At 41.7% G+C, this 52,851-nt stretch overlaps 1 protein-coding gene across 10 annotated transcripts; it reads left to right on the forward strand.

Annotated features, from left to right (window-relative positions):
* Positions 1-261: 261 nt before the first annotated feature.
* On the forward strand, positions 262-42,490 carry GPR19 (G protein-coupled receptor 19). Of its 10 annotated transcripts, none has more exons than XM_072798975.1 (5): positions 262-2,722; positions 3,246-3,331; positions 17,004-17,160; positions 33,819-33,850; positions 40,815-42,490. In XM_072798975.1, exons 3-5 carry the CDS (start codon positions 17,155-17,157, stop codon positions 42,082-42,084), a joined length of 1,308 nt encoding a protein of 435 aa, XP_072655076.1. In that variant the 5' UTR covers positions 262-2,722; positions 3,246-3,331; positions 17,004-17,154; the 3' UTR covers positions 42,085-42,490. The 10 variants fall into 10 exon arrangements, 8 of the variants coding, with proteins under 8 accessions (XP_072655076.1, XP_072655077.1, XP_072655075.1 ...); XM_072798976.1 differs by having other exon boundaries at positions 262-2,690; XM_072798974.1 differs by having other exon boundaries at positions 262-2,648.
* Positions 42,491-52,851: the final 10,361 nt, after the last annotated feature.

Genomic DNA, 52,851 nt, shown 5'->3' on the forward strand with positions numbered 1-52,851 from the left:
CTCTATCTCATGAATAAATAAATAAAATCTTTAAAAATAAATAAATAAAATGGCAACAGTTTTTTTTTTTTTCACTGCTTTATAGTGTCAGGGTAAATCAGAGGACAGTGTGCCCAGAATGCTGCTAAAAAAATGGTCTCGGTAATTTTTTCAGCTACTAATTGTGGAAACTTTGGAAGTATATTTCCTGCTGAGTCATATGACAGACTGAATGGGTAACCATTCCACTTGTGAATTTCTTTTACTCATCAAAGGATTTTTTTTTTTTCAGTGAACAAAGATGAAGTTTTGTTTGACCACTTATCAGTCTTATACTAACATTTTTATCACATGTAAATGAACCAGGCGTCTCAAAGGATTCACAGTTCTTTATCAACTTTCATCCAATTCCCTTACTTAATTTTCAGTAGAGTCATCTCATCCAGTGCAATAAAAGTACTGTTTGTTTTACAGTTGTTGATTGCCTTAACAAAGTAAGCCAGCCGTCTTTATGAGTCAGTCTTAATCATTAAGGTGAACAAAGAATCAATTCACCTTATCTACATTTCTTTTCCTTTATGAAGAAAATGTCAATTCAATCCTGGCTTAGAAAACAGGTTATCACTTTCCTCAACCAAATGAATGTACTTCTAGATAACAGAGCAGGATTTTAAAGTCACTTCTGACTTTGGTGCAAATATGCCTTGAAAGGTAAGCATCCACACTACCAGATTTACTAAATTTTACTATCATATTGAACATAAGAAAATTCCAGAGGCTAATTTTTAAATTTATTTATTTGAGAGCAAGAGAGTGCAAGCACCCATGTGAGCAGGGGAGGGGGTTGGAACAGAGGGAGAAGGAGAGAGGGAATCCCCAGCAGACTCAGGTACCCAATATGGGATGCTACCTTGCCAAACCCCAAGATCACCACCCCTGCCAGGCTCAACTGGTTGAGCCACCCAGGCACCCCCAGAAGGTAATTTTTTAAGGTGAAGGCTCTATGTGAACCATGCTGGAAATGTCCAAAGCCTTCAAAATCTGGCCTCACCGGCACACATATACATGCATTTTTCTCTATGTAATTTCATGCTACCTAAAAATCTCACCTTATTTTGTAGAAGTTTTCTTCTACCCCAAATCCAAGTCTTCATCATTTAAAACTTTATAATAGAGTGCAAGAAAATTGCCAAATTGCTAACATCTATGCTTTTGTCCAATTCTAAGGTAAAGATTCAGATCCAGCTGAATTTACCCGTTATGTTTCTTTCTAAGCACATCAAAATGCATCACTAGAAAAATCTTCCGTAAAGATACTTAAAAATCAGCTTGTCCGCCTTTTTTGGGTCTTCAGCTTGTCCTAAATCTGTAGCACTGGGTGCTACAAGATCTTCTCATTTTCTAAGTATCACAGACTTCTAACCCATGGGAAACGGATTCCTAAGGGAACTTACAACCACCTCTTAAAATCTGCTGGTTGGTTTGTGCTTTTAGCGGCTATTGCTTCTAGAGTCCCCTCGCTTTTTAGTTTCAAATTTGCATGGCCGCCTCTTTGACTTTGTTCAAGAGTCTGTGTTCATCAAGCAGGTACTGCCTGCGGGTGGGAGGAGGGTGTCTGCTGGAGCAAGATGGCTTTTGAGCTAGGCTAATTTGCATCCTGTCCGTCACAGACTGCCTATGCTCAAAGTGTACCTAAATACTACCTGCGCTCCGGGGTTCGCCGCTGCCCGCTCACCGCTCCTTAGCCACGGCTGGGAGGCGCTCTCACCCCGGTCACGCTCACCATCCGGCTCATCCCACCGCAGCTCTGACACGGCGGCGATTTCTGGACGTTCAGGGTTTCCATTACCGTTCGTATTTTCACTAAACTAGTGACACTTCCAGCGTCCCGTTCTTGGCTTCCAGTCCGTGTTCCTGGCTGAGCGCGCGGCTTTCGTGACGAATCACACGCGAAGGCAGAGAACGCGGGCGCCCGGGAAGCGGGACCGAGCGCCGCGCAGGCGCAGTCCCAGGAGGAGGGCAAACCGGGTCGGGGGGGGGGCGCGGGGGGAGGATTTTTTCGCAAAGTGGAAAAGTGGAAAAGCAAAAACAAAACACCGCTTCTGGAGGTGCTAAACTGCCTGGCTGTTTCTGTTTTTATTTCTGGCTTTTGTTCCTGAGGAACAGGCGCGGCCTTCGGGGCCTTGCGAAGGCTGCAGAATTCCTCCTCCCCGGGACCTGCCGCCAGCCAGCGCGGCGGCGAGTTCTATCGGCCGCGTTTGTTCTCGCCGCGGAGTTCGGATCTCCCGTATTTGTTGACAGCACGAATCCACCCCGATTGGGAGGGATGGAGCTTAGAGGGAGCGGGGGGAGGAAGGCACCACCACGCCAGAATAAAAAAAAAAAAAACTCTCTTCTCGCGGCCGCCGCAAACATCGCGAGATCTGCCCGAGCGCCGAGCGGAACCTCCGAGGGCACGTCTGCGCATGCGCCTGACGAATTCCTTTTTAGCGCGAAAAAGTTTCGAAGCTTTCTGAGGCTTGGCCGTAAGCCGAATCTGCCCCTCCGCAAGGGTCCGAGGGATTCAAACACACAACACTACCTTCTTCCGAGACTTTGCAGCCACAGCTCTGCATGATTGCATGGGCGTCCCTTCTCCCCGTTTAATAGCCATTGGCCGTGAATTCTGTGTGAGACGAATTTTCAGCGAATCCACTACTCAAGCAGTTGGGGTGGGAGAGCCCATCAGGGTTTCAAAATGAGGGTGATGACTTTTCTGTATTTGGGAAGATGACTCGGGGACTTAGAGGAGTAAATCTGAGAGGGCCAAGATTTTTAATTTTTTTTTTTTTTAGAGGAGTCAATCTGAGAGGGCCAAGATTTAAATTTTTTACTTTATTTTTTTTTAGTGGAGACTAAGGGAGATTGTTGAACTAAGGTAATGCAGTGGGAAGATGGGAAAATTTGAGAATTTGAGAGGTAAATGAAGGCAGGAACTATACCCCCCACGAGGGAAAGGTGAGACTAGAAAGACCACTGTTGGCAGTGGAAAAAAGTTCCTTGAGATAGTGTGAACCTATGCTTGTTTGTAAAGGTAGAAATGATTAGGCCGTGATTTGTAAGGTGAAAATTGGGAAGTCCCTCCCTGAGTGGGACAAGGAGGATTCGAAAAGCCGGAGTCCTGAACAAGGGCTGAGGTTAGGGTTAGAAGGAACCGTTTAAGGTAACAGGGGTCAGGTATTTGGGAACTGGCTTGAGAGAACTGACTAATCTTACCTCTTTTGCAGGATACATGGGACACTTGCACAAGCTTTGGATTTTGTCCTGCAGCATCTGACTGGTACCATCCAGACACCCGAAGCGCTGCCTGCCAGTAAGTCCCCTGGTTCCTCCCACCTCCCACCCACCCTGTCTATACCTCAGCCAGAATGAAGTGTGGATTTCATGGAGTGAAGCGGTGGAATTTAGTTACCAAGTCCGTTAGACATACCACTGGTGCATGACAAAAATACATACTTCTAGCTCTGGCTTCCCAGTTCTCTAGGTATTAGAGTCCCTCTTGATACTGGCAGCAATTTTATGCAGCTTAGCCACTATATTTTGAATGTATGTGTACTGCCCGGAGTACAAGGGACAGGAGGGATGGAGTACAAAATTTTACTAGACCACCAAAGCAGTGGTTTGTAGGTAGGTAATATAACTTCATCTGTAAGAAAATCTAAATATAGAAAGCCGCAGGATTTAAGTTAAGCAGTGATGGACAAAGGATCCAGGTATTATATAATTATATATAATGAAATTACTTCAATAAAGACCTAGATATGGCAGTCCCCTATCAAGAAGTTCTCCCTTGGAGCACTTCATACTGAATTTTAGCAGCCTAAAATGCAGCCTAGTAGCTGGGCTCCATGTGTGCCATTTATGGGAAAATGTTCCCCCCCAAATTCATGGATCCAATAGAATTGGATTTCTGGGAGAAAGCCTGGGTGTCTTGTTTTAGGGAGTGGGATCATCCAGCTGTACGAGGGATGACATCTCAATATGGTGTCACAGAAAGTGTGTGGAATTGGGAATCAGACCTGCAGTTTGCCTCAGTTGGTTATGACAGTTATTCTGTGTGACTTACCTGAGCCTCAGTTTCCCTCTTTGTAGAATAAGGATGACAGTTCCTACCTCATAGGATGATTATAAAGATGAAATGAGGTAGTTTAGAAGGCTGCCTGAGTTACTACACAGAGCTTGATAATATAATTTATAATCAACAAATGAAAGTTTCTTCGTTGAGTATCCCACATTTATGCATGCCATCTGCCCCTCAAATATGGAAGCTCAATGTAGCATAGAGCCATCTCTATTTCAGAGAGGTTGTTTACCTTGCCTTCACATTAGAATAACCTGAGGAGGAACGTCTGCATGGCTCAGCGATTTAGCATCTGCCTTCAGCCCAGGGTGTAATCCTGGAGTCCTGGGATCAAGTCCCACACTGGGCTCCCTGCATGGAGCCTGCTTCTCTTTCTCTGTGTCTCTCATGAATAAATAAATAAAATCTTAAAAAAAAAAAAAAAAAAAGAATAACCTGGGGAGGTTTAAAAAAAGGCCCAGGCTTCACCTTACATCAATTAAACCAGAATCTCTGGAAGTGGAGCCTGGGCATCAATGTTTTTTAAAGCTCTTCATTTTGCTGCTGAAGCTAGAACTACTGCTTTAAGAATTCCCTCTAGAAGGAGAAAGAAATTAGACCTGTGGTTTGAGATGATCAATCTGTATACCTATGTATTCGAAAATTTTTTAGAGGAATAAAGGCTAGTGCTTGAGATGGGCAGATGAATAGGGCATAGTGAACTATATTCAGGAAAAGAGACCACTATAATAAGAATGTGGTAAGCATCCTGATTTGGGAAAGGCAAGTGATGAGGTTGTTAATACAGTCCCCCGGAGTATATGGGCCTTGCTGTAGAGATGGAGGACTTTGAGCCTCCCAAGGTCATCCTTTGAGCTAGCACAGGCAATACCAATGATGATGTCTTTATTGCTTTACCTTGTGTGAATCTCTCTCTTTTTTTTTTTAAGATTTTATTTATTTATTCATGAGAGACATAGTCAGAGACACAGGCAGAGGGAGAAGCAGGCTCCCTGCACGGAGCCCAATGTGGGACTCCATCCTGAGACTCCAAGATCATGCCCTGAGCCGAAGGCAGATGCTTAAGCGCTGAGCCACCCAGGTGTCCCTATCATGTGGTGAATCTTGAGCTGAAGTCCATAGTGGGGTGGAGGAAACTTTTACAACTGGCTCTGCTCCTTGGTTGGGGAGGGGCATCATGGTATCACTGAAGTGTATGTATATGGGTGTTCTTCTCTGGTGAGAAGGTGCTTGTGGGAAAGCATGTGCAGCAGGACATTGACACCGAAACCTATGAGAGTTGTTGTGGCTGCTCTGACTACACAAGTGGTTTTGTTGGTGCTAACACATAAGAAAAGTGAGATGCAAGCTTGTTTTTGTAACCTTTCAGTGAATGTGGAGAGTGACTTGAACAGAAGCAATGGTATGTCTGGGTCAGGCATTTGAGCTTCTAAGAGACAAGTGCCTTTCTAGTAGGACAACTCTAGTTTTTAGGGATATAAGTGATTCAGATGTTGAAACCACCATACTACCTCAGTCTTTGGATGCCTAGATCCAAATGTAGCAGTAATGGCCAGGGCTATCTTCTGCCACATAGGATAGCCTGTCCTTAACTGGGTCCCTTTTCTTGAGAAGCACATTAGTTTGTCTAGTCCCTTGAAAGAACATTGGGGAAATGACTACAAATTACTGGGTAGGGGGAAGACAAGGGAGACTGCAAAGATTATGAAGTGGGATATAGTAGAACATACATAAGTGAGTAGTGGAATCTGGAGATAGGAGGATAGGAGACTTGGGGTAAGGAGGGAAGTGTGTTGAAAGTTAGAAAAATCCCGGGGCGCCTGCGTGGCTGTTGGTTAAATGTCTGCCTTCGGCTCAGGTCATGATAGCAGACTTCTGGGATCAAGCCCCACATAGGGCTCTCTGCTCAGCAGGGAGCCTCCTTTTCCCTCTCCCTACTGCTCCCTCTGCTTGTACTTCTCTCTCTGTCAAATAAATAAATAAAACATTTAAAGAAATAGAAAAATCCCAAGTAGTGACAGTTTAGTTCAGCTGTTATAAAAATATGTTAAAATAGAAGTGCTGCCTGAGATTCTATGACAAGAAGTACCACAGACAGACCACTCTGTAGGACTTACACAATTTATAGGAAGGTAAGGTAAGAACTGATTAGGCTACTCTTGAACTCTCATATCAAGGGCATAAAAAGTCAAAATGAAGACTAGTAAAGGAGTTTCAAAGATTTTTTTTTTTTTTAAAGATTTTGTTAATTCATGAGAGACAGAGAGAGAGAGAGAGAGAGAGGCAGAGACACAAGCAGAGGGAAACCATCCTCCATGCAGGGAGCCTGACGTGGGTCTCGATTCCGGTACTCCGGTATCTTCAGCCCTGGGCTGAAGGCGGTGCTAAACCGCTGAGTCACCTGGGCTGCCCCAAAGAAGATATTTGAATGGAGTTATTGGAGTGCTGTTAGACAAGTCAGGGAGAGAGAAGTGGCCACACTCTTTTCCTAAATGTAGGAGGCACAAACTGGAAGGAGGGGGAAAGCATTGACTTTAAGTCAGGTGGCAAATTGTGACTATTATGCAGGACTGGGTATTTTATTTTATTTTTAAAAGATTTTATTTATTTATTCATGAGAGAGATAGAGAGAGTCAGACACAGGCAGAGGGAGAGGCAGGCTCCCCACAGGGAGTCTGATACAGGACTCAGGACTCCATCCTGAACCCCGGGATCATACCCTGAGCCGAAGGCAGCCGCTCAACTACTGAGCCACCCAGGCGTCCCAAGACTGGGTAACTAACTAACTTACTTACTTTTAGTTACTAACTTTTCTTAACTAAAGGTGACCAGAAAAAGGAATGGGACTACCCAAGTTTATATTCAGGATGGGAAAAGAACCAACCCCTACAGAGTGTTTTCACTGTGACAGTGGAAAATAAAAATTAAATTGCCTTAAGTTAGTCCCCAAAGTCAAGTTTGTTCAATGTGCTGGAACATTATTATTGAGCATCTACTTTGTTTTTTTTAATCTTAGAGGTGTAAGGATGAACTGGATGACATTCTTCCCTATAAGAATTTATGAGTACAATGCAACGTAATATATACAACAGAAGTTATATGTGTGAGAATTAAAGAAGTACTGTAGTAAAAAGGAAGATATAAGTAACTAATTTCAGAGAGGTTGGGAGTAAAAGGACATAGAACCGCATGCAAGATGAAATCCAGCAGGGTTTGAGAGAGGAATAGATGTTCCCCAGGTGGGCAGGGCAGAGGATACCATGTGTCCTGGAAACAGCATAGTGTATGTGTGGGAGAGCCGTGAGCAGAGTGAAGGGTGTGCATAACCAGGTGTGTGATTAAAATAGAGGTGCACTGGAGGCCACAGGTATTATGAGTTTAGAGTAGGAATGTTGATGGGTTAGCCCATGGAGAGTTAATGGAATTGTAAAAACACATGCATACATACTGAGATGCCAGTCATTTCCTCTAACAATCATTTCCTCCCTCTTCTCGCCCTGCCCTTTCATAAAATTTGCCAACTAGAGAGTGCTGAGAGGGCAGTATGGGAACGCCTCTCCATCCTGCTACTTACAACTGATTGGATCCAGCTGTATACCTGACTTAGGCTGAGTCAGACTGCCTCCTAAGAATACAGACCACAACATTGAGAGACAGGGGTCATGTATTTGACCCCAACTTTACTGAAATATGATTGACCAATAAAAATTTTATATATTTAAGGAATACAGTGTGGTGTTTTGATACGCATATACATTGTGAGATTATTACCATCATTAAGCTAATTAGTATATCCATATCACATAGTTAATATTTGTGTGCATGTGTGGTAAGAACATGTGAAATCTATCTTAGCAAATTTCAAATATACAATACATTATTGTTAACTAAAGTCACCATGCTGTATATTAGGTCTTCAGAACTTTGTTACCTTGTAATTCAAAGTCTGTACCCTTTGACCAGAATCTCCCTATTTTCCCCAACCTCCAGCCCCAGTAACTACTGTTTTAGTCACTTACTATGAACGTGACTTGTCTAGATACCACATATAAGTGAGATCATGCAGTATTTGTCTGTCTGGCTTATTTCCCTTAGTATAATATCTTCCAGGTTCATCCATGTTGTCACAAACGGCAGGATTTCCTTCTTTTTATTTTTTTTTTTTATTTTTTTTTTTATTTTTTATTTATTTATTTTTTTTTTATTTCCTTCTTTTTAAAGGCTGAATAATATTTCTCTCTGTGTATCCTATTTCATTTATCGATTCATCTGTTGACACTTAGACTCCGTATCTTGGCTACTGTGAATGATGCTTCAGTGGACATGGAATGCAGATATCTCTTCAAGATATGGTTTTATTTCCTTTAGAGATATTCTCAGAAATGGGATTGCTGCATCATACGGTAGTTCTGTTTTTAAGTGAGATTGACTTCTGGGACGCCTGGATGGCTCAGTGGTTGAGCACCTGCCTTTGGCTCAGGGTGTGATTTTGGATTGTAGGATCAAGTCCTACCTCGGGCTCCCCTTGTGGAGCCTGCTTCTCCCTCTGCCTATATCTCTGCCTCTCTCTCTATGTCTCTCATGAATACATAAATAAAATCTTAAAAAAAGAGAGATTGGCTTACTTTGATAGGAGCATTGAACTTGTAAGGTCAGGTATGTTTCAAAGCCAACTTGGCCTGTTGGGACCAGCTTTTGGGGGCCAGTAATGCAGTGTCAAGTTGGATGAGCTGATATCAAAAGAGAAGCAGGTGAATGTAGCTGATGAAGAGGGAATAGGAGACAATAGGCATTGTAGCCTTGTAGATAAAGAGGGAGAGTCAGTGGCTGCCTTGGCTCTGACAGCTTTCCGGTCCCTTATTTCAGTCCCATCTTAGGTCCGTATTCCTGTTCTTAAGTTTTGTACAGTTCTGAGTCTTTATAATCTTCTTCCACCTATTTACTGTCCCCAGCCTCCCAGACAGCACTGTAAGTGGCTAGTTGTGTTCTCCCCTTCCTTTTTTTTTTTTTGAAGATTTTATTTATTTATTCATGAGAATACACAGGGAGGAGAGAGAGAGAGAGAGAGAGAGAGAGAAAGAGAGAGAGAGAGAGAGGCAGACACAGGCAGAGGGAGAAGCAGGCTACATGCAGAGAGCCCGACGTGGGACTCAATCCCAGGACTCCAGGATCACGCCCTGGGCTGTAGGCAGTGCTAAACCGCTGAACCACCGGGGCTGCCCTGTTCTCCCCTTCCTAATGTCTTGGCCTCATGAAACCATTATGACATACCTTCCACATAAAGAACACACATACATAAGAGGGACATTTATTTAACTTATTATAACTCTGCTATGCCAAGAAAGAGTAAGTATCTTTTTTTTCCTGGAGTTTTCATCTATGTATTAGTTATCTACTGCTACATAACAAGGTTCTCTCATACTGGGACTCCTGGGTGGGGTGGCTCAGTCAGTTGAGTGTCTGCCTTCAGCTTGGGTCATGATCCTGGGACCGAGCTCTGATCCCTGCATTGGGCTCTCTGCTCAGCAGGGAATCCGCTGCTCCCTCTCCCACTGCCCCTCCTCTCCCTCCTGTGTGTGAGCCCTCTCTCTCTCTCAAATAAAAAAGTAAAATCTTAAAAAAGCACACACAAAATACCCTAAAACTTACTAACTTAAAACAACAATAAACATTATTTCATAATTTCTGTGGATCAGGAATTTGGGAGGAGCTTAGCTGGACAATTCTGGCTTGGGGTCTGGCACATAGTTGCAGTCCCAATGTTAACAAGGACTGCAGTCACCTGACTAGGGCTAGAGGATCTGCTGCCATGGCGACTCAGCTGGTTGCTCCTTGGTGCTGGTTGGTAAGAGGCCTGTTTTCCATATGTGAGCCCCTTCATGAGATGGGTTGAATGTCCTTCTGACGTGGTGGCTGGCTTCCGCCAGAATGAGTAATCCAAGATGTTAGAGAGTCAGGCAGAAACTATCCTTATTATGATCTGGCTTCAGAAGTTACAATAGAATCCTTTCTGCCACATTCTCATCACTGGAAATAGGCTACTAAATGAGCCCCACCTACCAGGAGGGTGGTATTAGATATCACCCTTTGAAGGGAGGCATATCAAAGAATTTGTGGATATATTTTAAAACCACCACCACCACCACACACACGTACAACCTATCACAATTGTTAGGTTACAGGAAAAAAAAAAAACCAAAGTGTCTAATTCAGTTTCAAATATAGTTCAATTTCATTATTTAAACAATCCTTTAAAAAAATAATTCTTTTAAGTTGCATAAGTGTCCTTTGAATAAAAATGTTGCATGTTTCATAATACCTCCTAAGAAGGTCCTGCATCTTCTCCAAAGATAACATCCATTTGTATGGAGGGTGGAGAGGGATAATGTACACATCCGTGCAGAATTGGTGAGAGAGATCGTATCACCTGGTTTCATTCTGGACCTAGAGTATATACTGGCAGTTTTCTGGCAAGATACCCTTTATGGGCCTGATCTCTGGGGAACTTGCTGGCCTGCAGTTGATGAATTCATGGCCCATTTTTGGCTTTAGGCAAATCTCCCAGGGAGTATTGGGTACTTCCTCTTGTGGACTCAGCTTCCCCTTGGCCACTGCTATGGAGTCACCTCAGCCGGCCATGGCAGCCCCCCAGCCATGATGGTTAGTTCAGCATCCATGCTTCAAAGGAACAGAAACAGCTTAGGATAGTTGACTGCTCTCTCTCTGTCTGACTACACTGTTAGAGACTTGCCATTGGCCCAAACAGCCATGGAAAGTGCAGAGAGTGAGACATGAGGGGCCTGGGCTTTCTCTCTCTCTCTCTCTCCTCCCTGTGTATTCTCATTCCAAAAGGGTACCAAAGGTAGAGATCCTCCCAACATGGAAGTAGCTCATTGGTATGCAGAATAAGGGCCCCTTAGTGATGTCCATGTCCCAATCCCTGAAACCTGTGAATATGTTACCTTATAAAAATAAAAGGAACTTTGTATATATGATTAAGTTAAGGACCTCGAGAGGGGAGATAACCTGATTTTCTGGGTGGGCCCATTCTAATGACATGGGTCCTTGAAAGAATCTTTCCAGTCTGAGGCCAGAGTCCAAGGCAGATGTGACTGTGGAATAATGGTTAGAGAGATACAAAGTTGTTGGTTTTATTTTATTTTATTTTATTTTATTTTATTTTATTTTATTTTATTTTATTCATTCATTCATTCATTCATTCATTCATTCATGATAGAGGGAGAGACAGAGACACAGGAGGAGGGAGAAGCAGGCTCCATGCCAGGAGCCCAACGTGAGACTCGATCCCGGGACTCCAGGATCACGCCCTGGGCCAAAGGCAGGCGCCAAACCGCTGAGCCACCCAGGGATCCCCAAAGTTGTTGGTTTTACAGATGGAGTAAGGGGGCTGCGAGCCAAGGAATGTGAGTGGCTGGAAAAGGCAAGGAAAGGTTCTCTCTGTAGCTTCCAGAAAGAAATGCAGCCCTACCATCACCATGATTTTAGCCCAGTCAGATTTTTAACCTACAGAACTGTAAGATGATACATCTGTTTGTTTTAAACCACTAAGCTTATGGTAATTTGTTACAGCCACAGTAGAAAATGAATACACTCCAATCCAACTTTAGCTTTGAAAGAGGTCGAGCCTACTTTCCTGACAGCTTTAGTCTCCTTTATCTTTCTTTCTCACTACACTGTGCTGGAAAGCGACAGACTCCATGTGGCGTGTCCCTTGTTCTACTGTAGAGCAGTATTTATTACTTTTTCATTCAGCTGACAAAATTTAAAGATGAGTACAATAAACAATCATATGCTCTTCACCTATATTCACCAATTGTTAATGTTTTGCCATATTTACTTGTCCTTTCTGTATATGTACATACATCAATTTTCTTGTTTTGAACCGTTTGAGGGTAACTTGCATTTGTCTTGACACTTTATCCTGAATACATCAGCATTTCCTAACAATAAGAAAATTCTTCCATAAACCACAATTCCTTTCTCACACGTAATATAAATAACAATTCTGTGATATCATCTAATATCCATTTCACAATACACATTTCCCCAGTTGTCCCAACAATGTTTTATATCTGCATTATATCCATTCTTCCTCCCTCCCCAGTCAGCATCTCAGTAAATCCTATGTTGTGGTCTTTAGTCTCTTTGAATCTGTAACAGCATGCCCTGCAAATATCATACCTTTGTAATTTTTATTTCATGACATTGACTTATTATTTAATTATTATTATTTTTTTTAGACAGAGTATGCAAGTGGTGGGGTGGGGGATAGAGGGGAGAGGGAGAGACAATATAAGCATGGAGCCTGACACAAGGCTTGATCTCACGACCCTGAGATCATCACCTAAGCCAAAATCAGGAGTCAGACACTTAACTGACTGAGCCACTCAGATGGCCCATGACATTGACTTTTTGATAAATCCACACAAGTCCCCTTGTAGAATATTCTATAGTCTCAGTTTGGCTGATTATTTCCTCATAATGTCTTATAACTTGTTTTCTAACTCCTGCCCTTTTTATAAAACTGGACATTATGAATAGAGGTTTAATTACACTCAGGTTAAACATTTTTAGGAAGAATACTTGATTATTAATGTTGGGTAGGTCACATTACTTCATGTTAGGCACATAATTTGAGGTTGTCTCACTTTTAGTGAAGCTAAATTTGGTCACCTAATTAAGATGGTGACTCCTCCCTTCCAGTCTCACCTTGGAAAAGGATACATTTCCTTTTGCAGTTTGTAAATAATCTACAAACAACCTGTTTTCAACAGCTTTTCATTTGATAGTTTGAATATCCATTTTAGTCCTTGCCTAAGTAGGTTATTTCATTGGGGGCTGCAGAAATGGTGCTCTGGCTATTATACTCTGCATTCATTAGCTGACATTCTTCTGTAAAAAGAGCTTTCTTTTAAGAAAACTATTTTAATGAATCTCTTGGTAGATAATTGGATAGTGGTTTGCTTTCAATTCTGTTTAAAGCAATCAGAAAACTCATGATTTTAAAAGGATTTGTTGCTCAATTATTGGGGCTAGCCACTAATATCTCAAGAGCATCTCCAATAATTCCAGTTGTTCCTTCCATTCCCAGGAGCTTTTTAAATTCAGGTAGGTTACCACTGTAGGATTTGAGGTAAAGGTGGAAGAGAGTTCATCATTCTATGGTAAAATGGAAGGAAAACTAGTAGGTGGGAACCAAGAATCAGTATGACATCTTGACTGCACAGGTTTTCAGGAAGATCAGCTTTAGAAAGTGTACTTGTGGAAGTTGAGGATCCAGAAATTGTTCCAATAAAACTAACTGCATGCTCTGGGACCCCTTGAAAAGTTTTTTGTCTGCCCCAGCCTGAAGACCTCTCTAGAGTACCAAACACTCTAAGCAAATTCTCCTATGTTTGGTTGATGACAAGTAAAGGCATAAATAAAGGAATTTCAAGAATGACTTTCAAAAGAACAGCCTGGATTTCCAGGCTTTTGTCTTGCTGCACACTCCTGTTTTGAATTTCAGAAGCTGAATATATTAATTCCTTCTTTCTTTCCATTTCCATTGTAACTTGAAACAGTGCCACACTCCCTGTTTCCAAGGCAAATAGATTCCCAGGCAAAGGAGAAAAAAATCCTATAAATCATTTTCAAAATATTACCCCTAAAAAAAATATATTACCCCAATTACAAGTACTGTGGAGTTTTAGGAGTTCGGGTGGAAGACACTGTCCTTTTATTTTCTTCCAGATGACCAGGAATAAGTTTGGTGATTACAAATTTAAGATTTTTAGGCAGAATTATATTACACCACATGTTTTATAAACATCCTTAATAATATTCTGGATTATGATTCCTTGAAAAATTATGATTATTTTATCATTCAGCTATGATGTACACATACAGTCATCCTAAAAGGAATGAATAATTTGGTCTTTTTTTTTTTTATCTCAAGTAATTTGAAGCAACTTTTTTTATTTCTCCTGTCAGAGGCTCTTCATAGTGAATCACATTACATTACATCAACAAGTTATTTTAGTCCAATCCATTATTCACGAAGCAGAATAGCATAGTATAGTGTGCCCGCTCTGGAGTCAGATTAAATAGTTCCAAAGCCCTATTCCCACACTAAGTAGCTGTGTAGTTTGGAGCATATTCCTGTCCTCTGGAAGCCTCAGTCTCATCTATAAAACAGGAGAGTTCATACTAGTACCTCTGGTTTGATAGGAAGACTAAATGACATGTGCTGAACACCTAGGACATGTTACATACTGGCTGTTTGTGTTGTTGTTATTATTACTGGCTAAGAAAGGGGAGATGATATCGAAGTCACCATCCTGCTGGCTCTCTAAGGATTTCTTCAAACACCTATCCTGCTTTCCTGATAAATGAACTTTCTGAAAGGAGCAAGTGTCAGAATTAGCAGAGTTGAAATTCTCTGAATCTTACATAGAAAAACTGGAATTAACCTGACTCTTCTCCTAAAGTAAAAGAAATAAATATGTCCTCAGCTGTGAATGTTGAGACAGGAAGGAACTTCGATTTCTTGAAATCATGCTCCAGCTCCCTTGTGCACCTCTTTTTTTTTTTTTTTTAAAGATTTTATTTATTTATTCATGAGAGATACTGAGAGAGAGAGGCAGAGACACAGGCAGAGAGAGAAGCAGGCTCCATGCAGGAAGCCCGATGTGGGACTTAATCCTGGGACCCCAGGATCAAGCCCTGGGCCAAAGGCAGGCGCTAAACTGCCAAGCCACCCAAGGATCCCCCTCTTTTTTTTTTTTTATAACAGAGTTTGCATTCCTGCACATTGAAAGTATATCTGCCCCCCCCCCCAAATAAATATTTAGAATTGCCATGGTAAGGACTCTGAATTAGAAACAATCAATTCCGGATGCCTGAGTGGCTCATTTGGTTAAGCATCTGCCTTGGGCTCAGGTAATGAGTGGCGGGATGGAACCTCACATCCCCCATATCGTCCTCCCTGCTCAGTGGAGAATCTGCTTCTCTCTCTGCCCCTCACCCCACCCCACTTGTGTTCTCTTCCTCAATCTCTGTCTCTCTCAAATAAATAAATAAAATCTTTTAAAAAATCAATTTTATGCCAGCCTAATTACACAAACATTACAAACATTACACATCCTCATTTGAGGCAGTCCAAATTTTATCCAAAGGACGGATCTTAAACTAATCAAATTTATTTTTATTTAAAATAATTGGGATCCCTGGGTGGCTCACCTGCCTTCAGCCTAGGGCGTGATCCTGGAGTTCTGGGATCTAGTCCCACTTCAGGCACCCTGCTTAGAACCTGGTTCTCCTTCTGCTGTGTCTCTGTCACTCTCTCTCTCTCTCTCTGTCTCTCATGGATAAATAAAATCTTTAAAAAAATAAATAATTCAGCAACTCACGTTAAAAAATATTGGTCCTTTCTCCCATAACATTGTAAAGTATTCGCAAACTGTTCCTTGCATCAACAGCCAGGTGTGGTTCTGAAGTATCTCCCAATTAAGACTGTTGGGACTTGGATGAATGACTTCATAAAAATCAGAAGCCCCAACATAAGGAGAAGTAGATTCCTGTGTCCTTCCACTCTACTTTGGGATAGCACTCCACAGTCATTCTGTGAAGCTGGCATTTTCATTTAGTTGCGCCTAAATAGATTTTTAGGGAAAGGAGCAGTGGAATATGGAGGGAGTGACCATCACAGTGTCCATACTAATTGCCAGAATCCTTTTAAGATTTAGGGTCAGCAACAATTCAGTAAGGAAAGGGCCCATTAGGTAAATTTGGCTCTGAAAATGCTAATTGAAAGTCCTCCTCAGCAATTCAATCCTCTTCCCCTCTCCTTTTCTTTAGTAAGCAGGGTCCCATGGTGACCGCTTCTGAAAGAAATCATCCCCTTTTGCAGTTACCTAGCACCATGGCAACAGGGACGTCAGCAAAGCCGGATAGACCCTGCACAAAACAGCCTCTACCAGGCTCCCTCCCTGCCTCTCTAATTCAGCCCTGCCCGAGGCCTAGGAATGAGGCTAAGGACCTCTTGACATACACACTCAAAAAATCCTGTGTGTTTCTATATTTTGTTTTGATTTGTTTTGTCTATAAGCATAGATATATGGACATATAGTAAATTATCTTACAAGCATTTCTCCCCCCCAAAAAAAAACATGGAGCATATCTAAGGGGTGGGTGGGTAGTAGGATAAGCATAGGATGGTCTTTGGGTTTAATAAAATGTAAAAGTTATATTTAAAAGGAAGCAATAAGTTGATAGTAGGGGAAGTCCGAGCCCTAAATATGTGGACTGACTTATATTTAGACACAAGACATCAGAGAAATATTTTAAAAATATTTTTATTTACCTGAGAGTGAAATAGACAAAAGTCTTTAATGAAGACGGAAGGGGTTGTAATGCTGTCCTTGGTGCTGAACACTCTTGTTTCCGACGTGCTAAGGGGGCTCCAGAGGGAAGTAGGGGAACACCTTGTCATGTTAGGGTATTGATAAGAAAGAAAGAAAGAAAGGCTGGGCAGAAAGTATCATTTCCCTCCCTACCAAGCAACTCTGAATGTCCAGAATAAAATGTTCAGATGAAAAATAAAACAAAAAAGAAAGTGGAGAAGGCTGAAGGTTTGGGTTGAATTTTCTCCTTTTCATATGGAGATTTTTGGTCAGAGCCAATCAGGTCACAGATTTCTGCTGCTTTGCTCCTGAAAGGAAAAGTGGGGGAAGGGAGGTAGAAGATGGCCCCATTCTCCCCTTGAGCCACATGATCCATTTCCCATGTGACACATTCCAGAGCCTTGGAAAGGAGAAGGGAGGGGCACCAAGAGAGTGGGGCTGGGGGCGGGAAGATGGTTTAACAGTCAACCCAGCACAGCGTCATCTTGTCTTCCTACCAGGAAGCAGGCTATGAGCCAAGGGGAAGGCAGAGGACAGAAATGAACGTGCTCCCAAGCTTTCCTGGTGATGTTTGGTATTCTCCAAACTCCTATGCGAGGGCTATTCCTGACCGAGAAGACCCAAGGAGACCATCTCTGAAATCAAGTCCAGATGAAGGTATGTGCTAGGGATCCCGTGGTATCGCGGCTGAAATTTGGCTTATAGGACATAATACCTTCTTTTTTTTCCAGGCAGTTTGTGGAGATTTTGTCCTGGCTTAGATTTGGTTGGGGGGCTTTAGATTTGTTACAGGTCTAGAAAAGATGCCTAGATAGTTCTGTAAAATGAGATTCATCAAAGTAAGTGCCTGTTGAAGAAAATTTGATGGAAAATTGTGTATAGTGATAATTAATAAAATAAAGCACTAATTGATGAAAATGATTTTTTACTTTAAGTCCTGGAAAGAGGAAAAAATAATATTACTGAAATCAACTACGTTTTGTTGTTCACTGCAATAAAATCTTGTTTCTTCCCTTTCCAGTTGCTTATTCTCTGCCCATATTCCCAGAGGTTATTGGCAATGGTTTAGAGAGCCTGAGTGGGCAGGCGTGCTGTTTCTTTGTACTGTGCAATTGTCTCCTTCTGATGTTCCTGATACCAGGAGAGCTTATCATTATTTCCAGCTCTGGTTTGGGATAGTAGAGTGCCATTGACTTCCAAATCTTTCAGAATAGCTATCAAGAAGTCTCCCAGGAAGTTCTCAAAGGAATCTTCCAAAGTTACAGGCTAAAATAATCTTCCCTGTACTCAGATCTTGGTACCTTTGACCATTTCTACTCAGCACAAAGAGGGGAGTTAGCAAATTTAAATATTATTTCATCTTTAACAAATGCTTACGAAGTTCTTGCTGTGTGCAAGAAGACATCGTTATAAAGCACAAATAATCAGTCATTTAATCCTTATAATAGCCCAGTGGGGGAGACATTAGTGCCCACATTTTGGTAATGAAGAAACTAAAGGCCAGAGAAGTTAGGGAACATTCCCAGCATCACACAGCTAGCAAATAGTAGAAACAGGATTTGAACCAAGAAATTTGACCCCAGAGTCCATGATTTTAACTACTAACCTATGCTTCTTTTCTGCTTGTGTTATTTCAAATGATGTCAGCAGTTGATTTCGTTACACATTTTGTTCAGTCGACGTTACTAGAAGATCAAATCAGCTTGCCTGGCTAAAACAGATCTCCAAAAAAAAAAAAAAAAAAAAAAAGATCTCCAGTGGAATCTATATTTAATCTTAAGTTATCTCAGTAATCACCTTCCCGATACCATTACCACCATCACCCCGTACCCCCCGCAAATAACCCAGTAAATAATTGCCTGTTCTTCTCTTCCCTTTGTGCTGTATAGATATCTGGTAGTAAAATACTGTGTTACTATGGTGACCAAATGATGTCCAAAGGCAAAAAAGAAATCTAGAATTACATCATGGTTGATTTTTTTAAATCAAACTTAACATTCTTTCATCTTCTGAATCTAGTAATAAGACTAGCCTAAACATTCTACCTTTAAAAAAATCCTTACTTGATTTTCAAAATACAATAGATTAAAAACTTCTAAAAATGATGAATATAAACTATGGTATCAGATGGACTAGATTTATTGCTTTAAAATAATGTTACCATACTTCAAGGGGATAGATTACTCTCTTTGCAAATTATTTTAGATTTTTAAGGGCAAAAGAGGAGGAAATTTTTTTTTCTTAACTTCTAGAGATTTCTGAAATATAAAGATTCCTTCTTTTTGGTCTGTGTAGTTTCCCTTCTGGTTCTTGACAAAATGATGACCGATCTCATTCTTATATGCTGTGGGAAAACTAAGGGGAGTTACTAGGTCAGAGATACAAGGAGGAAGAAAAGGGATAGAAATCTAAAATTTGTGAAATTCTTTATTAATATTTCCCTTCAGGGTTTCACTCAAGAATATTTTGAAAGTGATTGTGTCTCCTACAATACTGAACTTCATATTAAAACCTTGTCCCTGTTGAAATCTATGTTTCCCTGGGACAAGTACCACTTTTATGCTACTATAGTCATCTGAAGTGAGCTGCTTGAGCAAAGGGACCATATCTTCCATTGTTGGGTTTCTAGATTTATTTTTTTTTAAGATTTTATTTATTTATTCATGAGAGACACACAGAGAGAGAGAGAGAGGCAAAGACACAGGCAGAGGGAGAAGAAGCAGGCTCCATGCAGGGAGCCTGACGTGGGACTTGATCCTGGGTCTCCAGGATCACGCCCTGGGCTGAAGGCAGTGCTAAACTGCTGAGCCACCCAGGCTGCCCATTGTTGGGTTTCTAGCACTTAGCACAAGGCCTGGTTTATGATAAGCTCACAATATCCATTTGTGAAAGCTCTGAAAGCGTTCTGCTGGAGCCAGTTTAGGGACCCATACATAAATTGTTCTGCATGTGCTCATAGGGAAGACAGGGAGGACAGTGAAGAGGTAAATGTGTAATGGGAGAGACCTTGGCAACAGCCAAAATTATGTCTGAAATTTGTGTATGCTAGTCAGACTGACCCTGGAGCAGAAGCACACTAGAGTTCAAGAAGTATCTATAAATTCTTTCCTGGGGATTACAGATCCATCCCCCTGACTTTTTATTTATCTTTAGAATGAAGTTCTTCTGGTATTTTTGTTTATATCTAGATATACAGGCACCTTCAGAGTCTCATTTTCCTCTGGTGTTTGCCTGGCAACATCTCCCAACACTGAAATAGTTCACCTTGGGTGAGACTGAATGTGATGAGAAGGTCAGTTCCTGCCCCTGGCAGGCCTCTCCTAATCAGCTGTGGTTCGCAGTCCTCAGAATACTGAACTGAGAGCTCACCAGACTATAGGACTCCTCCCCAGAAAACCCTGGGATCGTTAGTGTCAGAGTAGACTGGAACCAGGCTGCCTTTCCCAGACCATGGCAGTTAGGACTTGAGTGCAAAAGATTGTCTCAAGATATCTTGAAAGGTTACTTAGAATTTGAATTCAAGTTAGCAGGCTAATTAGGATAAAAATAGTCATCTTTATGGGAGCTCCTGATAGAAGGCATGGGGGTCATGAGTTCAAGCCCCATGTTGGGTGTAGAGTTTATGTTAAAAAATGATAATATTCACAAACATAGCCTATTTCTTTTGCTCACATCTAATTAGATCATTAAGGAGAGAAGGAATAGGGTTTGTAGATAAGGTGTAGGTCCTTGAGTCCTATTCACTCATCCTCCTTACCTTCACTTACCTGCTGAGTGAGTTGTGCAAAAGAAACAGCCCTTCGGGAAGCCCAGTACACCCAGGCATGTGCTGCCTGCCTACCACACTGCCTTTCAGTTATAGTAACTTGCCTGCTGTTGGTAAACACTGCTGAACGAGTTAGGCCCTGCCAGCCCAACGACTGGATCATTTCCTAGCATATATGTATGTAGGGAAGGGGAAGGAATAGACAGGAGAACCAGAGTGTGGACACAATTTCTGCTTTTTTTTTTTTTTTTTTAAGATTTTATTTATTTATTCATGAGAGACACAGAGAAAGAGAGAGGCAGAGACACAGGCAGAGGGAGAAGCAGGCTCCATGCAGGGAGCCTGATGTGGGACTTGATACCAGATCTCCAGGATCACACCATGGACCAAAGGCAGGCGCTAAACCGCTGAGCCACCCAGGGATTCCCCAGAACTTCTGCTCTATGAACCAAGGCAAAAAATGGCATGAGCTGAGATGTGGTCTTTCCAAGAGGACAGTTTCAAAAGTAAAAGAGGGGTACCATAATGAATATATTTTTCTGTCTATGAAATCATTTTACCTTAGCTAAACTTTTAAAGCAATCATCTTATGGAGCCTCTCATTCAGCATACTTTCCTAGGCACTGGATTTCGTTGTGGGTAATCCTGATAGAGACTCTGTCATATAGGTTTCTTAGCCCCAGTTTTTGATCAGGAAACAAGCTCAGAGAAGTGAACAACCTGCCCAAAGTCCCCAGTAGCAGATAGAGCCAGGATCTGAATTCTTTGCTCTTTCAGCTATATCACAAGTAAAGTTCTTTCCTCTGCATTCTTTAAATATATGTTTTTAGATAGTAGGTTAATATAAATACAGCTCTAGAAAATTTGGGAAATACAGAAGGGTAATGATAATGAAAATCCATGTTAAAACTTTGTTATATTTCTTTCTCAGTCTTTCTCAGTACATACAGTGATAACGAAAGTAAACATTTGTTGGGCACTGGCATTGTTTCAGACATAGTTCTTAGCTCCTTTTTTTGTTATCTGTTTTATTCTCACAACAAATCAGTGGGGTGGGTAACATTATTATCCTGCTTTTATTGCCAAAGACAAAGGACAAAAATGTTCAGTAACTTGGTAGAGGCTACACAGATATTAGGTGAGCTGAAACCCAGGCAGGTTGCTTTACAGCAGGGTTTCTCCCCCTCAGCACTGTTGGTATTTGGGGCCAGCTAAATCTGTGTTTTCGGGGGGCTGGCGCATAGTACTGTAGAATGGTTAGCAGCATCCCTGGCCTCTACCGACCGGATGTCAGTAACACCCTCGTCCCCCAGTTGTGACATCAAAAATGTCTTCAGACATTGCCAAATGTCCCCTGGGAGGCAGAATTACCTGTGAACCATAGCTCTAAGAGCCCATGCTCCCAATCACTACATTATATAGCCTCTTCATATTTAAATATGCAAAGTGTTATTTTCTTCCACATATAAAGAGGGAAACACACTTTCAAGTTTGAGTGCAGTCTACGAAACCTGGAATATCAATGCCTTTATAGATCATAGGTAGGAGGTTAGTTACTTCCAGAAAAAGTGCTCATTAGTAGACTTTTAATAATAGTTTTGTAGTATCCCACTGTTATCCAGTTGGAAAAATAGCCATGTGTCCCTCTTTTACAGTTTTTTCCCCATTTCTCTGTGACAGGCATCCTTAGCCTTCAAGAATTCAGAATTTAGGGGTGCCTGGGTAGCTCAGTTGGTTAAGCATCTGACTCTTGATTTTGGCGCAGGTCATAATCTCAGGGTCGTGAGATCTGAGCTGGAGCCCACTTTGGGCTCTGTGTTCAACAGGAAGTCTGCTTGAGATTATCTCTCTCTCTACCTCTCCCTACCACTCATGTGCACGCATGCGTGCGCACTCGTTCTCTCTCTCTCAAATCTTAAAAAAATAATTCAGATTTCAGGTGTATACTTACAGTATAGCAGGGCAATGCTTCCCAACTATGGTATCAAAATATGTCCCAAACAAAGGATGTCTGTTGCAAATAATTGCTTGCTAATAAATCAGATACCAAGATTTGCTAGTGATTTAATTTTTTAATTAATTAGAATCAATTTAAGGATATTTACATAATCTTCCCATATGATTTCTTAAGTTGAAGACTCAGTGTTGGAGTTACAGGTCAAGCTCCTAGAGCTGCACATAATTCTGGATATATCTGTAGGAGTGTGTCATATGACAAATGAGAACACATTTGTCACATCTGTGTCTGAGGAAGAAAGGCTAAAAATGGCTGGTGGAGGTGATTTGGGTCAACTGTGGCTGATGTGCAGAGGGGATTGAAGTAAGAAGCTCTGGGGGATGATAGCAGTATCATTTTGACTTGCATCTAAGTTAATGTACAATACTAAAATGCATATTAACCATGGGAAACATGCAAATACACATTCAACATATTTTGCAATGACAGCTGACTATGTCCAATTGCATAATTTGTCCATGAAAAATGCACATGACTGCAAATTCAAATATAATTTCTCCATGAACCTAAAGGTTTGCTTTCTTGGAAAACCCTGATTGAGGAAGGTGGTGCAAATCAAAATTTACCGAGTGGTGCCGTGAATTTGATGTGAGACAGAACAGAAATGCTTCTGAAAACCAGAGTTCTTAGTAACTCTCTGCTCAGTGTTTGTGCTCCATGCTTCACAAAAACTTCACCTTCTTTTCAAATTGCTATAAAATTGCATCTGCTGTGTAGTTCTTTGCTTTGAGTGTGATGTATCTGGTTTTTGCCTCCTCACTTATTTCCTATGTAAATTATAGAACTAGAGATGTTGATACTGAAATCTGAGCTTGAAAATCAAACTTAGTGCTTACTTCCAAAACAATTGTTTGCTTCTACTTTAGACTCAACAAGTATAGTACACAGAAGCTATTAAAAAAATGTCTGTGGTAATGAATTAAGTTGAACTTGGGGAGGTGCAGATCCCTTGGCCAAATTGTTTTCTTCAGATTTTGAAAGATTATGTACTGGGAAGAGACTTGTGGGAAATTGGTAGAGGACAGCCAGGGGTTCTAGTAAGTGTTTCTCCCCTCTGAGAAGCTTGGTAGTAGATAGAAAGGAAGACAAACAGATGGCAAGTCCTCTTTGACCAGACCACTTCTTCTTGCAGGGAATCTTCAGTAAGATTGTTGGTACTTCCGGGATAATTGGCGGGGGTGAAGGGTGGTGGGGTGGGGGGGGGATGGTTTGCTTAGCTGATCTCTAGGGAACATTCATCTCTTCTTTGGAGACCCATACTGTTGATCTTGGATATCAGAAGCTCACAGAAGCCCTAGCACCTCTAACCAGCTTCCTTTTCCTCCCATCAAAGTGCACTCACTCTTGGAGTGAGTTCTCTTCCAGGTGAAGGTAGTGAATTATAAATTAAATGAATGTGTCGCTCATTACAATGTCTACCTATCAGTTTTAGTTCATAACGCTAAAAGGACCTCAGAAATCATCTAGACTAGCTCATTTATATTATAGACATGGAGATTCAGAGAAGTTGATTGACTTAAGGTCCTTACCATGATATAAAAATGAGACCTGTGTCTCTTGTCTTGCTCCTCAGTGCTTTTTTTTTTTTAAGTTTTTTTTTTTTTTAATTTTTATTTATTTATGATAGTCACACAGAGAGAGAGAGAGAGGCAGAGACACAGGCAGAGGGAGAAGCAGGCTCCATGCACCGGGAGCCTGATGTGGGATTCGATCCTGGGTCTCCAGGATCACGCCCTGGGCCAAAGGCAGGCGCCAAACCGCTGCGCCACCCAGGGATCCCTCCTCAGTGCTTATTATATTCAGGATCAGATTTAAGGTAAACCAGAAAGCACTACACTGTTCAAACTTCTCAAGGTTTCTGATAGTCTAGATGCTGGTGGGGTAGTAGAAAGTGATAGAATGGCTGGTATGAATTTTAGTGTTCATACTGAATTATCTAAGAAATGTTTTATATTGAATTAGTTTCCATTACTGCAGAATAAAGTAGCAAAAATTCAGGGGCTTAAGATAACACCTATTTCTTAGGTCACAATTCTATAGGTCGGCAGTCTGGGTGGGTTAACTGGCTTCTCTGCTTAGAATCTCACAAGGCTGAAATCAAGGTGTTGGTAGGACTGTGTTCCTTTTTATTTATTTATTTTTAAAGGTTTTATTTATTTATTCACAAGACACACACACACACACAAATGCAGAGACACAGGCTGAGGGAGAAGCAGGCTCCCTGCAGGGAGCCCAATGTGGGACTCGATCCCGGGTCTCCAGGCTCACACCCTGGACCAAAGGCGGCGCTAAACTGCTGAGCCACCCTGGCTACCCTCTGTTCTTTTTAAAAGGATGATTTCCCTTCCAAGCTCTTTGCAATGGTTGGCAGAATCCAGTGCCTTGTGGTTGTAGGAACAAGGTCACATTTTCTTGATGACCGTCAGTTGTAGGCCATCCATAACTCCTAGTGGCCTCTCCCTGGTTCTTACACGTGAGCCCCTGGTATCTCAGAGCCTGTCAGCTCCTTTTCATGTTTGGAATCATTCTCTGACTTCTTTTGCCTCCTCTCTCGTCTTTTAAACAAAACTCTGTGTTTTTAAGGGCTCATTAGTTTGTGCCCACCTAGGTAATCAAGCATAATCTTCCCATTTTAAGTTTCATAACCTTAATTATATATGCAGAATCCCTTTTGCTGTGTGGCATGGACATCTTGGGGGGGCGGCATTCTGCCTACTACACACATTATTTCCTTTAAATAACAGCAAGGCTCCATCTTACCAGGCTAATGGGAAAGTCAGTGACGAACATTGCTGGGACTCTCTTCCTGTTTCCTAGGTCCTGGGGATAGTAAAGACAGCAAAATGTATGGAGTGGTTCCTCTAGCCTTGGATCCCCTCTGATTTTTTAATTTTTAATTTTTTTTTTCATTTTAAAGATTTTATTTATTTATTCATGAGAGACAGAGAGAGAGAGAGAGAGAGTCAGAGACACAGGCAGAGGGAGAAGCAGGCTCCATGCAGGGAGCCCGATGTGGGACTCGATCCCAGGTCTCCAGGATCACGCCCTGGGCTGAAGGCAGCGCTAAACCACTGAGCCACCCAGGGATCCCCCCTCTGATTTTTAAAATTAAATTAAATTAGCCAACATATAGTACATTATTAGTTTCAGATGTAGTTTTCAATAATTCATCAGTTGTGTATAACACCCAGTGTCCCCTCTGATTATAGCAGAGATGTAATTATGGTCTGAGCTGGTGTGTGCCCTTGAAGGCCAGTAGATCTTCTGCTTTGGTACCACCCCTGGGGCAGTGGACTCTACTCCCTGCTAGGAACTCTGTGCCTTGGATCCACCCTAGCTACTCTTCCATTACCTGGAGGGCAGTGAGGAAGTGAGGCAAGGGTCCCAGGCCTACTTTTTTTTTAACAGCTTTATTCATGTAGCATAACATTCACTCATATTAAGTGCACAAGACAGTGATTTTTTTTTTTAATTTAAATTTGGTTTGCCAACATATAGTATAACACTGCTCATCACATCTCGTGCTCTCCTTAATGTCTATCACTCAGTTACCCCACTTCCCCTTCTACAACCCTTTGTTTCCCAGGGTCAAGAGTCTCATGGTTTGTCTTCCTCCAATTTTTCCCCACTCAGTTTCCCCTCCTTCCCTTATGATATCTTTCACTATTTCTTATACTCCACATATGAGTGAAACCATATGATAATTGTCTTTCTCTGACTTATTTCACTCAGCATGATACCCTCCAGTTCCATCCACGTCAATATAAATGGTAGGTATGCTGCTTCTTTATCCATTCATCCATAAAAGGACATCTCAGCTCCTTCCACAGTTTGGCAACTGGACATTGCTGCTATGAACATTGGGGTGCAGGTGTCCCATCATTTCACTACATCCATATCTTTGGGGTTTAAATACCCAGTCGTGCAATTGCTGAATTTTAGGGTAGCTATTTTTAATTTCTTGAGGAACCTCTACACTCTTTTCCACAGTGGCTGCACCAGCTTGCATTCTCACCAACAGTGTAAGAGGGTTTCCCTTTCCCACATCCTTGCCAACATTTGTAGTTTCCTGTCTTGTTAATTTAGCCATTCTCTCTGGTGTAAAGCGGTATCTCATTGTGATTTTGATTTGTATTTCCCTGATGACGAGTAATATGAAGCATTTTTTCATGTGCTTGTTGGCCATGTGTAGGTCTTCTTTGGAGAAATGTCTGCTCATGTCTTCTTCCCATTTCTTGACTGGATTGTTTTGTTTCTTGAGTATTGAATTTGATGAGTTCTTCATAGATCTTCAATACTAGCCCTTTATCAGATATGTCATTTGCAAATATCTTCTCCCATTGCTTTTTAATTTTTGCTGACTGTTTCCTTTGTTGTGCAAAAGCTTTTTATCTTGATGATGTCCCAATAGTTCATTATTGCTTTTGATTCCCTTGCCTTTAAAGATGTGTCTAGCAAGAAGTTACTGTGGCTGAGTTCAAAAAGGTTGTTGCCTGTGTTCTCCTCTAGGATTTTGATGGATTGTCTCACATTTAGATCTTTCAACCATTTTGAGTTTACCTTTGTGTATGGTGTAAGAGAATGGTAAGAGAATGGTTCAGTTTCATTCTTTTGTGTATGGCTGTCCAAGTTTCCCAACACCATTTATTGAAGAGACTGTTTTGTTTTGTTTTTTTCCATTGGATGTTCTTTCCTGTTTTGTTAAAGATCAGTTGACCATAGAGTTGAGGGTTCATTTCTGGCTCTGTTCCATTGATCTATTGTCTATTTTTGTGCCAGTTCAATGCTGTCTTGATAATCACAGCTTTGTAATGTAGCTTGAAGTTAGGCATTATGATGCCCCCAGCTTTGGTTTTCTTTTTCAACATTCCTCTGGCTATTTGGGGTCTTTTCTGGTCCCATATAAATTTTAGGATTCTTTGTTCCGACTCTGTGAAAAAAGTCCATGATATTTTGATGGGGATTGCATTGAATGTGTAAATTGCTTTGGGTAGCATAGACATTTTCATAATACTTATTCTTCCAATCCATGAGCATGGACTGTTTTCCCGTCTCTTTGTGTCTTCCTCAATTTCTTTCATGAGTGTTCTTTAGTTGTTAGAGTACAGATCCTTTACTTCTTTGGTTAGGTTTATTCTCACACCAGTGAGAATGGCTAAATTCCTAGGTATTTTATGGTTTTTGGTGCAATTGTAAATGGGATCGAATCCTTAATTTCTTTTCATTCTGTCTCGTTAGTGTAGAGAAATGCAACTGATTTCTGTGCATTCATTTTGTATCCTGCCACATTGCTGAATTGCTGTGAGTTCTAGCAATTTTGGGGTGGAGTCTTTTGGGTTCTCCATATACAGTATTATATCATCTGCAAAGAGTGAGAGTTTGATTTCTTCTTTGCCAATTTGAATGCCTTTTACTTCTTTTTGTTGTCTGATTGCTAGTGGCTAGGACTTCTAGTACTATGTTGAACAACAGTGGTGAGAGTGGGCATCCCTGTTGTGTTCCTGACCTTAGGAACACGAATGATATTCGTTGTGGGCTTTTGTAGATGCCTTTTATGATGTTGAGGTATGTTCCCTCTATCCCTACACTTTGAAGAGTTTTAATCAAGAAAGGATGCTGTATTTTGTCAAATGCTTTTTCTGCACCAATTGAGAGAATCATATGATTCTTGTCTTTTCTATTATTGATGTGACATATCACGTTGATTGATTTATGAATGTTGAACTACTCTTGCATCCCAGGAATAAATCCCATTTGGTCGTGGTGAATAATCCTTTTAATGTACTGTTGGATCCTATTGGCTGTATCTTGCTGAATATTTTGACGTCCATGTTCATAAGGGATATTGATCTGTAATTCCTCTTTTTGATGGGGTCTTTGGTTTTGGGATCAAGGTGATGCTGGCCTCATAAAACGAGTTTGGAAGTTTTCTTCCCATTTCTATCTTTTGAAATAGCTTTAGTAGAATAGGTATTATTTCTTCTTTAAATGTTTGGTAGGGATCCCTGGGTGGCGCAGCGGTTTAGCGCCTGTCTTTGGCCCAGGGCGCGATCCTGGAGACCCGGGATCGAATCCCACATCAGGCTCCCGGTGCATGGAGCCTGCTTCTCCCTCTGCCTGTGTCTCTGCCTCTCTCTCTCTCTCTCTGTGACTATCATAAATAAATAAAAATTAAAAAAAAAAAATTAAATGTTTGGTAGATTCCCCTGTGAAGCCATCTGGCCCTGGACTCTTGTTTCTTGGGAGGTTTTTAATGACTGCTTCCGTTTCCTTGCTGGTTATTGGTCTATTCAGGTTTTCTAGTTCTTCCTGTTTCAGTTTTGGTAATTTATAAGTTTCCAGGAATGCATACATTTCTTCCAGATCATGGCGGTAATTTTTGTTATATTTACAGAGTTGCGCAACCATCACCATAATCAAATTTAAGAGCCTTTTGTAATCCCAAAAAGATCTCTTGTGACTGTCTAGGCCTGCCTTTTGCATGGCTCCAGGGGCCACAGCCACACCTGGTTCAGACATCCTTGTTTCTCCCACCTAACTTTTGTAAAAATCCCCTCAGAGAACTCAGCCCCCAGAAAATAAAAGCCAAGGTAACAGTTATTTTGAGTCCAGTGATACAACTCTCCTCCAGACAAGGCAGCACTTAGGGTCTGAGTTCATTCTCAGAAGGTGATAGGAAAAAAAATCTCAGCAAGGAGCACAGCACAAATCAAAACCCCAGTGACTTTTCTTCCATCTGTTTGATGTGGTGGAGTCTTCCAATTGCAGTTATCAATGGACAGCACTGACTCCATGGAGCAGTGACCTGTAGGTGAGTGAGTCAGACCTCCTCTTCCCCTGCTTCCTTCCTCCTCTAAGCATAGGGCCCTTTGTGCCCTTTTTAAATGACCCAATGTGAACATAGTGTGGAGTGGGATGGGAGAATAGAGGAACCCATCTGGTACAAGAGTTCAAGGAAGTTCCCAGAGGCACTTTGTCCCTCCAGGCTCCGCCCACCCCCCTTTTTTCTCTTCCCTGCTCTTTCCCTCCCCATTAGGTGGGGATTGCAGAGAGTTGCCTCAAGGAAAACAGCCTATCACAAGTACTAAGGCCAGGCCCCAGGGAGCCTGAAACCTTGCTTAGGATCTGAAAGGTGGCTGGGGATGAGGCAGCTTCCTGACTCAGTTTCCTTGTCCTATCATCTGTCTGCAGCAGGAGTCCTAGAGAGTCTACTATAGGTGGCCCTGTTCTTCTTTGTCTTGGCTGCTTCCAGTGCTTCCTCGACCACCCTGCCCAAAAGAGGGTCTTCCTGCCATGCTCTGCTCTTTTCTTTCACAGAACTGATTACAATTTACTGTTTTTACTTCTGCTTATCTATTACTCTTCTCTGCATCCCTCCACAACATAATCATAATTAGACTGTGATCTTCATGAAAGTAGGGACACAGTTTTATTGGCTGTTGTATACCTGATTCTTAACACAGTACATTCTGGCACATGGTGTGATCTTAAAATAGTATTTATAGAATGATGAGTGAATTAATGAAAATGGGCAAAGAATCTGAATAGACATTTCTCCAAACTTTAATATTCATCTGCCAACGGGATATCTCTGCTTGGGTGTCTAATAAGAATGCTCACCCAAAATAAAATTATTGATTTCTAGCTCCCCAGACTTTCTCCCCTCATCTCAAACTCTCAAACCTAGGAGTTATCCCTATCTCCAAACTCCATCACACATCAGCAAATCATGTTGGCTGTCTCCAGAATATTTTCAGTATCCCATCTACTTTTCTCCATCAACATCACTCCTAGGGCTAAGCCATTATTATTACTACTTAGGTTATTGTTTTGTTTTGTTTTGTTTTACTTAGGTTATTGTAATAGCCCTCCTAATTGGTGCCCCCTACACCTCTCAGCCACCTACACAGCAATTAAAGTTGTATTTTTTTTTTAAGATTTTATTTATTTATTCATGAGAGACACAGAAAGAGAGGCAGAGACATAGGCAGAGGGAGAAGCAGGCTCTTCGAGGGAAGCCCAGCGCGGGATTCGATCCCAGGACCCCGGGACCATGCCCTGAGCCAAAGGCAGACACTCAACCACTGAGCCATCCAGGTGTCCTTAAAGTTGTATTTTTAAAACATAAATCAGGTCATATTCCTATCATTCCTTTGCCTAAAACCTGCAGTGGATTTCACTGCAGTGGGACTAATATGTGTGCCCTACAATGCCATATGTGATCTGATCCCCCCTGCCTACCTTTCTGATTATGTCAGGTGCCATTTTCATCCACATTCATATGCTCCAGCTATATAACAAGCTTATTACTGCCCCAGGGTCTTTGCACACATTGCTTCTGCCCAGAATGCTCTTCTGATTTTCACATGGCTGGCCTCCCCCTCACTGGGGCTTTAGCTCTAGTATCACTTCTTCAGAGAACCCTTCTCTGCCGCTCAATCTGAAATATGACCCTAGGTCAGTCAGGATGATTTTATTTATTTATTTATTTAAAAGAAAATTTATTTATTTATGATAGACATGGGGGGGGGGGGGAGCAGAGACACAGGAGGAGGGTGAAGCAGGCTCCACGCCGGGATTGCGCCCTGGGCCAAAGGCAGGCGCTAAACTGCTGAGCCACCCAGGGATCCCCAATCAGGATGATTTTAGAGGCAAATAACAGAAAACTCAGTCTTAAAGTCCTAGCATACTGCTTATTAATAAGACTAGCAGTGGCTGTTCTAGCAGCACCATGGTGTCAGGACACTGGGTAGTATCTTTTTGAGTCTCAGGACTTCCCTTGACCTTATAAGATATCACCCAGTGCCCTGACATCTTTACATGACAGTTTACAAAGATAAGAAGTAAGGGGCAGCCAGGCCCATGAAAGATAACACCTTCCACATGCCTGTTTCCTCTTACTAAGAAAGAAATATTTTCCCAAGAACTTCCCAACACCCTCCTAGAGATTTTCTCTTGTCTTATTGCCAGAAGCAGATGATGTTGATAGGATCATCCCTAGCAGCAAAGGATGGTGGAAAATGGTTATCTTGCCTTTTCAACCTCTTGAGATTGGAAGGCAAGGGAGAAGTTAGGAATGGCCATTGGGTGACCAACCATTCATCAATCAGTGGACACTTGGGTTGTTTCCATAATTTGGCTATTGTTGATAATACTGCTATCAGCATCAGGGTGCATGTTTCCCTTTGAATCGGTATTTTTTTATTCTTTGGGTAAATACCTAGAAGTAAAATTGCTGGATCATAGGGTAGTTCTATTTTTAACTTTTTTAAAGATTTTACTTATTAATGAGAGACACAGAGAAAGAGAGGCAGAGACACAGGCAGAGGGAGAAGCAGGCTTCCTGCAGGGAGCCCAATGCGGGACTCGATCCCAGGACCCCAGGATCATGCCCGGAGCCTAAGGCAGACACTCAACTGCTGAGCCCCCCAGGTGCCCCTATTTTTAACTTGAGGAACCTTCATAAGAATGCTAGGTTATTTTTGTTTTTGTTTTTGTCTTTGTTTATTGTTGCTGTTTGTTTTTTTTTTTAAAGATTTTATTTGAGAGAGAGATCATGAACTGGAAGAGGGGAAGAGGGAGAAACAGACTCCCAGCTGAGCACAGAACCCAATTCAGGGCTCCATCCCAGGACCCTAAGGTCATGACCTGAACTGAAGTCAGATGCTTAACCAGCTGAACCACCCAGGTGCCCCGAGAGTGCTAAATTTTTGAGCCCTTGCTATGTGCCAGACAGCATATTAGATAATAAACAGAACTATACAAGAATAACTCTTCTTGAGTGTTTTCCTCAAACCAGGCAGATTGACTTGTACTAACTCATTTAATTCCTATGCATATATTATCTCATTTAATATTCCTAATAATCAAGTGAGATAGGGACTAATTATCCTCATTTTATAGATTATAAAACTGGAGCCCAAGAGGGTTAGATAATTTGTCCTGGGTGACAACTAATTAGTGTGTGAGAAGTGGGATTTACACTTCAGCTGTCTGACTTCAAAGCTTGCAAATGTATCCACTTTGCAATATTCCTATATTGTGAGATGAAAAATAGATGTATTTCAGCACAGGATTACGTTCTGGGTGTAGGTTTGCCAGATTTAGCTAATAAAAATATAGGATACCAGTTGGATGTTGTATGGGATATTGTATGGACCATATCTATGGTAAAAAAAATTGTCATTGATCTGAAATTCACCCTTACTTGGGCATCCTGTATTTCATCTGGCAGCTGTATCTGGATGGCACATTGTGAAAACACATCTTATCCTCTCTGATTTTCCTGATCCCTCTCACCAAAGTCATGCTTGTGGCTGCCTGGGTCTTCTATAGTTCCATAAAGCACTCAGCTCGGTGTGTACACCAAACCCATAGCTGAGGGCCAGATAGCAAGAGAGTCATTCAAGAAGCTTCTGAAATGCCTGTGTGGCCTCCTTAGACATTTGTAAATTCAAGGCTTCAGGATATGTCTCCCTGTAAACCTTGCCCTATTGGAAGTCGTAGGCTGGTAAATGTGTAACAACTGGCTGCACAGGGGGAAAAAAAAAAAAGGGAAAAAAAAAAAAAAAACGCTGATTTGTGTCATTTGTCACTTTCCATGGTGTGAACATTCCGACCGTGGCAGATTTATAGCAACATGATGTCATGGAAGTTGGAGTCGGAAAGAAATGTGCACATCTGGCTCTGGGGAGCTCACGCAAGCCAGTCACCCACCACTGTTCTGGGCATTTCTTATTTTCATATATACACAAATCAAGCCTACATCACCATGAAAGGTCTAGGAGAAAATATCTATGACCATGGTATTTTGTGAGTTACAACAATTAAAATTTAAAGGGGACTATTTGTTACTTGGAATAATTAATACCATTGATCAAACTTGTCTTCAGTTCAAACTGGTTTAGAGGTCTGCTTTCATCCTGCATGTAAAGGCTACAACAGTTAATCATCTGTCGTAATGAATTTCCAGTAGTCTTATATTCTTTATTCTGAGTAAAGGCAGTATTTCCAGACCAACGTGTCTACTGCACTTTTGATGCCAAGCCTCTGTGCAGTATATGGTGGGAGTGATTTTTTCCCCCAAATGTTCACTATGTCACATATTTCTGAGCTAGCATATTGAACAGATGTATCTGTGGGTAGGCAAGAGGCTGTGGCAGAGTAATTTCACATTCCTGTGTTTGATTGAGGAGTTAAGAAAGACCTATCCATGTATAGCCAGTTTGACTCTGAATTCAGGACCCAGCCTTTTGTGGTCTCCTGAGGCATGAAGCCCCCAGGGTTGGTTAAGAGCATGGGCTTTGGAGCGAGGCAATACTGAGGCGACTCCTATATAACTGTATGATATTGGGGAGGAACTTCAGTTTTTCCCACTGTGAAATAGAGCTAATAATGTTACCTACCTCACAGGTACCTGACACATTATCACAAAATAACTATCAATTCTCCATACTATTGTTATAACTATTGTCCTCATTGTTATTAATCTTATTTCATTAGTAAATAGCCTTATCTTATGTATCTCCTTAGGACCAGCAGATGCTTACCATTCTACAGAAAATGTGAGTTTGTTTTTTTTTTTTTAACCAAATCATGTAAAAATTCAACATTATAAAAATTCTAGTTTGACATTAAATTTCTGAACAAAAAGTCAAAAATAAAAATGGTCCTCCTATGCTATGAGAAGGTCTGTGAATCTTTGTAATTTCATGATGGAAAAGAATCAGTTGTTAGGGTTCTTTGAATCAAGAATAAGCCTAAACCACAGTTGATATGCTTGGCCAGGAATAGCCCCAGATAGAATTGTGAAGTACACAAAGTTTGTTAGCTATACTCTTCTGTGCCTCTTTGTGGTCCTTTTGTTTGTTTCTCATCATTCATATATTCATCCATCCGTCAGTGTGATTTGCAGAAAGCTAAGATTATGACCCTTGGGGCTCCTGGGTGGCTCAGTTGGTTAAGGGTCTGACTTGATTTTGGCTCAGGTCATGATCTCAGTGTCCTACTATCAACTCTGTGCTGGGCATGGAGTCTGATTAATACTGTCTCTCTCCCTCTGCCCTCCTCTCCAACAAACAAATAAATAAAATCATGACTTATACAAATAGAAGGTGAATGTATGTCAGAGATTTATCAACTTACTACTGAAGGAACCAGTGAGATAATTAGGCTGGTTCCAAGAGCATTTAAGTAAATATGTATTTATAGGCTTTTGTTATTGTTATTGTCTTTTTTTTTTTTTTTTAAAGAAGGTGGACATAAGATTGCTAGATAGACAAAAAACTGGTTAATGTCCTACAGAGCAAAAAGTTCATCACCTTTCGGGTTAATTTTTCTGCTATACAGAAATCTCCATGTTAACATGTATCTTCACAATGTCTGGGCTCTAGTCATGTAGTAAATAGCAAAATCAAGCACAGATGCAAGCACAGATGCATTCTCCCAGAGAATTAAATAATTCTTAGGGGAAGCCTATATAACAATGTCCTAGCATGATATTAAAAAGATATTCTATACTCTCTTTGCCTTATTTTCAAGTATTGGATACTTTTTTTAAAAATCCTTTTTTTTTTTTTTTATTTGAGAGGGAGGCGAGAGGCAGAGAGAGAGAGAGAGAGAGAATCCTAAGTAGGCCTCACTCCCATGCAGAGTTTGCTGTGAGGCTCAGTCTCACAACCCTGAGATCACAACCTGAGCTGAAGCCAAGAGTTGGATGCTTAACTGACTGAGCCACCCTGGCATCCCTCAAGTATTGGATACTTTTTATTAACACACTTACCCATTTATTTTTAGTAAACTTTTATTAATATCTATATGCCCTAGGGATTTAGAGATAAAAACATAGCCACTGTCCTTAAGAGACTCATAACCTTATGGGGAAGACGAACATTCAAAATAAAAATTATTATACACAGTGATAGACATTTACCCCACCCTCCAGACCCCCTAGGCTCCCATTGTTACCTAGGTCCACCCAGTCCCTAGTTTGATACCATGTCAACCCATCCATCATTTCTCCACCTATGTATTAAAACACCGGTATTAGAGCATGATAGATGAATGAGTCCTCTCAGATCTTTTTTTAAAAAGATGTATTCATTTATTTGAGAGACTGCCAACAAGAAGAGAACATGGGCAGGGGGAGGGGCAGAGGGAGAAGCAGGCTCCCTGCTGAACAGGGAGCCTGACTTTGGGCTTGATCCCAGAACCCTGGGATCACGACCTGGACTGAAGGCAGACATTTAACTGACTGAGCCACCCAGGCACCCCAGATTTTCTTTCTTTTCTTTTCTTTTCTTTTTTTTTTTTTTGAAAGAGAGTGTGCAGGGGTGGGGAGGGGCAGAGGGAGAGAATCTTAAGCAGACTCCATGCTAGACGTGGGGCTCCATCTTACAACCCTAAGATCATGACCTGAGCTGAAATCAAGAGTTGGATGCTTAATCAACTGAGCCACCCAGATGCCCCTTTATAGAGATATATTTTAATAAGGACCTTCAATACTCAGCGTGGTGTGTCATATGACAGTCTCAGAACAGGATGGGAAAACACAGGTTGATCAGGAAAGAGGTGACGTCTTTTCTATTACTGTTAAGTTACTGCATGTGGAAGAGCCAAACATAATAATTAAGCAGCCCTTGTATTTCAGAAACATTCCCCTGAAGAAGGATTTATTTCCAAATTAATGGAGCAGAGGAGACCTTTCTGAAACTTTACTTTGGGATCCTCGAACTTAGTTATGATATGGCAGGCTATTTTTTTCCGGAGTGGGATTACAGAAGCCTGTCTGAGGACACCTCAGCTACCTTCACTCTCCCTTAAATGAGGACTCTACTGGGATGCCTGGGTGGCTCAGCAGTTGATCGTCTGCCCTTGGCTCAGGGCATGATCATGGGGTCCTGGGATCCAGTCCCGTGTTGGGCTCCCTACAGGGAGCCTGCTTCTCCCTCTGCCTGTATCTCTGCCATTCTCTCTCTGTCTCTCATGAATAAATAAATAAAATCTTTAAAAAAGAAAAAAATGAGAACTCTACTGCAGGTAGCAGTCGTCCAGGGTGACTTCAATTTTGCCTGCCTGGCTCTTCTCAGGAGTCTGTTTTCCCTTTCTCCATGTGGTCGCCAATGTTTCAGCTCTCAGAGAAGACACAAAGGCTATCTCTGGGTTTAATTCTCCTAGCAGAGCCCCACTTAGAGTAGGAGTCATGGTTTTAGTTCTCTGTCCTTATGGATTTGATCCAATAAATACTTAGTAACAATTATCAATGTAAAGAAAAAAGAATAACATTCTTCCTCTGGGAGCCCACAGCTTGCTGGGGGAAGACAGAAACATAGAAGCAATTCTAAAGCTGGGATTCCTGCACATTAGGATCACCTGGGGAACCCTGAAATTTCCCGCTGCCCAGGCTGCACTGCAGACCAATTAAATTAGAATCTCTGGGGTAGGACCAGGGCATGGGTATTTTTATAAATCTCCCTGGGAAAGTCCGATGCGTGGCTAAGCTAGAGAACCATTGCTGTAAAGCAGAACACACTTGGGAGATGCTGTAGTAAACTACTGACAAACTGCTGTGTGAACAAGGATACCACCGCCATTCTGGATATGTCAATATTCTCCTCCACCTTCTGACCACATTGCAGCCCATGAATACAGAAAATGTAACCTTGGAAAAAAGTTAGGTTAGTTTGATTGTAGGGCATTTAGAAACTATTGACTCTGGGAGGTGTGGTTTGCAGAAAACAATGTCTCTAAAGGGAAAATGGCCCAAAAAAGATCAACCCGGAAGGATGATCCTCCAAACCATTCCATGTGCTCTCTCTCTCCCCGCCTTGGAATGTTTTTTTCAGTCCCTTGCCTCCCTAAAGAAGTCCCAGTCCACGTCCCCAGCTCAAACATCCTCTCTATGGAATCTTCCCTTCTCCTATCCCATGCCAAATTGGATCCTTGTTTTTATCTGCCGCTTAGTTCCTTTTCTTTTTAGCATCAATTATAATTATTACAGAATTTAGTTACAATACAGTTAGGCAGCTTATTTATACATTTTCCCTCTTCTGGGCCTTGCTTATCTTTGTTCACCTAGGACCTAGCATAGTGTCTTGGTTTCTTGAATGAATGAACAGAGCTACTGCAGTTTTACATAGAGTCTGAAAAGCCTGCCATCATCAGGAGAGACCTGGACCCAGGAGCTCCTCAAGGCTCCCTGGTCCAGTTTCTGAGTGGGATCCTCTGCCTCCCTGTGGTGGGGTTGGAGGACCCAGCAGACAAGCTCACTGGTGTAAGGCAGCTGGAGGAAATGATGGAAGATGGGAGGCCTCACAGTGCTTGGTTGTGGTAGTGAACTCGAGTTTCATCTGCAGGGTTTTGGTATGAGAGGAAGGGAGAAACAAAAGTTAAGTTCACAGGTTTCAAAATCTGTGTATTGAGGACAGAATAGTGCCCATGCCACCAGTTACTGTTTTATTTAGGCTACAGGCATCCCTGAGAAGTTTAGAGCTGCTTTTTCTGCCTGGGATAATTGCTCATCTGTTTTAAACTTTTATTTTATTTATTTTAAAAGATTTTATGCATTTGACAGAGAGAGAGAGAGAGCACAAGCAGGAGGAAGAATGGCAGACAGAGGGAGAAGCAGACTCCCAGAGGAGCAGGGAACCTGACTCAGGGATCAATCCCAGGACCCAGGGACCACGACCTGAGCCAAAGGCAGGCGCTTAACCAACTGAGCCACCCAGGCACCCCTGTTTTAAACCTTAAATCTTTATTTTATTTCATTTTTCTTAAGATGTTGTTTGTAAGTGATCTCTATACCCAATGTGAGGCTCAAACTCCCAACCTTGCGACCAAGTTGCAAGCTCTACTGACTGAGCCAGCCAGGCACCCCTAAGGTTTAAATCTCCAAACAAAAAAAATTGGGGGTGGGCATTTTGTAGGTTTTACACATATGAAGCTGAAGAGATTATTTCAATTTTATAAGTATAAAGGTCATGCATTCCAGATTTTCTAGGACAGTGCTAATTTTATATCGTATGTATACTAATTTTTTTAAAAGATTTTATTCATTTATTTATTCATGAGAGACAGAGAGAGAGAGAGAGGCAGAGACACAGGCAGAGGGAGAAGCAGGCTCCAAGCAGGTTCCCAACGTGGGAATTGATCCTGGGGCTCCAAGATCAGTCCCTGGACTGAAGGTGGCGCTAAACCTCTGAGCCACCAGGGCTGCCCTGTATACTGATTTCTTGATATGGATAGTATGGTTGCTGTTCTTACAACTGACCATCAACCAGCCAGCCATGCTTAAAGGTCTTCTGGTAGTCCAATGTCTAATTACCTTATGTTTCTTTTGAGAAATCAAGTAGAGCTGCCTTACGGACAAAAAAGCCTACAGGTAATACAGGACTGGCATTTACTACCCTGAGCTTCAGATTTTTGTTGAATGTGGTTTCTTGGGGAGGACAATATATATTAACACTCCTCTCTCTGCCACAAATTAGTGCAAAAGTCCTTCAAGGAAAGTGGGCCATTAAGAACTGTTCTTTCATTAAGAACTATTCTTAGAGGCACCTGGCTGGCTCTGTCAGTGGAGTATACAACTCTTGATCTCAGGATTGTGAGTTCTAGCCCCGCATTGGATATAGAGATTACTTTTATATTTTTTTCTTTTATTTATTTATGATAGTCACACAGAGAAAAAGAGAGAGGCAGAGACATAGGCAGAGGGAGAAGCAGGCTCCATGCACCGGGAGCCGGACGTGGGATTCGATCCCGGGTCTCCAGGATCACGCCCTGGGCCAAAGGCAGGCGCCAAACCCCTGCGCCACCCAGGGATCCCCTAGAGATTACTTTAAAAAAAAGATCTTTACATTTTTAAAAAAGATTTTGTTTGTTTATTTGAGAGAGAGAGCAAGAGCATGGTAGGGGCAGATGGAGGAGCAGACTCCTCAATGAGCATGGAGCCTGATATGTGGCTCGATCCCAGCACCCTGAGATCATGACCTGAGCCAAAGGCAAACTTCCTGAGCCACCCAGGCACACACCCCCAAAATGAAATCTTTTAAACAAACAAACAAACAAACAAACAAACAAACCTATTTTTTAATCCCACCTCTAAAACTTTGGAAAGGTTTTTTTTGTGAGGCTAGTCACAGGAGCCCAGCAAGGGGGACACTGGGTCCTGTTGGAGCCTGCTACTGGAGCACCCTCCCATTGTGCCACAGCCTACATGGAGTTGCTCTGGTTATTTTGGATTTAGGTGCTGTGCTTTCTCCCTTCTGCTTAATAGGTTCAGACCAAATTATACCTTAATAATCTAACTGCAACCCAAATCACCCCAATTTTAACTGAATAGCCCACAATTATATAATTGTTTTATTTTTTATTTTTTAAGGTATATAATTGTTTTACCTATTAAAAAGTATAACTTCTTTTCTCACCCAATAGTACCCTCCCAGAGGTTAAAATAAGGGCTAAACTTTTAAATATTCTTCTATATATAAGGATCATAGCGAGAGCATAGTGAGCAAGAACACAAATTGGAGGGAAGGGCAGAGAGAGAAGGAGAAGCAGACTCCCCTCTGAGCAGAGAGCTCATGTGGATGTGGGGCTCCACCCTAGAACCCGAGGATCATGACCTAAGCCGAAGGCAGACATGTAACTAACTGAGCCACCCAGGTGTCCTAGTTGGTTGCTTTTAATCATCCAGATGCCATAAGCTTTCCAGTAACCTGGTTAAATTCTTTAGAGAACATCTTGTATGTTTGCAGTCAATATGTCATTTTATGAAACAGTAACAGCAGAGGGACATGAAGATATGTCACTGATAAGTGGCAAACCTATTAGAACATGCACTACATCATCTTTTGGAGAAAGTGAGCTATTTTCAGATGTCATTAAACTAGGCACTACTTCTGGCTCATGTAAAAGTGTTACATACAATTGCTCCAGGTACTTCCATAATGCTTCTGTGCTGGAAATTCTGCATAAGTAAGAACAGGGCTGTTTCCAGGAGCCAGCCAGTCTGAACGCACAGATCCTTCTGAGCTATTTCCATAGCTCACATGTATGTTTCCATCTGCCCACATTTTCTGCTCGCAGCCTCATTGCTTTAGTGTCACGACATTTAGTGACTTCTCACCTACATGCCCTGCATCCCAGCAGCTCTTCATTTGGGGCGCAGTATCCTTACCATGAGCCAGATTTGAGCACCCTAACCCTTTGTGGTTCCCAGTGAGTGAAGGCAATACGGGTATGTATGTTCAGGCGTGGGGCTTGGCATGAGTTCTGCCTCACTTGACCACAGGTCGAGGAGGGGAGGCCCAAGAGAGCCTAAGCTGGGATCAGCTAAAACTGCTCCTAAAACGAAAGCGAGATGGAGCTAGAGCCTTTTCTGATTGGTAGTCCAGTTTTCCTGCCAATGCACAAGTCCTCCTCGCTGGCAAATGACAACCAGTCTAAGTGTCAAATAAGATTGTTAGCCTTAGGAGCTGCTCTTTGTAACACCATTTTAACAGGAGGCCTCATTCTTCTTTCCTTATCCAGAACTAAGAGGGAAAAAGTGAGTATGGTTTTTGCTCACAGAATGGATAACAGCAAGCCGCCTCTGGTTATTCCCACACTTCTGGTGCCCCTCCAGAACCACAGCTGCACTGAAACAACCACACCCCTGCCAAGCCATGACCTGACAGAACTACAGGAGGAGCACAGTTGGATGAACAACAGAACTGGCCTGCAGCCTGGACTGAAACCTGGGGAAGTGGCCACTGCCAGCATTTTCTTTGGGACCCTGTGGTTGTTTTCTATATTTGGCAATTCCCTGGTTTGTTTGGTCATCCACAGGAGTAGGAGGACTCAGTCCACCACCAACTACTTTGTGGTCTCCATGGCCTGTGCGGATCTCCTCATCAGCGTGGCCAGCACGCCTTTTGTCCTGCTTCAGTTTGCCACTGGGAGGTGGACACTTGGCAGTGTGATGTGCAAGGTCGTGAGGTATTTTCAGTATCTCACGCCGGGTGTCCAGATCTACGTTCTCCTCTCCATCTGCATAGACCGGTTCTACACCATCGTCTATCCTCTGAGCTTCAAGGTATCCAGGGAAAAAGCCAAGAAAATGATCGCGGCATCGTGGATCTTTGATGCAGCCTTTGTGAGCCCCGTGTTCTTTTTCTTTGGCTCCAGCTGGGACAGTCACTGCAACTATTTCTTCCCTTCATCTTGGGAAGGAACCACCTATACCATCATCCATTTCTTGGTGAGCTTTGTGATTCCATCCATCCTCATCATCTTATTTTACCAGAAGGTTGTGAAGTATATTTGGAGAATAGGCACTGATGGCCGAACAGTGAGGAGGACGATGAACATTGTCCCAAGGACAAAAGTGAAAACTATCAAGATGTTCCTCATTTTGAATCTGTTGTTTTTGCTCTCTTGGCTGCCTTTCCATGTAGCTCAGCTGTGGCACCCCCACGAACGAGACTCCAAGAAAAGTTCCCTTGTTTTCACGGCTATCACATGGATATCCTTTAGTTCTTCAGCCTCTAAACCTACACTGTATTCCATCTATAATGCCAACTTTAGGAGAGGAATGAAAGAGACTTTTTGCATGTCCTCAATGAAGTGTTACCGAAGCAATGCCTATACTATCACAACCAGTTCAAGGATGGCCAAAAAAAACTACGTTGGCATTTCAGAAATTCCTCCCACGGCCAAAACTATAACCAAAGACTCGATCTATGATTCATTTGACAGAGAAGCCAAGGAAAAAAAGCTCGCTTGGCCCATTAATTCAAATCCACCAAATACTTTTGTGTAATTTCGCAGAATTCTTTCAATTATTGTTATGTGCCAGAGATTAAAAAGCTTTAACTCTAAAAACAGAAGCTATTTATGTTTTTTTTCCAACCAATTTGCTGAAGGAAATGTTTTATTATGTAAAGTGCATTTAATTATTGATTATAATTTCTGTGGTTTTATTTTGGTTGCTTTTTGTTTTAGAGGAAGCTTTATCTTGAGCTATGCTCAGTAGTCCTTTTACTATATTAGTTACATGCATAAAAAAACAGAATGCTTTCCTACATTATTAGGTCCAAAAAGCATAAACCATACACACAGTCTTTGATTCATGACTCAAGTTAGTTTTATTCTGTCTCTTTTTTCTTCTCCCTACTGAAATTTTGTAACTATGGGCTTCTGTTCCAAATGAAATCTTTTGTGTCACATGTCTCAGAGATGTGGATTTCTCTAAGTAACATTGAGGGAGTATTAATATTGTGTGTGTTTTTACATCACCTTCTTCCAAGTAACCACCATTGCCCAGATCTCCTGTGGATGGAATATACTAGAACTTGCTGGAAAGTCCTCTGTGATTGAATTTTAATTAGGATTATTAGGGAAAGAAAACGGATAAAGTTGCCTAATAGCCTCCCCCTGCCCCCTAACCTAAGCAATGATGATGCCCTGAAAATTCTAAAGTCAACATGGTGTTTTTCTCACATCTGTGTCCCATCTAGGCCGTGTCTGGGACGTTTACTTCCCATTTTTGAGTTAAACTCAAGCCAATGAGTAGGTGTCCTTGCTGGGCAAACCCAGAAAATGCCAACGGGAGAAACAACAGATAGCATTTCTCTAGACTCTGCAGTTCAGGCAGAGGTCTTTGGCTGCCCAGGCCTACCCTATACACAAAGATAGCAAGGACAAGGAGCATCTTCTTCATTCTCCTAGAGACTCAGACATGAGCCCATTTACCCAGCCAATGCCTCTTTGCCCTCTTCTCCCTCCAGGATACTTCACACCCTTCCCAAGCCTAAACTCTTTGCCTGTGATATCTCGAGGTTTTCTTCTCTGCTTGTCAGATTTCTTATATTTCAAATCTAGGGCCAACACATTTTAGAAACATTCTTAATTAAATAATCAAAGGCTTACTGGCAAGACTGGTATGCATTTTCACATCCCAGTTAAGAGCTGCAAATAATAATTACAATTCAGCGATTTTACCTGCATTATCTCATTTTATCCTCTCAAAAGAATTATTTTTTATTTAAAGACTTTATTTATTCATGAGAGACAGAGAGAAAGAGACACAGGCAGAGGGAGAAGCAGGCTCCACGGAGGGAGCCCGATGTGGGACTCAATCCTGGGACTCCAGGATCATGCCCCGGCCCAAAGGGAGGCATTCAACCACTGAGCCACCCAGGCGTCCCTCTCAAAAGAATTCTGCGATGTATTTGTCATCTCTGCTTCACCGATGAGGAAATGCTGTGGTGTGTGACTTGCCCACATTAGAGTGACGGGGCTGGAAATCACACTCAGGTCCTCCAGCTGCAAGTATGTCAGTCACTCTTTTCAGACATTACAGAAGTCTCTCGAACACGTGAGTGACCACCCCCAGGCAGGCCTCACTGGGCCTCCTGGCTGCTGCCTGGGTGGAAATCTAAGGTCTAAGAGAATCTGGCCATTCTCAAAAAGAGAGTCTAGGTGAAATTTAATGAGCTGACCCTCACCCTTTCTTTGGTTGTGGATAGGTTTTGGACTTGTGGTGCTGAGTATCAGAGACACAATCACAGGGATCCCTGGGTGGTGCAGCGGTTTGGCGCCTACCTTTGGCCCAGGGCGCGATCCTGGAGACCCGGGATCGAATCCCACGTCGGGCTCCCGGTGCATGGAGCCTGCTTCTCCCTCTGCCTGTGTCTCTGCCTCTCTCTCTCTCTCTCTCTGTGTGACTATCATAAATAAATAAAAAAAAAAAAAGAGACACAATCACAGGGAAATGAGATAAGACTGGGTTTGATATTCAGGGCTAGGAACAACCACCATAAAATATCACATTTACAAAACATCTACAGAGCTGATGTTTTTAAGTGGAGGTGCTTCCTTCAATCCATAGATTCAAGAGATAGAACATCTCATATTTTTCTTCCTTTTCTTTTTCCTCCTCAATTATCCCATCAGCAGATGGCAGTCTAAAATGACAAAATGAGCTAGACCACTCTCTTACTTGACCCTTGAATTCTGTGATTCAGACCTGTTAAAAAAGAGAGAAGACTGCATTCTTGTCCATTTTTGGGGGTCCGTTATAAAAAATACTCAATTTAAATGGACATTTTATTTATTTGATCCATTTAAATGGAAAAATTTTTTGGAATATTTTTTAAAAGATTTTATTTATTTGAGAGAGAGCACAAGCAGGGGGAGGGGCAGAGGGAGAAGCAGGTTCCCCACTGAGCAAGGAGCCCGATGTGGGGCTCAATCATGAGGCTCAATTGGGCTCGAGCAGGAAGCCTGATGTGGGGCTCCATCATGGGGCTGGGATCATGACCTGAGCTGAAGGCAGCCACTTAACCAACTGAGCCTACCCAGGTGTCCCTAAATGAAATATTTTTAAAAGAGTGCAAAAAGTTAAATTTGATTTACCTCAGTTTTATGCTATATATTTTTAGATTTCATTTTAAACTAAAAGACTAGATGAATATAAGCTCCATTCTATCTCTAACGTTCTGTGAATTTACCCCACTAGATGGAAATTGGAGACAATTTCATACAAACTCTTGTTATAGAAAGTAGGTTTTTTTTAAAAGATTTTATTTATTTATTCATTAGAGGCAAAGAGAGAGGCAGAGACACAGACAGAGGGAGAAGCAGGCTCCATGCAGCGAGCCTGATGTGGGACTTGATCCCAGGACTCCAGGATCACGCCCCGAGCCAAAGGCAGATGCTCAACCGCTGAGCCACCCAGGCGTCCCGAAAGTAGTTTTTTTTTTTTTAAGAATCCCCCAAATAATGACAAAAGTGTCAACCAAATCATACTCTTGTGACATACGGTAATTCAGCTGTATTGTCTTAGCATGTTGATAATTCACTGTATTTTGGTTTAGGCTTGTTTGATACTCAGGGTTCCTGTTTTACTTGATCCTGAAATCAGAGGAAACTGGATATAATGCACAGATCCATGAAGATTCCCATAAGTCCCAGCAGGACAAGAACAGCATTCACCATAATTCATATTTGGCTGGCAAGAACCAGAGTTAAATCAACAGCAAGGCAGGTTATTGGAGAGAGTGAAAAGTTAGCCCGGTCTCCATACAGGAGTGTAATGAGGCACACCAGGAATCTGGATTTATGTAGCCTCCAAACAGGACTTGAAAAGTAATGTGAAGCTGGGTCCAGAGTAGAGACAATCCTTTAGCTGGCTTCCAGAGATTGTCAAGAGGAAGGGACAGGGATTCATCCTTTGAGGTGGAATTCAAATTCCTTTTTCTCTTCTATAGAAATCTTCAGTGAACCCATTAATCCAACCAGCCTGCTGCTGAAAGTCCACAAGTACATCCTGCTCAGATGTGCTTCCCTGTTGACCTTACCTCAGATTCTTACCCAAGACACCTGGAGCTGATTTCGTGGGCCAGAATTCCTTGCTTGGGAAGGACAGTTTTACCCAGGGGGACTCCACCAAATATGTAGGAGCAGAGGCATTTGCCACATAAGGTTGGCAATTTTGCCTCTCGTGGTAGGCACAGGTTTTTCCCTTTACCCCTGCAGCTTTGCTGTCACCTGCTCAAAGTCACTGTGTAGCAACATAACCAAAGTCTGTTGAAGCTACTTGACCAAGATCAGCTTCGAGGATAAGCTCTTCTGGAAGAACTGCGTGTAAAAGCAGCAAAGAATTAGAGATTTGGGGATAGAAGGGACTTTGAGAGACCCAGCCCATACCCCTTGTTTAGAAGAAATTACAACCAAGAGAGGTCAAATTAGGGGCGACCTAAAATGCCTTCCACCAACCAGTCCAGCATTCTTCTAATTTCATCCATCCTGCTTGCCGTGGCATGATTCATCTATTGGAGAAAATAACCCTCACTGTGTGCAGAAGAGTACAAGAGAATAAACAATTCCTCACTGTTCACTAACCTGCTAATTCATCTGGAACAGAGACAATCTCAGAGCTCTCTAATGAGAGAACAGAGGACACAAAACAACCTTGTCTCACTGTTCTGCAGAGTGACCGCTTGATGGCACTGTGGCTAGTCGGCAGAGCCCACCACCGCCTCATGATGCTTGTCACAGGGCCCACTTCTGAGAAGTCCTGGTCTCCTAGCAACAGGACCAGGAAACTTGCTGAGCACCGAGAGCAGCTGTAGATGAACTAGTCAATCAGCGGGTTCAAAGGAGGGAGCCTCTAAACATTGGAGGAAATCCCAAAATAATCAATACTCTTTACAGACATGAAATCACTAGTCAAATCCTATTTTAAACTCATTTTACAAATGGTATCATTTTCGAAAAATGCCATCAGACACCAGACTAGCAATGGTGCCGCCCACACTTAACAGGGGCCTCTTTCTCTCTTTGCTGCTCCCTTTACCATTTCACTCTGAGGATTCATGGTCCTTTTCATAGCAGTGCAATCAAGACTTGCCCCCAAAGTAAATGTTCCTATGCTCCTGGTAAGCAGGCAGTTAAATTTATTTTAGGCCTCTCTCATTTCCCTCAGACTGTCTTTAATTTTTTTGATCCCCTACAATCTGGGCCATTCTGGACTTTTTGCTCAGCTGAACGCTTCTGTTCAAAAGTTCTGTATTCTGTTTCAGAAGAAGCCTCTTTCAAATATTGCATTTAAAAATTTCCCATCAACCCTGAGTTGCAGAGTTAGGGGCTCTACAATTAGGATTCCCTTAAATTTGAAGAACCTGAGATTTTAGTTCCGCAGGAAAATGACTCCCAACTAGTACTGGGCTCTGCAGTGAAGGTGTGCATGTGTACCTGGTTTCAGGATTATGATGTAGGTCTGGGAGCTCAAAGAACAACATCTGGTTTTCAGTAGGCAGACAGTCAATAAAGTGGTTCCAGCTATTTGCCCACAACAGCTAGATATAGATTAAAACTTTTCTAACGGAATTTTGAATGAATCCTCTCTATTCTGCTTCCTTGTTATATCTTCCAAAGAATAGTCTCTTTAAGAAGACTATATTCTGCTAGTAGGACCCTGGGTGTGCTAAGATAAGGACATGGCAAAGATACTTGGACAGCAGAGAAATAGATGGGAGGAGTTGTATGATAGAGACATCGGGCAGCAGAATAACTGAGAAGAACAGATGTATACTGTCCATCTGTCTAGATTCATTTACACTTCTGGGCTGATTCTCCAGGAAGATGCATTCTACTTGAATCACTCTTTTAAACAGTAGTGAAAATTATGGGGTATCTGGGTGGCTCAGTCAGTTGGGCATCCAACTCTTGATTTTGGCTCAGGTCGTGATCTCAGGGTCCTGGGATCGGCCCTGCCTCAGCTCCACAGTCAGCAGGGAGTCTGCTTGAGATTCTCTATTCCTCTCCCTCTGCTTTTTCCCGACCACCGCTTTTCTCTCTCCTTTTGTAACATAAATAAACCTTTAAAAAATAAGATGAAAATTAGGCACAACATCCCAGTGATACATCCAGCCAGCAAAGGTTTCCTTAGTCATAATATGATGATTGCTTTCAAGGGTTCCAAAGTCAACTTCCGTGTTTAAAGTTCAGGTTCTGCTGACTGCCTGTTTAACCCAGCAAATTTTCTCAAACCACAGCTTCTCCATTTTAAAGATGGGAAACATGACAGTGCCCACCTGTATCAGGGTTCTCTAGAACTCTAATAAGAGAACCAGTAGGACATAGATGATAATATTTGAAGGAAGTGGCTCAGGCCATTGAGGGGACTGACAAGCTTGAAATGTGTAGGACAGGCAGGCAGGCTGAAAACTTACTTGGTTAGTATTGTAGTTTATGAAATCTATAGGATGGACCAGCAGGTAGGATTTGAAGCTGTAGTCTTGAGGTAGAATTTCTTCTCTGGGAAACCTCATTTTTGTTCTTAAGGCCTTTAACTGATTGAATAAAGTCCACCCATATTATCAAGGATAATCCTTATTTAAAGTCAAGTGATTGTAGATGTTAACCACATCAACAAAATACCCTCACAAAAAACGTCTAGATTAGTGTTTGACAAATAACTAGGTATTACAGCTAGCTAAGCTGACATGTAAGACTAACCATCACACCACCTTACAGAATTGTAGTAATAAAATGAGCTCAAATCCATGTAAATCATTCAGTGCATTACTGATTACATAGGAAGCCCCTAATAAAGGTTTTCTATTGTTATTTTAATAACCACTAACCTAATGAATTTTTCTGTCTTTCAAGTTACTTGGCACCTATTGCCATGTGTTAACATTAGTAGAAACAGGTTTTTAATGCTACTCTCGAATTGAATTGTGGCATTGTTTCTTTCTTTAGCTTTTTTTTTTTTTTTTTTTTTTTTTAAGTTCTGCTAAGATTTTACAGACTCAAAGCAGAAGGGACAATTGGAAGCAGCAATTTGAATGGAAGGGATGTGGGTGGTAGAGCTACTTCTCTATTCACCTCAAAGAAAAATTTTCCCCCTTCAAATATTTCCTAAGAAGGAATGGTCTAAAAATAGGATATACAAAAAATACTTGAGAATGTAGATTTTTATCATCAATCTTCTGTTGGGGTTTCCACTAACACAGAAGAGAAAACTGAGGGGTGGAAATCAGTTTGACTGTTAATTTAACCATTCTAGCAGAATATGAGAAACCAATGAAATGGGACCTACGTCACTATTGACCGTGGTTAATCAGAGGCAACGTGTAACAACTCTATATTTTCAGTTAAACTGTAAATGAATTATACTATTAACTAGAAACAAATTTCAGTGAAATAAAGTGAAACGGAAGTGAAGGTATATATAAAAAAAGCCACTTGGTAATTGGAGTTGGAGGGGAAAGAAACATGTCTTTGGTTAAAGTTTCAAACTTAGGCACACAAACAATTTAAGGAACATTTAAGTTTACTTTGAAGAAAAATTTAAACTAACAAAATGCTTTATGGCTTTTTTTTTTTTTTTTAAGAAAAGACATGAGTTTACTTTTACTGTTTGGGATGTTTATGAGAGGATAAGCCAAGGGCAAAAGCCAACCACTGAGGATGGTAGAGCGGAAGGAAGGGAATATTCTGTGTCTTTAATAACTTTAAATGTCTTTAATGATATTGTCAAGCCACTGTAGCTTTCACTCTCATTATTGTTTATACCAGTTTCAGTTGGGTATTTACTCTCACCTGAAAGACCCCTAACAGATTTCCTATTCTCATTCTATATAGATTATCCAGTGGTGCAAAGGTGGTTCATACATGTTGCAAGAGCCAGTTTTTTTTGTTTGTTTGTTTGTTTAAAGATTTTATTTATTTATTTGAGGGAGTCAGGGTGAGAGAGCACAAGCAGGGGGAGAGGTAGAGGGAGAGAGAGCAGCAGACTCCCCACTGAGCAGGGACCCTGATGAGGGGCTTGATCCTAGGACCCTGGGATCATGACCTGAGCTGAAGACAGACGTTTAACCTGCTGAGCCTCCCAGGTGCCCTGCAAAGAGCAATTTTTAAATTTTCAAAAATGTTGGTTGCCGGTTGACAACACCATAGCATGACCATAGTGGGAATCTTTCTACCGTAGAAATTGGTAAATACTACACATCAGACCTACCCCAACCAAGAGTCAGTTGTTAAATATCTACCAGCTCACAACTAGCTGCTTCTTTTTCCTCAGCAAAAATGTTCCTAAAAAGCCATCTTACTCAAAATGCCATTGGTACCTATTATGCTTGTAGAGATACTCTGTTTTCACTTTATCTGATAACCAACGAAGGAGCATTTTAGCTTGATGGTTTTTTGTCACCCCCGGGTTTGGAATGATGTGGTTAATGATCTATAAAACATTACATTTCACTAAAGGAGTGCTAAGGAAAGGGGCTCCATGGGGAGTCCTTTGTAAAATTTGAAAAAGGATCTTCTCCTATTTCATACTTCCAGTATCTCTGGCTGGGGATACCCTTTGTCCTCTAAACGAGTCAGCATCTCCTGAGCCCAGTCATGTACTGTGGTGTGTGTGCTTCTGACTTGTACTCCAGACTCCTGCTCTGCACCACTTGTGGCTCTCTTCACTCTGCCCCATTCCAGGAGGAGTGCTGCTAGCTTTAAAGACACTGCACTGGCTACTGCTAGGTAGAGTTCTTCCTCTGCCTCCCTATAAAGTCTCAAGGGCATACAGATTTTCCTTTTTCTCTCTAGAGTGGTAAAATCTTGGGGCTACTCTCACAAGGGAAAGGGTGCTGCCAGCTTTCATTTTGTATTTGATGCCTGCGTGAATGCCTCCTTCTGGGAGTAGTCTTGGCCTTTTTTTTTTTTTTTTTTTTGGCTTCCTTCCTTTTTCAATGCTTTTTCTTCTCTATATATGGCAGTTGGGGCCTTGGGACAATCCTGGCTTGACATTTGAGGGGAATTTTACATACATAAAAATTTATTTATTTATTTATTTATTTATTTATTTATTTATTTATTTATTTATTTATGTATTTATTTATTTTAGAATTTTTTTTGCCATAAATCCTATGCCTTCTTTTCTTGTGGTGCTGGCAGGCATGGTCTTCTTTCCATTGAAGAGGTTGATCCAAAACTCTGTTTGGCTTTTTGGCCTGTTTGGTTGTGGACTAGCCAAGTCTACCCAGGTTGGGTTTGGGGCTATAAAGTGCTTAACAGGCACTGCTTTCTTTCTCAGCAAAGGGACACTGAGGCATGGCAGGTTTGGAATCGGTTGTTGTGAACCACAGGACATTTTTCCTGCTCAAATATGTATCTTACCACAGAGTCAAATGGCTTGCAAGCTAAATCTCACTGTCCAACTCCAGCCCAACCCCCAACCCATGAGTGTTTGGGGGACCTGTCACAGCCTAATAGGTGAATGAGTCTGTCTACTGACCCCAGGGCTTGCTTTTAAGAATTCAGCTGATTTACCTCTTAGTCATTTCTAGAGTAGGGTTGAGTATCTCTCTGCAATCCTTAACAGTTTCGAAGTCACAACTATTATCTGTCTTGTGAACAATGCAGGGGATAGGGGCATCAACACCCCACAAAGTCAAAAATCCACATGTAACTTTTGACTCCCCCAAAACTTAACTACTAATAGCCTACTGTTGACTGGAAACCTTAGCGATAACATAAACAGTCCACACACATTTTGTTTATGTATTATATTCTCTATTCTTGCTATATAGTAAGGTATAAAAGAGAAAATGTTATTAAGAAAATCCTAAGAAAAATACAGTGTTGGGGTGCCTGGGTGACACAGTCGGTTAGGCATCCAACTCTTGGTTTCAACTCAGGTCCTGATCTCAGGGTCATGGGATCATACACTGTGCCCTCAGCATGGAGTTGGCTTGTAACACTCCCTTCCTCTTCCTCTGCCCCTCTCCACCCAATATCTTTTTTAAAAAAAAGCATTAAAAAAGACAACATTGTGCTCTGTGTATTGAAGGTGTGTATAAGTGGACTTGCACAGTTCAAACCTGTGTTGTTCAAGGGTCAACTGCAATCGGATTTTTATATGGACATCTCCTAGCTGACTATATACTTAGAAAAAGAGCCCTTCAAGCTTCATAGGTCTTCCAATCATACATTTTTGAGGCCTCTAACATGCCTGGTTTTTTTTTTAATTTAAAAAAAAATTTTTTTTTTATTTATGATAGTCACACAGGGAGAGAGAGAGAGGCAGAGACACAGGCAGAGGGAGAAGCAGGCTCCATGCACCGGGAGCCCAATGTGAGATTCGATCCCCGGTCTCCAGGATCGCGCCCTGGGCCAAAGGCAGGCACCAAACCACTGTGCCACCCAGGGATCCCTAACATGCCTGCTCTTGTCAGGTCCATCCTAGCCCACACTAGGCCTTTTTCAGTGGTGCGCTGGAAACCAAGTCTGGTGGGGTGGGGGAAATCCCTGCTTTGTAGCATTTACTGATTTCTATGGTGTCAATACCCCATCGATCTCTTTGCCAGTTGAAAGCTACCAACCAGATGTCACTCAAAGTGGAGCTGAGAAGAGATGCACACAATTGGCTTTCCTCTAGGGAGCCAGCCATAAGTTAGCTGAAGCACAGCACTGTTTTGCATTTTAAAAGAGGAACCCTCTAGGTAGGGGAATTAAAAAAAGGTATTTCCTTAGGGCAAATCAGAAAAAGGCATCTCTCTCTGGGCAGACCTGCACCACAGGTGCCAGGTGAGGAGATAGCAGGTGTCCTTTCCTCTGCACAAGGGCTTTTGCAGGGAATGTGAGCTACATTTTAGGTCTATTCACCTCCTCAACTGGGTGCCTTTATGTTGTGCACAACCTCACATGGCAGTCTTGGCTCTGATTCATGACTACTCTATAGTTAAGTAAAATGGATGAAATAAGGAAAAGAGAACCAAGTTATCTAGCAGCCTGAAAACCTGCTTTATGCAGATTATAGGATTATTACCAGTTGGAACACTTACTGTTCTCAAAATTAGTTTAATTAACAGAAGGCTGTTATTGCTAAAAATGGCTTCCAACTATACCATTCCCGGGTCATAATGATAAAGCTAAAAAGACTTCAGAAATGTGATACCTACAACCCTACATGTTTAAATTCCAGCTCATTAAATAAATATATTTATCTTCAGTGGTTTAAATCCTAACAATAGTCCAAGAACTACATTATAGTTCTTTACTAATTAAGAAGCAATTGCTC

Source organism: Canis lupus, chromosome 25 (genome assembly GCF_048164855.1).
Source record: "Canis lupus baileyi chromosome 25, mCanLup2.hap1, whole genome shotgun sequence".
Lineage (NCBI taxonomy): Eukaryota > Metazoa > Chordata > Mammalia > Carnivora > Canidae > Canis > Canis lupus.

Excerpts from the sequence above, each read along its gene's own strand:
- GPR19 (XM_072798975.1), top strand. Across the intron at positions 33,851-40,814 it reads CTTACCATTCTACAGAAAAT|AACTAAGAGGGAAAAAGTGA; the intron begins GTGAGTTTGTTT and ends TTCCTTATCCAG.